The sequence below is a fragment of the Panicum hallii genome, chromosome 7 (assembly GCF_002211085.1).
Source record: "Panicum hallii strain FIL2 chromosome 7, PHallii_v3.1, whole genome shotgun sequence".
NCBI classification, from domain to species: Eukaryota; Viridiplantae; Streptophyta; class Magnoliopsida; order Poales; family Poaceae; genus Panicum; species Panicum hallii.
The window spans coordinates 31379922-31452010 of NC_038048.1; the positions used below are offsets into that span (position 1 = coordinate 31379922).

At 44.8% G+C, this 72089-nt stretch overlaps 3 protein-coding genes, 1 long non-coding RNA gene and 1 pseudogene across 5 annotated transcripts in view; 2 read left to right on the plus strand and 3 right to left on the minus strand.

Moving 5' to 3' along the window:
• Window positions 1-2555: 2555 nt before the first annotated feature.
• Window positions 2556-5113, plus strand: LOC112900369 (annotated as a pseudogene).
• A 28524-nt stretch (window positions 5114-33637) lies between these two features.
• On the plus strand, window positions 33638-36838 carry LOC112899300 (chloroplast envelope quinone oxidoreductase homolog). The gene is made up of 4 exons (XM_025967716.1): window positions 33638-33873; window positions 34658-34799; window positions 35534-35625; window positions 35842-36838. Exons 1-4 carry the CDS (start codon window positions 33787-33789, stop codon window positions 36532-36534), a joined length of 1014 nt encoding a protein of 337 aa, XP_025823501.1. The 5' UTR covers window positions 33638-33786; the 3' UTR covers window positions 36535-36838.
• Window positions 36839-37763: 925 nt separating this feature from the next.
• Window positions 37764-42512, minus strand: LOC112899299 (ras GTPase-activating protein-binding protein 1-like). The gene is made up of 9 exons (XM_025967715.1): window positions 42317-42512; window positions 42041-42184; window positions 41565-41925; window positions 41220-41470; window positions 40539-40698; window positions 40332-40453; window positions 40176-40241; window positions 38779-38845; window positions 37764-38388 (listed from the first exon to the last, which is right to left on the minus strand). The coding sequence occupies exons 1-9, from the start codon at window positions 42380-42382 to the stop codon at window positions 38129-38131; spliced, it is 1497 nt and encodes a 498-aa protein (XP_025823500.1). The 5' UTR covers window positions 42383-42512; the 3' UTR covers window positions 37764-38128.
• Window positions 42513-43370: 858 nt separating this feature from the next.
• LOC112899132 lies at window positions 43371-46613 on the minus strand. The gene is made up of 2 exons (XR_003230004.1): window positions 44334-46613; window positions 43371-43607 (listed from the first exon to the last, which is right to left on the minus strand). It is a non-coding gene; the product is annotated as an uncharacterized LOC112899132 (long non-coding RNA).
• Window positions 46614-69476: 22863 nt separating this feature from the next.
• Window positions 69477-72089, minus strand: part of LOC112899886 (ras GTPase-activating protein-binding protein 1-like) — a 7234-nt gene continuing 4621 nt past the window's right edge. Inside the window, exons 8-10 of one of the 2 annotated variants that reach the window (XM_025968534.1) lie at window positions 71417-71483; window positions 70680-70935; window positions 69477-69936 (exon numbers count right to left, since the gene is read on the minus strand). In XM_025968534.1, the coding sequence (XP_025824319.1) occupies window positions 69819-69936; window positions 70680-70935; window positions 71417-71483 (441 nt within the window). In that variant the 3' untranslated portion in view covers window positions 69477-69818. The remainder of the gene's footprint in view (window positions 69937-70679; window positions 70936-71416; window positions 71484-72089) is intronic. The other variant, XM_025968535.1, reaches the window with a different exon arrangement.

Here is a 72089-nt window from a genome sequence, read left to right on the forward strand (position 1 = left end):
TACTCCTCGTCACGCGTGCAGAGGGAAGACAACCCATGCGGCGCACGTGTCTGGATAGCCGCAGCGGTGTACGGTGTCCAGATGACATCCTGTGGCCGCATCCGATCAAATTCGGACACGAACTGAGGGTATGCTTTTCGGACCTGCCGATGTGCCCAGCTCATCTGAAAAAATTACACAACTGCATCGGTACTCCTCGTATACAGAAACGTATAACAGTAAATTAAAGAGCTTAAAAGAACTTACCCGTCGATCGGTCCAAAGCGAACCCATCGTGGGGCTATCCTCGTCCCACATCCCGTACATCTCGGGTGGATAAGGCTCTTCGCTGATTAGGGGACGCGCTATGGCGAATCGCTCGTACGACCATAGCTGCAGCAGAAGTGGGCAGCCTGTGATGACGGCAGTCCTCTCCGTCTTCAAACAGGCCTGGCAAAGACCTCGGTACGTCGCAGCAAGCACTGCCGATCCCCAGCTCCACCCAGGTACCTGGCCCGGCTCCGCATCCGCAATCGCGCGCGCGTATTGCATGAGCACCTTGTCCACGTAATTGCCGGTAGAGTTGCAGAAAAGAGTCCAGCCGAACAACCATAACAGATACGCCTCCAGGTATCGTGACACCTCGTACTGCCCAGCCAGAGGGTGCAGATCCTGAGCCTGTAATATATTTGTTCAAAACTTAGAGGTACTCACATATGATTCAATTAAATTAAATAAAAAATAACTGGACGTACCCTAAATTGTATTACCTAACTCTTGGCGGGGCCGGGCAAATCAGGTACGTTCACAACAAGTGGCGGGTTCGCGGGACCAAACCGCTCCTGCAGCTCCACCCTCCAGAAAGGTGGCACGGCAACCGGGCCAACAGCTTCACCCGCAATGGGAAGTCCGAGCAGGTACGACATGTCCTGCAACGTGGGGGCCATCTCCCCGCACGGCAAGTGGAACGTGTGCGTCTCCGGACGCCACCTGTCCGCCAACGCTGCAAGTAGAGAGCGGTCCAGCTGCATCCGCTTCTTCGCGCCACCGTCTTGACCGTCGCCGGCCTGAAGCATACGTGCGAGTGGCAGCAAACCAGCCTCACGTAACCTGTATATTTTGCATTGTGGTTACAATTATCTTACACGCTATACATTAGTTTCGTAAAAAAAATATAAAGTATCACCTGTCAAGCCAGCGGTCGTCCAGGTGCAACAACTCCTTTGCTACACGAGGGCGCAACTCGTGAAGCTCCTGCCCCTCCACCGCAGCCAGGTACGACCTGTGCCGTTCATCGATGTGCGCGTCAAGGAGCTCTGGTGTCTGCGCCATATCTGCATGAAAAATATAAGTACCGTAAGACACATTGCTACGAACAATTGAAAATACTATAAACTATTTACAATAGAACTAACCTAACAAATATTTGTAAAAGCTATTCAAAATACTGAAATCTATTCAAAATATAACTACCCTAAAAAATATATCTAAAAACTACTGCAATTATAAAAACTATTCAAAATATAACTACCCTAAGAAATATTTCTAAAAGGTATTCGAAACCTACTCAAAATACCGAAACCTATTCGAAATATAACTACCCTAAAAAATATATCTAAAAACTACTGCAATTATAAAAACTATTAAAATACTTCAAACTATTTAAAATAGAACTATCCTAACAAATATTTCTAAAACTATTAAAATTACTGAATTCTACGTATAACTACCCTAACAAATATTCGTAAAAATAATTAATAATTATACGATTATAATACCTCCAAACCGACGTGTGGACAGGGCTTCGCCGCTTCGTCTCCTCTCTTCCTCTCCTCTCTTCCTTTTCTTTTTTCTGATTTTTGATGAATTTTATGAGAATTAGGGGGTGGGTGGGGGCTTAAATAGTGGGGGGGGGGACATCCCGCCCGTTGGGAGGGCGGGACGTGGGCCTCCCGCCCGTTGGGGGGGCGCCCCCAACGGGCGGGAGGCCCACGTCCCGCCCTCCCAACGGGCGGGAGGCCCCTCGGAGGACATCCCGCCCGTTGGAAGGGCGGGATGTCGCCTGACTTTTCGCAAAGAGGCCCCTGCGAAGAGGATTTCCTCCCCCCGCCGACCCCCCGCCCGTTGGATGGGCGGGATGCGTCATCCCGCCCTTTCATTGGGCGGGAGGTACCCATTTTTCGAAATTTCCCGAACCGGCACCTTTTTTTGAATTTAAATTTCTTTTTAACCCTTTTTTAAAAAAAATTCGCAGACAGGGCCGGTTTGGCACCGCTCGCTCTGACGAGGACGACGGCCCGGCGCGCTAACGCGAGTACTGTACGCGACATCTCTATCATAATCCATACAAGCTCCCTTCGCCTCGTGTACTGAAGAGTTTGAGAAGCAAGACAGACAGACAGACACAGCTCACCAGCAACCAGAGGCTGCGCTGCTCGTCGGCCTGCCTGCCCCTCTCGCTACCGCCAGGCGCCAGCTGCTCGAGCTCGATCGATGGCCGTGGCCGAACCGCCGGCGGCGGAGGTTCCCGGGAGGATGCAGGCCGTGCAGTATGACGCCTACAGCGGGGGCGCCGCGGGGCTTAAGTGCGCGATCTCTGCGATTCTCGCTTTGCTTGGTTTGAGGGACCCTGGATGCGAATTGCAGCCAGGTTCTGCGATTCTTGCTTGGGATTCCAAGCAATCGCCGTCTCATCAGCCAGCGATTAGTACTAGGCACAATCTTGCATTTGTTTACTGCAACGAAGTTGGTACTGTCGTCTAGATAGTAAGCTCGCTCCAAGGCTCAAAAATTGGTTGACGTACGGCTATTCCTCATCATCTTAATATCTATTATGGGGGTCACTGTCTGTCTCAGATTCCGGCGTTCAGACTTGTTTACACTTTCGCCTTCCCGTGTCTGCAGGTTCTGCAGTCAACAAACAAATCCTTTCTTTTCTTTGTCTCTTGATGAAAACAAACAATCCAACAAACAACTAAATAAAACCTTTCTTGTTCTTGAGAGAAAATCTGTGAATGAAGCAGTCATAAGCCTGAGCTTACCAACTTTACCATTCATGCCTCTATCGTCACCTAATGCAGCATGTGGAGGTCCCCGTTCCCAAACCGAAGAAGAAGGAGCTGCTGTTGAAGCTGGAAGCGGCGAGCATCAACCCGGTTGACTGGAAGATGCAGAAAGGGATGCTACGGCCTCTGCTGCCTCGCAGGTTGCCCTATATCCCAGGTAGGTAATGGTAATCACCCCATCTTCAGTATGTCCTCGCGCACTTTTTTCTACACTAACTTCACTTCCCCTTGAGAAGTTGTGGTGTTTTATACGAATCCGATAACTGGTTGTAGATTATTTTAATTTAGGTCTTTGGCCATTACTTTAGGATCTTTAGTACGTTTTAACATTATATATCAGAACTGTACTTGTGACCAATGGATTGAATCGTCCTTATTAATGCAAATCTTGATATCATTGATCTTTGAGCTCCCATGTGCTAATTATTAATAAGCCATCCGATACTATTTTTGTTTGATCATTGAACTAAAAAATTAAATTAATATCGGTATCAGTCCCACCTATTTTGGTACCGCCCCCACAGATTTTTATTGAGGTACCTCTTATATCTCAATCATTATAATGAGCAACTCTCTTTCTTATTTTGCAAACATTGTAATTGTGAAGAATGATTAAACATAACGACAGCATATTTTGCTTTGTTCAACTGATCCATTAATGCGGCGACAGCAACTCGTAATTGTTATTGAAAAAAGATGGAAATGGCCAGTTTCCATCTTAGTGACTTTTGTTCCTCTTCCTCACCCTTGCTTAGCCTTTCGAATAAGCTAGGGAATTTGAATTTGAGGGGGGACAAAAGAGAAGAAAATCTGCTGTTTATGAGTTAGCCAAATTGGTTTTCGTTCGCTAGCTAATAGTTTTCTTGTATACTAGCTAGTAGCATCGATGTAAGAAGAGAACCAAACCTGCTCTTAGTAGTTAGCACCTGGTTTTATTTCTGGGTGAAGGGGTGTGAGTTTTCACTGACTTGTGCTTCTTCTTTCGTCTTGTGCAGTGACTGATGTGGCAGGAGTAGTAGTTGAAGTTGGTTCCGGAGTTAAAAGATTCAAGGTAGGAGATGAAGTTGTCGCCATGCTTAACCCATTTGTAAGCACATTCATCACTCGTTTAAGATACAAATCTGCTCATCCATTCTAAGATGAAGAAGTTGTGCCGCCTCTGCTCTTATCAAGCTCATTCTCTGCAACAGTCTGGAGGTGGGCTTGCAGAGTACGCCGTGGCATCCGTCAAGCTGGCCGTCCGGAGGCCTCCGGCGTCTCCGCCACCGACGGCGCGGGACTACCCATCGCGGCCGGCACGGCGCTCCAGTCCCTGCGATCCATCGGCGCCAGGTTCGACGGCGCCGGCAGCAAGCCCCTGAACGTGCTGGTCACCGCAGCTTCCGGCGGCGTCGGCCACTACGCGGTGCAGCTCGCGAAGCTGGCGGGGCTCCACGTCACTGCCACCTGCGGCGCGCGGAACGCGGAGCTCGTGCGTGGCCTGGGCGCTGACGAGGTGCTCGACTACGGGACCCCCGAGGGCGCCGGCATGCGGAGCCCGTCGGGGAGGCTGTACGACGGCGTCGTCCACTGCACGGTGGGTGTCGGCTGGCCGGCGTTCGAGCCGCTGCTGAGCGCCGCCGGGAAGGTGGTCGACATCACGGCGAGCTTCTCGGCGGTGCTCACGTCCGCAAGGCACAGGGTGACGTTCGCCAGGAAGCGGCTGGTGCCGCTGCTCCTGTGGCCCAACAGGGCGGACATGGAGTTCCTGGTCGGGCTGGTGAAGGACGGCAAGCTCGAGACGGTGGTCGACTCGAGGTCCCCGCTGCGCGACGTGAGCGAGGCGTGGTTGAAGAGCATCGGGGGCCACGCCACCGGCAAGATCGTCGTCGGGACGGAAGGCTAGCTGGTCGGCGATGACAACATTACTAACAGAGACTTGCACAGAGGAACGTACTATGAGTATATGACTTCAAAAGCAGGACGTATGTAGGTGACCTGCAGCAAATTGTGACAAATCATATAAATAACAAGAATAAAATATATAGTCGGTCCTCAAACTTGTCAAAAGGTGTCATTCAAATCACTAAACTCACCGGTGATTGTTAAGAAATACCCAAAAGATTTTTTTTTTTGCCCCTCTTGCTCTCCGCACAGGTTTTGCATACCAGGCACCAGGATATAGAGCCGTTTGGTTAATTCACGTACACTTCTATGCCGATTTTGATTTATAGATGTCTGAGATCAAAGAATAATGCCGTATTTTTTTTTATCCATTCAGAGTCACATTTTTTATGTGTGGTAACAAAAAAAATGAAAAACATCAGTCCAAGCACCAACATATTAGAACATAAGCAGAAGGCAAATACACTCCCAATATCATATATTCAGGGCCGCATTTGTGTCTGCGGAAATTATGAAAAAGACAAGACTACGGTAGTCAAAGGCAGCAGGCTAGCAACAAAATCCACCAAACTAGAATACCCGCGATCTGGATGGCATGAGGGGGCAAAGTACAGGGGAGCATGTCAACTTTGTCTGGTGTGAATTTTCTCATGGAGCTTTCTGCAAACATGTACACCTATGAGTACCCGTGAGTTGCAAAAGGAATCCAATATTTTCATGTTTACAATATAGTTGAGTACTTGAGTGGGTTAAACTAAACTCTAACCCTAGCATGAATGGGTCTCTAGATGTTCCTACAAATGTTTTGCTCATGATAATTCCCCGACGGTAAAAAACTGGCATGGAGATTTTGGACCTTTTTCAGGGACCATGCATTCAGATGATTAAGTACTAAATATTGCTTTTATTAAATTTGAAAAAGTTAGAAACCGTAGACGCTTTAGTCTTTAGAAAAGAACTTATACCAGTGGGCAGTGGATGATATTTATCTTCTTGCTCCTTGCTTTAAAAGATTCACATTGGTTGGTGAATCACCCATGTGAAACTTAACCACCAACCTGTACATTTGCCTCTGAATTGCTGGTACATAACAGGAGGCAAAAACAAAAGTTACCCAACAATACAATTCCGCCCGGAAAGAAGAAGGTAACGGGGATGAGAATGGGTTCTAGAGTGAGCTTCTTGGTGATCTTGCTGCTCGGAATGGGGGGCATTGAGAATTCTTTTAGCTACTTATATAGTCAATCTGGTGTGCAGCGGAGGACGGTTCAACTTCTGGTTGAAGCAGGTCTTTTAACATAAACCAACACAATTTGCTAATCAGTTAACTTGTGTGGTTTGGTTTCTGTTGGGTAGGTGTGCAGCATAGACCATAAACAGTATGTTACATGGTATTACACAGGTTGCACGGGGTGAAACAGGTAAAACAACACGAAAAAGACATCCTAAACCGGGTGAGTAGCGTACTGTTCAAAAGCTTTGTCTAAGGATTCAAGTTTAATTCATGCAAGCTATGTGCAAAACTCTCAAATAATCATTCTCACTTAAAACTATTTTTTATACAACTTGTCATTATAGTTATTTTAGGTTATATATATATATATATATATGTTCCTTTATTTATTTTATCAATATAGTACAAAAACATGTAATCCGTTGTGCATGACGTGTACGCAGTCTACACGCTACTCAGACCCGTTTAGCATTTACAATCTAGGTGAACACTGGCCTAGTGCAGCGGATCAGTAGTTGCTTATGTGCTACAACTATATGTCATGTGGTATGTCACCCACGTGACAATAACTGCTTGTCACACAGGCGTAGATAGAAGAACCAGCATCCAGCCTCATGTTGGGTTTGGCGACCTAGAGAACTACAAGCGGAGGGCAGGAGGCCGGATCCGCCTGGCCCTAATCGAGTCCACCCACCATGCCTCCGAAGCTGGTGCCCTTGGGGTAGGCAAAGTTGCCCCATCATCAACCCCCCTCGTGAATCAGAGCGATTCAAGCCGCTCATGCATGCCGCCATCACCGGTGGCAGAGAGGAAGTGTGCAAGGCCAAGGAGGAGGGCCTGCTACCCTATCGCAACCCTGAGGATTTGTTTAATAATTAAGGGCAAATCATCATAAAATCACACATAATACTTGTTTTTTTAGAAAGTACTTCAAATATATAAAAGTCTGAAGTTACTATTGAAGTGCTTGCTTACTTGTTTAAAACAAGACATAGAATTAACTCAAACCTAATTTTTTTCTTAACTAAAGTTTGTATGTGTGTATTGTACGGATCTAACATATAAGGATGGTCTCACATCCGGCAGCCTTGGTTGTAAACTAAGCATGTTTCGTCCTCCACGGCTGTTCGTTGGTTCTCCCGACCATTATATTTGGTTTAACCCACTGTATCTAGCCTAATTCAACCAAAGCAGTTGCCAAATGACTCGTTACTAGTGTGCACGAGCCATCCACTTTAAAAAGCCCTACCTTCCTTGATTCGATTGGCGCCTGGTGCAAGCCACATATTGCTCCACCCTATTGATGACGTGAATTTTCTACAGGTAGGTAGGTTGAAGCTGCTTTAAACTTATTTCAGAGTAAATCACTGGCCCGAACCATATTCATGCTAATATGCTGATACATACTGTCTATAGGTAGGTAGAATCGGCCAGCAAGGGAAACTCAACTATTAGATCGAACTATATTCATGTGCTAACATGCTGATGGACCAACTTATATGGTAACGGGTGAGCCAAACATGGGCATACTAGATTATTGGAAAAGGGGGCATCACGAACGGGTCTGCGTCTCTGCGATTCCTGCTTGCTAAACCTCTCCATTGTGTCTCTCGAGTTGTGCCGGTTGACAATGATTTGGAGGCTTACATTACAGCACGCCTGCATAATACAGCCCTATGATAGAGACCCCCAAGCAAGACTTTTTCATCTCTAGACAGTTACCGCCTGATACCTTCAATGTCCGCGACGGTGTGAGGTGTCACACTCCACCGTCAGGCCTGTTGCTCATCGTATAGGATCGCTGGGAGTAATTTTATAAATACTTATTACAAATTGTAAGGTCCTTGGTACAAAAATGAGATTATGAAAGAATCATGAAGATTATGCAAGTGTCGTGCATGTATAGGGATCAAACATGTTACCTGATTTAATCATTTATGTAAACTTTTTGCAATGTTTTCATCATGTCTATGCAGGAAATACTAATATCCTCACAGTGAAAAACTGACATGGAGAATGTGGATCTTTTAGGGAACGAAGCATTCAGATGATTCAGAGATAAAGTAATATTTTTATTTGGAAAAAAGGTGGAAAACCATATATGCTTTAATAATACTTAGAAATGAGCTATATATCTCAGTTGATGATATTTATCTTGCTGCTTTCTTTGAAGGATTCATTGGTTGGTGAATGAATCATGTGAAACTTAACCTCCAACACATGCACATATTGCCTATATATTGCTTTTGGCTAACAGGAACATAACTGCAGACAAAACAATGGTGACCCAACAATATAAGCCCGCCGCCAAAAACAAATCACGAGCTGAGGGTGAGAATGGGTACTAGAGTGAACTTTCTTGGGTGCTCTAGCTACTTGGAACGAGGGGCATTGGGATCAAATTCTTTGGGTTGCACCGTACCTAGGCAAGTCTAGTCTTAGTCACCCCCTCCGATCCCTACGATTATAGGTAATGACTTCAAATTTGTACAGATCATATCTCAGACTCCAGCCTTGTTTGCAAACTAAGGTCCCGTTTGGAACGGAGGAGAAATGCAGAAAACATGGAGTATCAAGTTCCAGAGGCAAGGAACGGCGTATGGGCATTCGGAACGAAGGATTTGGAGTGAAACTTCCTGGAGGAAAGCGAAGAGAGCCTGTACTTTTGGTCTTTAGGAATGAAAAAATGCACTCGCAGCTCATGGGAAATTTTTCTCTGACGCTGGCTCACACACTTGCTCACTAACCAAAGCTTTAGCTGACGTTTCTATGCCTTATATACTAATATACAACCAGGGAAGAAGGAGCTGGGATGCATCAGCAACCATCAATTTCTCCGTTGCATCAGTGATTCAGTGCTCACGACTTCCCCATCCTCGCCATCGACACCGTCTGGCTTGATTCGGGAAGGCGAGCAGCTCCTCCATCCATCCGCACTCCATTGACCTGCATGTGGCTGCGCCTTCAACGTATCGGACGAGGATGCGAGGATCAGAGGATGACTATGCGTGGGGAGCGAAGCAAATGGTAATGACATGGATCAAGATGATGCACTGAAGAGGATGAGGATGAAAACTATTAATTACTAGATATGTTGCTATTAATTACTCTACCATTTTACATTAAAACAAAAATCTCTTCAGTCTATCTCTTGTGTTTTCCAATCCTCTATTTTGGCACTCATTTCATTTCTATTTCTCTTCTATTTGTATCCTTCCATACCAAACAGACGCTAAGCTAGTTTCTCCAAACTTACTATTTCTAGACTTACTAACGTTAGCCACAACTACACTAGTTCTCCGATCTATTTAGTTTAAGCACCTAGCTAGCCTACTTCAACCTAAAATGCCAATTGGCTTGCTACTAGTGCGAACAAGCGGAGGATGTGTTCATTCTGAAGTGGCCACATGTGGAGGATGTGTTCGTTTGGAAGTGGACATCTTCCGGGCACTACACCACTAAATCTGCTTATATTGCTCTGCATCAAGTATCTACGCAATTGGAGCAAAGCTCATCTCAAAAACTTGGGGTCCACTTCGGGTCAAGTTCTTCCTTCGGCTTGCGTTAAGAAGTGCCATTGGACTGTAGAGCGGAGAACAAGACATGGTCTACCAGAAGAGATTTCATGCAAGTTGTGTGATCAAGAAGATGAGGTCATCGATCATCTCACCTCCAAATGCTTCTTCTCCTTACAAATTTGGTTTGCCTTCCTTTCACGTTTGTCACGGACATCATGCCAATTGGGATAAAGACGTTGGGAAGAGGAACAAGAACGTGAATGGGTCTATGTTCAATCTAGAAAGAAGCGTGTTCAGAATAGGTCCGCTCAGTCAGCGATCCACAAATCGCAGGCCAAAAGAGTTCACTTTGCTGAGAAATTGGTGCAGGACTCTCCAGCCCGCAAACATCAACCGAAATCTCTACCAATTCTCCTTTGTTTTGGTGATTTCAAGACCTCAGTTTTTCCTGACGCTCTTCCCGTTTTGTTCCAACCAAGGTCTTTAGGTGCTTTGCAACCTTCTTTGACTGGATACAAGTGCATTATGGATATCCCTGCTTCCATTTATTCGGAAGGTCTCGATGCCAGTTCGTCACCCAAGTTTTTTCCTGGTTCTTCGGCTTGTTCTTCGTATGCGACTGCGTCCTTCACGGGCGGCTCTTTTCATTTTTCAAGTGCCAATTGTTCGCGCTGCCTCGCCGTGGGCCATGGCGTCTCCTCCTGCTTGTCGCCTGTTCGATGTAGGGCCTGTCTCAAATATGGCCACCGCGCTCGCTGGTGCCCGACGACGGCTCGGCACAGGATCTGCTGGGCTCCAAAGCCCATAAAGACATCAACTAAACCCGGCGACGCTGCCCCAAGCAATCTTGCCTCCGTGCCGACTCCCCTGATTCTTGCGCGGCAGAGACGGACTCTTCAGCTTCCCTTAATGATACTACTACGCGTCATGTTCCAGCAGCACCTCTGAGCACAAACCCTCGAAGGAATCGGTGCTCGTAGTATAAGAGAGTGAGAGAATGAATTAGGCAATTCTAAAAATATAAACTATAGGTCAAGTTAGTATGCACAAAAATATAAACTAGATCATACTATCTAGATGTGCAACTAACATTCAACTAGCGAGAAACCCTCGTCCCAAAAAGTTTTTCAACTATAACCAATCCTATCAATATACTGCACTAAGAAAGTAAAGGCATACAAGTTGCAAGTATGAAATACGAAAACGTAAAGGAGGGGATAAGAGGAAGCAAACTATTGACGCAAGGATTTATCCTGTGGTATCGGTAGGCACTAAGCCACTCCTAGTCTACGTTTGAAGCACTCATAAAGGGAATTGCTTCTCGGTCACCAAGTCTCTTTCAGGACTCCTCTTGACTTGCCACAGAGGCTTGGCCACTAAGGCTCACACTAAATCCCCCGGTCACCTTGACATCGCCTTCACTACAAAGGAGGGGTCTCATCATTCCCCGTATAAAGCCGTCGTCGCCACTCCACACCAAACCGGAGGGTCGAAGACTTGCCGACAAGCCACAAAGACTTCAAGGGGCCAGCACACCGAGATACTTGAGGTTCACTCAAGAACCATCACAAGGTTACGACACATTGCTCTCACACTCTCTCTTGAGCTGGCCTATCATTACACCTCACAAAGCTTGTGCTAAACCTAAGGATTCGATCAATGATCTTTTTGTTGGTTTGGAGAACTTTAGCAGAGTTTCTGTAGCTACTCACGAACTCTAGCAGCCTTAAATGACAAGGGATGAGGTCTTATATAGGCTAGAGATCCACTCCTAGCCATTGCATGCTTTTTTCCTGTAAAGCTTAAAGCGTCGGTTCGGTCATATGTGTCGGTTTAACCGGTGACTCTGAAGTTTGAAGTTGCATGCTAGTCGTTGAACTCCTTTCTGCTACGTCTTCTTTTGCTTGCATCATTGCACGATGTCTTCAATCGACGCACCATCGGTTCAACCGATGCTGATGAATTTTGCTTGAGCAGCCATCTCCAATTTCAAAAACCGTTCCACAGAAGTACCAATGCACCGATACCTTCTTTTTGACCGTCTGTTCAACCGGTGCTAAAGGTATTTTTGCCCAAACCTTTATGGAGCTTCTGTGCACATGACTAGAGCAATCTGACATTGCACCTATGCCTACTGTCCATAGCATCAGTTTAACCAGTGGTACTGAATTTTCTTGCACTTGATCACCATTGCAATTTCTAGTGCACCGCTCAGCTCAAATTCCATGCTATCGGTTTAACCGACGCATGCAATCATGCTGAACCTTGTCCAATTCGTCATTGTGGTCAATTAGACACATTGACTATGAATTGAACTCCATTTATAGGATCTAGAAATCCTATAAATGTGATCTCACAAACTGTTAGTGTTACGACATGATCACTAAAATCACAATTATAGCCGCACCCACCATCATTGCCACCTCCGCGCCGATGCCACCAACACCTCGGCCGCAATCATCAACCCTAACCATGGTCAACTTCCCGTGCAATCCGATGCTCTACGTCCAATGGGCATGCATGTCGAGCATGGTTTGCTTCGCCCTGCTCATTCCCGGGTGGCCGTTGGGGGGAGCCGCCTCGCCGCCACTAACAGTTCACGATCATCACACTGGAACCAGCACCGATTCAGGAGCAGGTGCCGGACATCCTGCATGATGTCATTGAGATGCTGGAGCAAGATTTTCCGGTGGGAGTTGTTTCTGCTTTTCCTTCCTCTCTTGGCCTGGGGCTTTTTCAGTTTGAAAGTGTGATTCAGAGATAGACTCTGCTAGATGCCTCCCCATTTCAGTTTGGTCATGGTCAGATAGTGGTACAGAAACATGATGAGGCAAGAAATTTTAGAGCATGTAACTATCTTAGGCAATGTTGGATTATGTTCCTTGCTTTTCCTCTAGATTATCAATTCCTAGAGTTCAGCAAGGCAGTTGTTGCTCCTTTTGGGCGTCTTTTACACTGGTATGATGATCCCAACAAGTCCAAGATTCTCACCCAATGCCTAATCCTTGCCCCAGAAAGAGTGCCACGTAGTGTGGTTGTATCACAAGGTTCTATCTTGGGGGCAATGACCGTTCTTGGTTGGTTCCAACATACATTCTTGAAGGTCACTTCCCTAATGCTTTTCCTGCGGATGAGGACCCGGTTCCACAGGGTGGTAATCCTCATCCTGTTCATGGACCAATCGATCAGGTTGATAGCAATGTAGCACGACACTGGCATCATGACATGGTGGGTGCTGCTCAGGCAGTGCAGGCTAATGCTGGTATGAACAATGAACAAATTTAGATGGCTGAAGAGGATCTAGCTAAACCAAATCTGCAGGATAATATGGGGGAAGGAGATGATTGGCCAGATTGGATGGCTCAGGAAGATCATGCTGCCAATGTGCAAGATATGGAAATTCAGGTCCCTCATCACCTGGACCAACCACTGGATACTACCTCCTTCAACCAAACTGGCTCCACTGCTGAATATCTGCGTGCTAATGGCCCAAACATTGTGCTGAGTGTACAAGATGTACTGCAAGGTCTCCAAGGATCAGTTTCTCCACATAATAGCTCCTCCTCTGCAGAATCTAAGGTACAGAAGTATCCTTGCATTTCCTTCCAGATGGTAGGAAAAGTTGCTTTCTCTCAGCTCTTCCCTAGTACTATTCCATATGGACTAACACCAAGGGTAGTGCTGGATAGAGTGTCTCTGAATATGCTGCATATCAGGCCAATGGAGGGACAGCAATTGCATGGTCCCCAGGAAAGTAACAATGTCAGGAAGCACAAGAATCTTCTGCTTCATCTCTGCACAAAGCTCACAGTCAGGACCAGGATAGCTCACTTGACATGAATAAACAGAACTCAGTTGACTTGGAGGATTTGCAGGAAAATAATACCACAACCAGGGTGTTGTCTCTGCTTCTTGCTATCTCCAACAGCAATCCAGATGCGGTCTTGGAAGCTTCTTCGGTCATACGCAGTTCAAGACTCAGCCAGAACAAAGATGGCTACAAGCACATTCAGCTAGAAGATCACCCTAGAAAGAAACGTCATGTTTGGACTGAGGTCCCAGTTAGAGGAGATGGAGCAAAATTATTGGAGAAATCTCCCCTCCCAACACATGAGGAAGTGCCTGGCCGGATACCAAATGAAATTCTGAAAGCTTTGGGAATTGACTGCAATGTAGCTCCTGAGGTGCTTATTACAAATGAAGCTCTGGAACAGAGCACCAAGCAAGTGGTTCCTTATGAAGACAACCAACTGAAGATCAGGCCTGGGGTGGCAAAAGCAAGCTGTCTTTTGCTACTGTCAGTTTATTATGGATGCTTTGTTCCTATGTTATTTTCATAGTTTATCGTCTAGACTTTGTCATCTCCAGATGGAACAGTATTGCTACTACCACCGTATAAGTGACTCAGTGTTGGGTTGAGGCTTGATTATGCATACTTTTGTGCTTGGTTTCTCTGGATGCTTTTTTTTTCTGTTCCTTTTGTGGGCCTGGTCCCTCCAGGCTTATTTTTCCTCTGGATTCATGTTTGTTGTGCACATGATTGGTCTTTCTTCTGGCAATTCCTTTGTCATGAATAGAAGCTAAAATATTCTTTGTTGGAACATTAGCGGTATAAATAGTGAGGGAAAGTGGGATTCTATAAGAAATAAAATAGAGGAAAATGCTTGTGCCATCTTCTGCTTGCAAGAGACCAAACAAGACTCCTTTGATACTCAGTACATTCGCAACTTCGCACCAAAGAGATTTGACAATTTTGACTATATTCCCTCGGTTGGTGCTTCGGGTGGGATCCACTTTTGAAAAAAAAAAACAATATGCAATTTCAGTGGCTTTCACTTCAAAACACAATGGTGAAATGTGGAAGATGTCAGTAGTCTATGGTCCTTGCACTAAACCAGCCAGAACTATTTTCATCGATTGGATGAAAAGTTTGGATATTAAGGATGATGACAATTGGATCTTGTTGGGTGATTTCAACTTTTATCGGTCACTTGAGGACAAAAACATGCCAGGGGTAATTTACAAGACACGTTTCGTTCAATAAAGCTATTGGCCACCTGGGCCTTTTGGAGTTACTAATCAAGGGGAGGGCTTATACTTGGAGTAATATGTAGCAAAATCCCCTACTAGAGCAGCTTGACTGATTCTTTACTTCGGTTAATTGGACCACTGTTTACCCAAACACTCTAGTCCTACCTCTGTCGCAACCAATTTCTGATCATATTGTTATATCTTTTGAGCGATATAAAGCTCGTCTGGTTGCCCGCGGTTTTCAGCAGACTCAAGGCTGTGATTATGATGAGACTTTTTCTCCTGTTGCTCACATGACCACGGTTCGTACTCTGATTGCCGTGGCTGCCTCTAAGTCTTGGGATATCTCTCAGATGGATGTTAAGAATGTCTTTCTTCATGGTGATTTACATGAGGCAGTTTATATGCAGCCACCACCAGGTGTTAATGCACCTCCAGGATATGTTTGCCGTCTTCGTCGTGCCTTATATGGTCTTAAACAGGCTCCCCGTGCTTGGTTTGAACGTTTTGTATCGGTGATAAGAGCTGCTGGTTTTTCCCAAAGTGCACATGATCCTGCCTTATTTGTTCATCTCTCTCCCCGTGGTCGCACTTTGCTGCTTCTATATGTTGATGATATGCTAATTACTGGAGATGATGTTGATCATGTTATTCATGTGAAGCAACAACTTGCCGAGCAATTTCAGATGTCTGACTTGGGCCCCCTCAGTTATTTTCTAGGAATTGAGGTCTTGCATTCTTCCAAGGGCTATTATCTCTCTCAATCCAAGTATATCCGAGACCTTATTGCACGCTCTAGCATGACTGACAGTCGAACAGTTGCCACACCCATGGACCTTCACGTGCAGCTTCGTCCTACAGAGGGGGCACCTCTTGAGGATCCCTCTCGATATAGACATATTGTGGGCAGTCTTGTTTATCTCACTGTCACCAGACCTGACATTGCTCATGCCGTACATATCTTAAGCCAGTTTGTGAGTGCTCCAACTTCAGTTCACTTTGGACACTTGCTTCATGTGCTAAGATACTTGAGGGGGACATCATCTCAGTGTTTATTCTATGCTCATAATAGCCCACTTTGTCTTCATGCCTATTCCGATGCCACTTGGGCAAGTGATCCAACTGATCGCCGTTCTGTCACTGGTTATTGTATTTTTCTTGGATCATCTCCTCTAGCATGGAAGTCCAAGAAGCAGTCAGCTGTCTCTCGGTCTAGTACCGAGGCAGAACTTCGGGCCCTTGCTACCACCACTTCTGAGATTATATGGCTTCGATGGCTATTGGCTGATTTTGGTGTTTCTTGTGATGCTCCCACACCTCTTCTATGCGATAATACTGGAGCCATACAGATTGCCAAAGACCCTGTGAAGCATGAACTTACAAAGCATATTGGTGTTGATGCTTCCTTCACTCGGTCTCACTGTCACCAAAACACGATTGCTCTTCAGTATGTGCCTTCCGAACTGCAAGTGGCAGATTTCTTTACTAAAGCACAAACTCGAGAGCAACATCAGTTACATATGCTCAAACTCAATGCTTCGGATCCTCCACCTCCGCCTTGATTTTGAGGGGGGGTGTTAAGCAGCTGTCCCCTTTACTTTAGGCCCATACATCTTGATGAGCCATCCACTTATCATGAGGCTTCTATAATGATAAGTGGATGGCTCATCAAGAATAGCACTGGCACGTGGAAATCCCAATTTATCAGGTGGCTGAAGATTGGCGCGATCACGCAGATTGTAGCTAGGCCCAACCTGTGACTCATCAGGAGCATTAGAATCAACCAAAATAGGAGCATCAGGACTGGCCGAGGAAGATGGACTAGATGGAGGCTGTAGATGAGTGGTAGAGCGACGCGTGTAAACACGTGTTATGGGTGGTTTACATGGTGGAGATGGGATTGGTGGAGGGTCATTAGAAGGTGGTGGAGTGTCATCAAGAGGAGCTGGTGTAGACAAAGGTGGATCATCACTAGATAAAATAGGAGGAAGGTAAAGAAAATATGTAGATTCTGTAGAAGAAGATGATGAATGGGTAGAAGGGTTGTAAAAGAAAGGACGATCCTCAACAAATGTCACATCACGAGAGATACGCATGCGACGAGTGGAAGGATCGTAACAACGATAACCCTTATGCTCAGGACTATATCCTAGAAAAACACATTCAGCCGACTGAGCTGTCAACTTAGTTCGCTCACGAGATGGAAGCAAAACATAGCAGGTACATCCAAACACCTGAAGATGATCATAGCAAGGAGGAGTGCCAAAAAGAACTTCACCAGGACACTTACCAGATAGTTTGGATGACGGTTGTCTATTAATAAGATAAACAGATGTTGAGACCGCTTCCCCCCAAAAGTGAGAGGGAACAAAGGAGGCAATTAGAAGAGTCCGAGCAGTTTCAATGATATGGTGATGTTTGCGTTCAGCTACACCATTTTGAGGATGAGCTCCAGGGTAGGAGAGCTGAGGAAGAGTGCCTTCAGAAACCAAAAACTGGCGAAAAAGATCAGACAAATATTCTCCACCAGAGTCAGAACGAAAAATTTTGATAGAGGTGGAAAATTGAGTATGAACCATGCGAGTAAAAGACTGATAAATAGAATATAATTGGGACCGGTATTTCATAAAGTAGAGCCAAGTGTATCGAGAGTGATCATCAACGAAGATAACATAATATCTGTGGCCACCTTTAGTAGCAAAAGGAGCTGGGCCCCATACATCTGAATGAATAAGATCAAAGGGTTTAGCAGAGTGAGAGACACTAGAAGGATAGGGAAGTTGAATCTGTTTTCCAAGCTTACAACCCTTACAATGAAAGTTAGACTCGACAGATGTATGACCTAAATAGCCCTGATGTACTAATGTGGACAAGCGAGACCCGCAGAGATGACCAAGTCGATGATGCCACTTTGTGAAGGATGATGGAGATGATGATGAAACACATGACACACGAGCATCGGAAGAAGGAAGACGAAGGTGTCCAAAATGTAGAGGTTAGAAGTACCGCTACGGTGATGGCCAGTCCCAATCACAATCCCTGTTTGACGATCCTGAACAAAACAAGATGAGTCATCAAATCCAATAAAACAATTATGATCAGCAATTTGGCCCACTGAAAGAAGATTCATGGACAACTTAAGTACAAAGGAGACATCAGGCACAGAAAATTTGGTATTATAAAGAGAACCCCGATGAGTAATATAACAGAATGTACCATCAGCTGTCTGAACAGAGGCACCGTCAGTGATTGGCTTGCAAGTAACCAACTGAGACTGATCAGATGTCACGTGAAAGGAGGCCCCGGAATCAAGAACCCAAGCCGGCTGAGAGGCATCAACAGATGAAGCAGCAGCAACAGAGACAGAACCATCTCGAGCAGTAGAAGAGGTACCACGGCCATGAGCAGCACGAGAAGCTCGACGGGCATGATACTCAGCTAGCTTCTCAGGATATGCAGAAAAATAATTTGCCGATAGATGAGTAGTCTTGCCACAATGCTTACATGGCTCTGAAGATGTACCTCTAGGTACAGTGATCCGCTGAGAGGCTGCCAACACACTATGGGGCATTGTCACAGTGGATAAAGAAGACATAGACTGCAGGCGTGTCTCTTCAGCAAGTAATTCAGCCAAGGCTTGGTCCATGGTTAAAGTAGATGAATTATGAAGCAGCCGAGTACGAATGGAATCAAATTCTGGCTTCACTCCCATGACAAAACGATATGTCAGAAATTTTTCAATGAATTTGTGGGCTGGGCAATCAGCTGCTGTGCACTCATTCACCATGGAAGTCAATGAACCCATCAAACGGTCATAAGCAGAATAATAGTCATCAATAGACATATCACCTTGCTCAATGACATGAATTTGCTGCATGAGATTATGGAGAAGAGCACCACTGCCCTGAACATAACGCTGCTTTAGAGCAGACCATATTTGCTTAGCTGTTTTAAACTTTCTGAGACTCATAATCATGGACTGTTTAATGCTATTAACCATGGCAGCCATCACCTTCCCATCATTGATTTGCCATATGGTGATAATGCTAGCATTATTGCCATCAGACTTAGGTGGATCATCAGTGAGGTGGGAGTAAAGACCATGACCTCTCAGAGTAGTTTCAACACAAAAGGACCACTCCGGATAATTGGAACCATCAGGAGTGATATTAATAACAATGGGACTGATCTGAGCCATGAGAAGAGAGCAGAGCAGCAGCACACTCCCATAACAGAGCAGAACCACGTGTGGACGGCCTGGATCCAGCTGCAAACGGGAAGCAGAAGATGCAGCCCACCAGCAGGCAGCAGCAGACGAGCAGAGGATGCAGCCAACTAGCAGGCAGCAGCAGCAGTTCGTGCGGACGGACGGAGGCACGAGTGGCGGATGGGAGGGCCGCGATGGGCGGCGGACAGGAGGGCCGTGACAAGCGGCAGATAGGAGGGCCGAGCGGCGGACAGGAGGGCCGCGACGGGCGGCGGACAGCCGCGACGGGCGGCGGACGGGAGGGCCGCGACGGGCGGAGGACAGGAGGGCCGCGACAGGCGGCCCCCGCGCGCGGCGCCCTGAGCTCGGCGCGCGCACGAGAGGCAGCTAGCGGACGGCGGCGGGTCAAAGAAAACCGGATCGGGTGGATGCAGAGGTGGCGCGCGCACGGGAGGCAGCTAGCGGACGGCGGCGGGCCAAAGAAAACCGGATCGGGTGGATGCGGAGGTGACGCTCCTCACCCTAACCCTACCTGCTATTCTATGTTACCGTAGAAGAGGAGATAGCTCCCAATAGTGGAGTCTTGTGTATATGTATGGAGAAGATGCAGAGAAGAATATGGGCCATGGGCCTAAAGTAAAGGGGACAGCTGCTTAACACATATAACCTGCAAGGTTGTGGTGGGCACACCTATTCCAAAATCAAGAATCTTCAAATTTGAGAACTTTTGGCCTGATCATCCTGGTTTTATGGACACGGTCAAGAACACTTGGGAGGTCACACCGACAGACAAGCATGGCTCCTCTTCTGTAATTACAGTAAAGCTAAAATCTTTACGAAGGTCACTCAAACACTGGAGTAAAAGCATCTCTAATCTCAACAGTCTGATAGCAAGGTGCAATAAAATTATTCTCTTCCTTGACTCTCTGGAAGTATGCCGGCCTCTCTATTTAACTGAATGGAACTTTCGTGTAATCATAAAGAACCAGCTGCTCTGCATCCTCAAGTACAGGAATGCATATTGGAAGAAGAGACATACTGTGAACAGACTCAAATTGGGGGATGAGTGTACCAAATATTTCCATGCAATGGCCACTGTCACTTATAGGAAAAACTTGATCACCCAACTCAAAGATGAAGCTGATAATGCTATTTGTGACCATGAGAGTAAAGCTGCTATCATTTGGTCAACTTTCAGAAACAGAATGGGGGCAACAACTGATCCTATCATGCATTTTGATCTGTAGAGCCTCATTTCTCTGGATATAGATCTTAGCTCCTTAGTGGAACCTTTTTTAAAAGATGAAATTGATAGAATTATCAGAATCATGCCGACAAACAAAGCCCCAGGGCCAGATGGTTCCATTGTTAAAGAAGATTTTTATCAGTTATGTCAGGATTTCTTTGAAGGACATCTCAACCTAGAGCCAATAAACAATTCCTTTATCACATTGGTGCCAAAGCTAAACAATCCAGAGAGAGTCAATGATTACAGGCCTATTTCCCTTTTAAACTGCAGCATTAAGATTCTGACTAAGATCTTATCAGAAAGATTATAGTTGGTAATTCTAAAGCTCCTACATGCAAACCAGTATGGCTTCATCATATCAAGAACTATACATGATTGTTTGGCCTGGAACTTTGAATATATCCATAGTGCCATCAACCTCGGAGAGAAATCATAATTCTCAAGCTGGATTTTGCTAAGGCCTTTGATATTGTAGAGCATTCAGCTATGCTTGCAGTTATGTAACAAATGGGTTTTCCCCCAAAATGGATCCATAGGATCAGCCTCCTCTTCTCCTCAAGAAACTCATCGATCCTACTTAATGGGGTCCCAGGAAAGCAGTTTAAATGTAAAAGGGTTGTTAGTCAAGGAGACCCTCTCTCACCTTTGCTTTTTGTTCTGGCAGCTAAATTGCTTCAGATAGTCATTAATAGAGCATTCCAAAGTAATCTGCTCAAAGCACCTTTACCTCAGACTCATGCAGATTTTCCAATAGTCCAATATGCTGATGACACTCTCTTGGTCATGGAAGCCAGTGCACCTCAACGGGTTTGTCTTAAGGCCCTACTGCATACTTTTGCTGAATCCACGGGACTTCGGGTTAATTATAGCAAATCACAAATGATCCCCATTAATCTGTCTGAGTCTAAAGCTGAAACCCTTGCTAGAACTTTTGGTTGCCAACTGTGTACAATGTCGTTCACCTATTTGGGACTGCAAAAGGGGACAACTAAACCAAGGATAGAGAATCTATCACCGATAATGGATAGAATTGAAAGAAGATTATCTGCCTGCTCCTCTCTCTCTTATCACCATCAGGAAGACTTGAGATGGCAAACTTAGTGATCACACCCACAAATACTTTTGCTATGTGCACACTCAAGATTCAAAAGGGAGTAATTGATAACATTGATCGGGCCAGGAAACAATGCATTTGAAGAGGCAATAACACAGACAAAAAAGGGGGTAACCTAGCAGCTTGGCCGTTGGTAATAAAACTGAAGAACAAGGGTGGCCTGGGGGTTTTAAATTTGAGATTACAGAATGATGCACTCCTCAAACACCTCCACAAATTTTACTCTAGACAGGACATCCCATGGGTTAACTTAATTTGGACCACATATTACACAGATAAAGTTCCTCATGCTTCTAGGGAGGTGGGATCTTTTTGGTGGAAAGATGTCACGCGACTTGATCAATGTGTTCTACAGAGGCATTGCAAGATGTGAATTGGGGGATGGCTCCACAGTGCTCTTTTGAGAGGACCTCTGGAGCACAGAGGTGCTAGCAGACTCCTTTCCAAGATTATTCTCTTATGTGAGAAACACACAAATTTCAGGTAAAGAGGTCAAGGAATCCCTGGACTTAGACTCCCTCTTATCGTTGCCACTATCAGATCAAGCATTACAAGAAATGAATACTCTGCAAGGCTACCTGCAGGAAATACCATATCAGGCAACCAGAACTGATTCTTGGACCTAAATTTGTGTTCACAGGCCCCTACTTTCTCTTGGTTATGGAAATCCAAATGCATCCCCCATATCAAATTTTTTGCCTGGCTTATGTTCTTGGACAGACTCAACACCAAGGATGATATTTTACAGCGCCGCAACTACAATGCTCAGTCTGTTACATCTTGTGTCCTTTGCAATACCGGTGCAAGAGAGACCAGAGATCATCTTTTCTTTGAATGCCAATTTTTCACAATCTTGCTGGGCTTTAATTAGCTTATCCTGGGAAGATAACCTGGACATTCATGGCAAAGTCGCTCTGGCGAGATCGTTATTCTTGCAACCCTTCTTCATGGAAATCTTTCTAGTGGCAGCTTGGGAACTTTGGAAACTACGAAATGCCATCATCTTTGAAAGGGAACATGTTTCACTGCAGACTTGGGTCAGAAATTTCAAAAAACAGCTAGCTCTCCAATCCTGGTGATTTAGAGAGGATAAAAGAATTCTTTTAGCTCAATGGATAGAGACAATGTTGTAACTTAACTTGTACATCCCCCCCCCCCCCCCCCCCCCCCAGTTTTACTTTTTTTATATAAATGAAAATCGAAGTGCTGTGGGGAACTCCCCCACAGTTTGGCCTTAAAAAAAAATTGGGTCAGCCTCACTTCAAGATTGGTGGCTACATTTTTAAGATCCCAAATTCAGTAGAGCAAACACAAGGGTTTTGACACCCTTTTTGCCATAGTGGCCTGGCTCTTGGGGACGGAGAGAATGCTCGCATCTTTAGGAATGCCAAGATGTTATCACCGCAACTGGTTTCTCTAATCCAGCAGGCCAGAGAATTGTGTATTGCGCCAGGTGCTGGGAAACTAGGTTGTCACTTTTCTAAGTAGTAGCTTTTAAAATTCTTAAGCTATGCTTTAGGTTGTTCCTTTTATGTAAAACAAGAGCTTAGTACTTGGCGAGACCTCATGCACTCAACGTCATTTAATTCTTCAATCATTACCTTTTTAATACAATAATATGCAGTCCTTCTACGTATTCGAGAAAAAAAAAACTAGTGCGCACAAGCCATCCACATTTAAAGCCCTGTCCTCCTTGATTTGTTTGATGCCTAGTGTCAATTACATATTGCCCCACCCAATGCAAATGATGATGTAGCAGGTGGGTTGAGGTTGCTTCTAATTTACTAATGACGAGTAAATCACCAATCCATCCCGTGAAAAGTTTAATTCTAATACTAAAAGAAGCCTCACAAAGTGTGTCATCTTAGATTTTTGGACCACCTTACTATTCTACATAACAAGTGGTCAAATTTAATTTTACATCCGTAATTACATGCATGCCTAATATGCTGCATGCATGGCATGCTGTCAAATATGATTTTTCATCCTTAATTACAAGCATGCATGTTAATATATGCTTGTGTATACCAAAATGACAGTACGGCTAATAATTAGATGGACAATTCTAATTAATAAGGGTATCAATTATAAACCAATTTGTAAGAGCGCCAGGTTTTCTTCCAAAGACAGATGAATAGTTTACCCGCTCCAAATGCTCTCGAGGTGAACTGTAGCAGCTTGTCCGCCTCTAAAATTCAATTTCCTGGAACAGCTTGTTGGGTGGGCTACTCCTAGAAATCAGAGAGATTTTTAGGGCGGAGCATGGCTGGAACGGCACGGTGGGCGCAACGGGATTCGTATTTTTCTGAATTGATTTCTGATGTAGGCCAATTTCAACCTGCTCCTGGAAATGCTGGAAATGCATGTGAGACGTCCTGCAAATTGTCTATTTTTAGCTACGAAAAATAAGAGCGGTGGGCGAAGCCGCTTTATTAGGAAATAACAAACCAACATCCCCAATAAATCTTTTCTGCAGTAGTGAAAGTCTTTCTTGAAAAAAAAACTACAGTTGGCCTCTTTTCATAGGATGGGGGAGTACATGCCAATATACATAGTCCAAATAGAACCGAGTAGGGATGTCAATGGGTACCCGTTACCCGTTACCCGACGGGTAAAAATACCATTAGGGCATGGGTATGGAAAAATTTTAAACCCATGGGTATAAAAATGGGTATGAAGTTGATGTTAATTTAGCCCAACAAGCCCAACAAATAAAAAAACTGGCCCAACAAGCCCGAATATAAAAAGAAAAACTAAACCCTAACCCTCACTCCCCTAGTCCCTGACCCACCCAACCCCTGCGGGCCTGCCCCTGGCGGCTGGCGGCTGGCTTGTGCCCTCGCCGCCCTCGCCTTGCCGCCCAGTGCCGCCTACCGCCCAGCGGCCGCCGCCCTCGCCGCCCGCCGCCCCGCGGCCCTCGCCGCCCGCGCCGCCCCGCGCCCAGCGGCCACAGCCCTCGCCGCCCAGCGCCGCCCCGAGGCCGCGGCCCTTGCCGCCCGGCGCCGCCCGCCGCCCCGCGGCCCTCGCCGCCCTCGCCGCCCTTGCCCTCGCTGCCCGCCGCCCTTACCGCCCCCGCGGCGCCGCAGCCCATGGATTTGAACCTTGAGAACAGTGATGCCGTGGATTCAAGCAATTCGCATATTCGATTCGACGAGGATTACAGCCACAGGTAGTAGCCTTCAACTTAATATCTTCTTTGTTATTGTCTAACCTATCTAACACCATCATTCGCGTAGTCTCACACTAACACCTAGGAACGCGAACCTGAACCAACCACCACCTACAACTGACAATCTTGCTGTTGTACCATCAACTGGTGATGGTGGTAGACCTAATCCCATTGCATCTGCATGTAGACCACCTCCACCTCCAGTTGGTACAGGTTTTACGATGTATGTTTCGTTATAATTTGTATTCTGCATTCATGTGTTATTCATGTGTTAGTATTTCAGTTGGAAACTTATTAGTTTCAAATTTCAGTTTCACCACGACGGAGAGTAGTAGCCTTCCTGAATCACATGAGCCTATCCAAGTTGATGATGAAGGCACCGATGAAGATGTAGAGGCTGCAGATGAGAATTGCAGAAAAGCAAAGAGGAAACGTACTTCTGTTGTTTGGAAGGAGTTTAAAGAGGTAGAAGTTCGAGGTGTATCAATGGCCCAATGTACCTACTGTAGAAAAAAATTGAGTGCTAAAGGAGGTAGTGGAACAAACCATCTCCATGCCCATCTGAGGACATGCACCATGAGGAAGATCAAGTTGGGTGGGCTGAAAACAAACAAGACCTTAACACAATCGTCTCTAAGGATGAAATCTGAAGGAGGAAAAATGTCTATAGAACACTACACATATGATCAAGATGTAGCTAGAAAAGCCCTTGCTTCTATGATTGTACTCCATGAATATCCTTTGTGTCTTGTTGATCACATTGGCTTTAGAAGATTTGTAAGTGCACTACAGCCATTGTTCAAGATGGTGACTAGGAACACTATTAGGTAAGAACAACCATTCTTTATTTTTAATTAGTCACAACTTACTTTATTTCTTGTTTATGCATTATTTGACTCTTTATACTGCTAATATAGGAAGGATATAATGGATGCATACAAGGAGGAAAAAAGAAAGGCATTGCAATATATGATTGGAGCAAAATCAAGAGTGGCTATTACTACAGATATGTGGACATCTGATAACCAAAGAAGAGGTTATATGGCTATCACAGCTCATTTTATTGACGATTCTTGGACTTTAAGAAAAATCATTATGAGGTGATTGCATATCTGAATTCAATTCTTTAGTTCAATCAAATTCAAATAATTATGAGGCGATTGCATAACTGAATTGTATTTTTTGATGGGAACATGCAGGTTCATATATGTCCCTGCTCCACATATTGCTGAAGTGATTTGTGAGCAGCTATATGAAGCTTTGGTGGAATGGAATCTTGATGAGAAGATCTCAACTGTCACTCTAGACAATTGCACTACAAATGATACGGTAATTCCTAATCTTATTAGGAATATTGGTGCGACTAAACTTTTGTTGGAGGGAAAGCTATTTCATATGCGTTGTGCTGCCCATATTCTAAACTTAATAGTAAAGGACGGTTTAGAGGTAATACAGCCTGCTATTGCCAAAATTTGTGAAAGTATTGCTTTTTGGACAGCTACACCTAAAAGAGTAGAAAAATTTGAGGAAATTGCCAAGTACCTTAGAGTTTCTATGGAACATAAGTTAGCTCTTGATTGCAAAACAAGGTGGAATTCTACATACCAAATGCTAAGTATTGCTCTTCCTTATGAGGCTGTTTTTAATCGTGCAACACGTGTTGAGAAACTTTATAATTGTGCTCCAAGTAGAGAAGAATGGGCTTTTGCTAGAGATGTGGTTCAAAGGCTCAAGATATTCAATGATATAATGGCTGTTTTTTCTGGAACTAACTATGTCACTGCAAATGCTCAACTCCTCAAAATTTGTGAGGCTAAGATGAAAATTAAGGATTGGTCCTCTTGTGGCCATTCCATTATAGAAAGCATGTCAGAAAAGATGATTCAGAAGTTTGATAAGTATTGGAAGGATATTCATGGACCAATGGGTATAGCCACTATTCTTGATCCTCGTTTTAAAACTGATTATCTTCTTGGTTTCTTTGAGACACTTTTTTGTGAACCTACTGAAATGTGTATGGATAGAGTTCATGAAGTTAAAAACACACTATATGAGTTGATGAGTGAGTATCAAGTGGAAGAGGATCAAGATCTAGGTAACACAGAATCAGCAGCTCCTCCACTTGATAATTCTGGATTTTTGTCCTCAATTAGTGCTTGTGTTGCAATAAGACGGCCAACAGTCATGAGAGCTAATTGTGAGCTACAAAGGTACTTAGAGGATGAGTTGATTCCAGTTGAAACAGAGAATTTTCAGATCCTTGATTGGTGGAAGGTGGCTGGAACAAGGTATCCTACACTGAGGAAGGTAGCACGTGATATATTTGCTATTCCAATTAGCACTGTTGCTTCTGAATCCGCCTTTAGCACTAGTGGTAGAATTCTTAGTGAGCACCGCAGCCGGCTTACTCCAGACATATTGGAGGCGCTCATGTGTTCTCAAGCTTGGCTGTGAAACAAGTATCAAGGTATAATTTATTCTTCAATTTTGTAAAGACTCTTCTATTCAACTTTCAATTTTATTGTCTTATTACCTTTTGTAGATATTGAGAATGGTGAAAGACCTGAATCATTTTGGACTTGCCTTCAAGAGATCCAGGACAAAGTTGAGGTGATGTTCTACAAGATCAAACATCAATTAAGGATTAATAGTTTATCACCAAATTGCTTATGTTTATTTTGCTCCTTTTGTAGGGACTTACACTTTGCGGATGGGAGAGGGACAATCAACATTCAGCAATTTTCCTTTTTGCTCAATTAATATTGTTGTTGTTGGTGTCGACACTAGACATGTGGCTGTTTTATTGTAACTTATTATATGGTTATTGGTTGGACATGTGGACATGTTTGTATTGATGAATTCTTTATCTTTTAGTATGATTTAAGACTTGCTAGTTGCTACAATATGTATACTATTGCTCGCTGTTGTTGAATTATTTGCTGTCATTGAAAGTTAAATTTGGCGGGTATGGAATACCCATGGGTACCCGTTACCCAGATGGGTAAGGGTATGGGTAGGTTTTCTACCCGCAGCAGGGTATGGGTACGGATATGGGTATGAGTTTTCCAGATGGGTATGGGTTTGGTTTAGTGGTACCCATAGATTTTATACCCGTTGACATCCCTAGAACCGAGCCAGGAAAGGAAGGTTAGCTATCAGACGAAGTTCACAAGCAAGGAACAAGAATATGGGCATAGATTATTGGAATGTGGGACATCAGGAACAGGAGATCTCCCATACATACGTGTTAAAATCTCTTGATTGTGTGGATGATCAGAAGGGGTTTGAGGCTTACTGCATGACACGTTTATATGATAGCTCCTAGCAACTTTGCAAGGCTCCCTATGAACCTCCGGGAGTGTGCCCAACTGGACAATTCTATTGTTGCCACACCTTCCGGTGCTGTCTGCTGAGTTGTCACCCTCTACCATCAGGCCCCGTTGCACATTATGTTGAATCTGGAGCAGTAATGCCTAAATACTTATTAAATAGATAAGCTCCTTGCTAAAAAAATGGGATTATAAAAGAGTCATGATGACTATATATATTCTAGTGTTCTGCACCACGTTAATTGATTTAATCATTGATGTATTTTCTTTATGATTACAATACACTAAAAAACATTTAGTGCCTTGACTTTTAGCAATTTCATATATCACTGCAAGAGGTTTTTTGTGGTGCACAATACTAGTCTATACTAGTGATCCGACGGTTCAGATTAATTGTATACTACTGAAAAGTTCAATAGTAGTATAAATAATATACATGAGTAGTATAAGTAGTTTAAGGTTACTATAGAAAAATATTAATGACATCATGATCCATTTTATTTGGACTTCATTCAAATCCATCTCATCATTTTCATTTATAACTTAAAAATAATTATAAAATTACCCTTACTAATGAAGGATTAGATCTCCTATGTACCATATACCAATAATTGGTAGTACTATGTACCATAAAAGAAGGCCACTGCAAAGGTTTGCTCATGACCATTTAGGAAGTACCAATAAGACCCCGATAGTGAAAACCGACATGGAGAATTTGCATCCTTTTAGGGAACGATTTATTCATAATTTCAGATTAAGTAATCAAATGTCTCATTTATTTGAGAAAAGGTTGAAACCCTGATATCTATCTTGCTCGTTGTTTTAAAATATTCATTCACATCGGTTGGTGAATCACCCATGTGACATAACTTAACCACCAACGCGCACATCGCCTCTTATTAATTATTGCTTCTATATATATTATCGGATACTAAAACATAGGTGACCCAACAATTTAGAACCACCCAAAAAAAACAAAAAAGCGAGGGTGAGAATGAGTACTGGAGTGAACTTGTTTGTTGCATTGGGTGCTCTAGTTGCTCGGAACGAGGGGCATTGGAAATTCTTTCCGTTGCGCCTACCGAGACCGTAGCGCATCGGTTACCTGAGTGCTCGAAATCATTCCGTTTTGGCTGGAGCTTTAGCGATGGCATGCTAGCTCAACTTTGACATATAGCCTCAAGGTTGCTTGTCCAATGTCTGGACGCGGCAGTGAGCCTACTAATCGTTACAAATCCACGGTGTTCATGGGTGAAAACATGATCATGGCGAGCTATACAAATGTCAAGGGCAAGTTGTTGTGGTTCCATAAAGAACTCGAGGTAGATTCTAGAGCTCATGTGTTGCATGAAACCAACCAACAACAGGGTAACGTGTGTTACTTGGGGTGTGTTTGGTAGAGCTCCTAGAGCTGATCTGAATCCAGAAGGAGATCTGCCAAACGTTTTTGAAGTGATTCTCTACTGATTCTGTTAGATGAACTAAAAGGCTGGGGGCTGAAAAAAGTAGCTTCTCCTAATTCTGTAAAGTGATTCTCCATCATAATTTTAAAAGTTTATGCTAGAGAATAAAAGAGAATCACTTTCAGCCACAGAATCACTTCTCTCAGAGGATCAACTTCCGTAGAGAATCAGAATCAGATGGAGCTCTACCAAACAAGCCCTTAGCATAATACAATGTGACGATTGACAGGTAAAGCAGGCTGCTTTTCCATGCACTTGCTGCCACTGCCGTCGACTATTAAGGGCCCCTTTGGCAGAGCTCCGCTCCCTGATTCTCCTGATCCGCTCCCTGATTCTCCTTGGGAGCTGCTTCTCCTGATCCTCCTGGAGAATCAGAATCAGTTTGAAAAATCGTTTGGTAGGCAAACTGATTCTTATGTGCTGATTGCATGAAAATATGTATAATACCCTTCATTGTATATTCTTTTTGCAAACTTGCAAACAAAACTGAAATAATAGTAAAACAAAATCAAAATATTATATATAAATATTATATATAGAGAATTAAGGATCTAGAGTAATCCAAAATACAATTGAGAGTCTAGAGTCATCCAAAATACAACGCAAAAGCATAGGGATCTCCAAGTGTCAGCCTAGAGTCATCCAAAATACAATTGTCAGCCTAAAGTCATCCAAGATACAACGCAAAAGCATAGGGATCTCCAAAATACACAAGTCATGACCACAATACAGAACCAATCACCTTCTCTCCCAAATTGCCTTAGCTAGATCATCACGAAACCTATTCATGTTCCTAGTACTAGCTCCTGTGGTGGATGTGTCCGATGCATTTTGAGGCATATGCCTCCTATAGCGGGTAGGAATTGTAGGCACATAATCAGGATCTCGATCACACCTTTGAAATTCCTCATCAAATGCATCATTCTCACGAATAAAGTTGTGAAGACACATTGTAGCAGCTATAATCATCATTTGTTTATCCAGTGGATATGTCGGCATCTTCAAAAGGATTCTCCATTTCATCTTCCATACACCAAATGTGCGCTCCACAACATTACGAAGACTTGAGTGCAAGTGGTTGAACAACTCTTGCTCACCATTTGGTGGAGCCCCATTCCTCCATTCTGGAACATGATATCTCTGACCTTTGTACGGAGCTAAATAACCATCTCTATTTGGGTAACCAGCATCGACAACATAATACTTTCCTATGTCATATAAGATAAAAATTGAGTGTTAAAGCAACGAATAAGTGTTAAAATAACATATAACAAATGATACAAATAAAAGTATACCTAAAGGAGGATGTGGGAAGATATCTTCATCATTTTCAAGTGCATGGTACAATACCGTAGTATCATGCATAGAACCAAGTTGACCAATAGATGCATATATGAACCGCATGTCAAAATCAACTACTCCCATCACATTTTGAGTAGGCTTTCCAGATCTTCCGATATACCTTATAAAGTCTTTCTTTGGTGGAGTTGCAGAAATATGAGTGCCATCGATTGCTCCAATGCAATCTTTGAAGTGAGGCCACATTCTTTGGTCATTGGTAATTCTACTATGAACATCTCGAAAATTAGGATCTCTAGGTTGTATATACTTCTTGGACATTTGTACCATGCAATGCAACACTTCTGTAAATTTGTGACTATTAGTCTCACTAGAATGTTTGAAATCTTTCTTGATTGCGCTGTTGGACCAACCTTGACCACAAATCACAAGAAAAAACCCAAAGATTCTATAGATGACATATGAATAGAGGAAGTCAAGCCAAAATCACGAACCAATTCATCATGCAATTTGTAGAACAACCGTGGTGACATTATGAAGACTTCATAACATTCTTTTGGATCATCTAGAGCATCCACAACCCAAGCCAAACCAGGATATGTTGGTGTTTTTCGCTCATTCTTATCAATATAAGATGCATAGTACCAAGATAAAAATGATGCAGCAAGATGGATAGTGTTTTGATTCTCTTTAATAGCCTCCATGACTCTCAAATCATGATCTTCCGAGTCACTCGAGTCTCTTTCACTCTCAGAAGAAGACATCTGTTCAAAAGATACATAAAAAAATATAAGATAACCATATATTATTACAACAGGAATCAGCTCATGGAGAAATATTGTTATACAGTGAGAATAATGTCATATGTTCAATAAAAGATAGTACAATACAGCAGGGAAATAAATCATGTGTTCATGGAAAAATAGTACAACCACACTAGTAAAATTATGTAAGGTTCATAGAAAAAAATTGCACACAAGGAAAAGAGGTACAGAGAAACATGCAAACAGCATGTTCTCGCACTACATGGATGAATCATTCCTAGTCATCCACATATGCTTCATGGTAAGCCATTGGACTCGTTCTTCCGGCGTCTCCAATGTTATAAATATCTCCCTTTCAGCCCGCTTGATAAACACTTGAGAAGCTATGAAGTGTTCTTTGGTCCCTGGAACAGCTCCACACTCCCTCACCAAAGTCATGACATCTCTGATGGAACAACCAGAACTTTCATCCTTCCTTGCCAAAGACTCACATGATGCAGTGCTCCTCTCACTCAAAGCAACGAGCTTGCTCAATTCTTTTTGCACCCAATGTCCTCCTGAACTTTTTGGTTTTTTACCCTTGTCTTTCCGGTTAGAAGGAGCAGGACGCTTTCCTTTTGAAGGTTCAGGGGAGTACTCTTCACAGTCATCACTTGCTTCATTAGCCTCATAATCTTTATCCTTGCCTTCCGCTTCATCAACTTCGGCATCTTGTTGATTAGTAGGTGCAGCACCACTTGAAGGAGCCCAATGGTCATCTCCTGAGTTCCGAATATCTTCAAACATGATAGTCTTCAATTCTTCAAACTGAAGGGTCCATCTTTGAATTTGCTAATTCCTGGATAATCCTGCAAACATATACAAATAAGTTTAAAAAATTGTTGGCACTTCAAATATATGCAAAAAATAGACTCATAAACTCGTAAGGCTACCTTATTCAGCTGCTTCCACCTACTATCTGGTGCTTTATAGGTTTTCTTCTCATTGTCCCATCCTAATCCGGTTTCCTTAACCAATCTTTTCCAATTGGCATACTCTCTTCTCATCTTATCCCATTTATTTTTGAACTGCATTTTGGAATAATTCAACTCGGTCTTGTCCTTAAATTTTTCGATCACATTCTTGTAGCCACTCTTGTTAAGGTGAGTGCCACTGCGATTGTGTGCCGTCACTTGTTCAGCAAACAACTCACACAAAAGCTTAGTGTTCTCCTCATTCCAATCTGTATTGTCGGACATCTTGCTGTCCAAAAAATACTTCACATCGAGTAGCAGCATATTAAGCAAAACTATTGGTAATAATGAATAAAAATAGTGCATAATGTTCTACAAAGCTATCACTTATTTCTATATGTTTCTACATAACATACATAGCACAGATAACCTTTACACATGCTGTTGTGGGAAAATTTTGCATATACATTGTTGATATGTGATCCAAATTCAGAGAAGGCCGAGTTTTCGTAGCGTAGCGGAGGCCCGTCGCTGGAGGCTTGGGCCGGAGCGTATGACGAATAAATCTTGTATTTGAAAAATTGAACTAAAATTTTGCATATCACTTATTTCTTCTTCGTAAAATTGAACTAAAATTTTATATGTATACAAAAGAGTACGACGAATAAATCTTGTATTTGAAAAAAGTATGAATTTTAAATAGTTTGTAAAATATAAATTCCAACAAAAAATAAGAAAGTGGGCACCTCCCGGCCGTCGGCGGGCGGGATGCCTCAGGGACCTCTTCACGAATAAAAAAAATTTCTTATTCGCAAAGAGACCCTCGAGAGGGCCTGGAAGAAGTTTTGGGACCTCCCGTCCGTTGGATGGGCGGAGGTCCCCGGTCCCACACCTCCTGTTATTCAGACGGGAGGTACCCATTCTTCGAAAATTTACGAATCGGCACCATTTTTTCAAATTTAATTTTTTATTTTTTTTTTCAAAAAAAAGTCGAGCGTCGAGCCAGCGACGACGCCGCCGTGTGCGCGGTTGCCGCCGGACAAAGCTAACCCGGGGCCGGGCGGCGTGGCCCTCTGCGGCCTGCTGGCCCGCGTCGGCCCTGACGCACCCTCTCCCCGGTCGGGAAAGCAAGCCTTTCCCCGGCCGTTCCCCGCCCACGCGGGCGGCGCCTGAGCTTGCCCACATTTTCACAGGGACAGGCGGACAGCCGTGACGGCGCCGTCCTCCCCTTCCCCGAACCTTCTCGAACGACCCGACCCTTCCGGCTTCCGCGCCGCGTCCCCGCGCGCCACTCCAGCACCCATCTCTCTCGCTGGCACCGCGGGGCCCACGCGTCAAACCCCTCCTCGCGTCGCGTATATATATCCTCCTCGCCCCCACACACGGAAGCAGAGGAGAACACGAGAAGACCGTGCGGGCGTGTACGCCGAGAAGCCACTGAGCGAATCAACCAACCGACCCCCTTCCCCTCAACCCCATCCTTGTCCCCACCGTCCCCCTCACGCCGACGCTGCTCTTCCCTCCCCCGATGGCAACCGCCGCCGCGACGAAGGTCCCCGCGACGATGCGGGCCGTGCAGTACGACGCCTGCGGCAGGGGCGCCGCGGGCCTCAAGGTAACCGCACCCCGGCCGCTTCCTCCTGTTCCCCCGACCCACCCAACCCCTGCTAGCTTTCTAATGAAGCGCGGCCGCGGATTAGTGATTCCTTAGTGCTGAGGATGGCGAGATTATTCAATTGGTGGATGTGGCAGGTCATGGCCCCTGTTGGTTTTAGCTAATAATACGACCGGATCGGCGCTCGCAATCAGGAGGCGCTTCGCGTGATGGCTGGTTGGTTTTTTTTTAGTGCTAGCTGCTAACTAGTTGGTCAGTTGCCGCGGCCCTTGTCCCCTGTTTGGAAAATCGCAGTCGGTTGACCAGATTCTGCCGTGCTACTAATAGCGTCGTCTTTCTATATTGCGGCTTGCATGAGGCCAAGCGTGTAGCGCTAGTAGATGGCTGAACGACGTCGCAGTCGGATTGCGCAATACATGCTTTTTTTCTTCTTTTTCTGCAGAGAAGAGCCTTGCAGGTTATCTTCCCGTCCTATCGCGCCCACGAAGCAGTCATCAGGTTTAGAGGAACAACGCTAATCTGCTACAGTTTGTGGCCCACATCGAATAACCAATTGTGTGGCTCGCTGATGACTAGTCCCTCGTAGTGAATTGGGTCTGTTACTCTCTTGCTGATGATTGGTTATACACACACGGGAAAACTAATTTGATGAGGGGAATTTAGTTGATTCCTCAACTTTTGATTCTGTTGCTACATAGTCACCAAAATTTTGAAAAGGTCTCTATCTATCTTTAATTCAAAATAAAGTCATCTCTCTACTAATTCTGAAATGTCTCTAATGCAGCTTGTGGAAGTTCCTGTCCCTGCGGCAAAGAAGAATGAGCTTCTGCTGAAGCTGGAAGCAGCAAGCATCAATCCGGTGGACTGGAAGGTACAGAAAGGGATGCTACGCCCTTTCCTGCCTCGCAAACTGCCTTTTATCCCAGGTAATCATCCTTATTCCTCGCTGTCATTGGGCCTCATGCGCTCGTTTGGTACTGGTGGCTGAATTTGACTTGGACCAACAATTGGCCATTTTTTTCACTGTATCTGTTAGTTCACCCTCTTTTACAAATCAATATGTGGTTGTTCATTGTTATTATGTAAGTCTATTATGTTTATGTTTGGGTCTAACTTGAGCTTGTGTGAGTACTATTTATGTTCTTTCTCATTTCTGATGACTGGTAATGATGATGTGTACCCTGACAGAGGTATCAAACATTGCTTTGCCCATGTAATTTAGGAACCTGGTTCCACTTACATATTATTGTGATTGTACTCCACTATTACATTATTAGTGTCTGTTTCACCCTTTTTGTGTTTATGAAAAAATCCTGAGCATAGAAATTTGTATCATAAAAGAGAAACTGAGCAAACACTAAAGGGTAATGCTTTCTTCAACTTCTTTAAGGCTGTTGCATCTTTTGGCTTCTTGGAAAGAACCTTATATTAACAAATGAGCAATAGCCACTTTTCTTTACTAGCTGCATCCGGATGAAGGGTGTGAGTTCTGTGGGATACTTTGCTGGTTCTCTGCTCATGCAACCTGTAGTTGTCCTGTGGCGGCCTCGTTTCTGTGTGCAGTAATATGATAATACTATCCTATCATGTGGATCCTTTCATACAGTATTTTGAGAAATTACATAATCAGTTCTGCTAATCCCTCCTCCACCTTCTGCAGTGACTGATGTGGCAGGAGTTGTGGTTGATGTCGGTCCAGGAGTCAATGGATTCCAGGCTGGAGATCAAGTTGTTGCCATGCTGAACTCATTTGTAAGCACGCTTCACTCCTGCTAATACCACTATGTTATTTTAAGTTCTAAGACATCAACTCAATTCCCAAAGGCATTGTCGCATGTGATGCACTTTTTAGTAGTTTGAAGCTGTATATCGGATTGCTAGATATGTTGATGTTTTCAATATGGCTTCATATTTTTTGGAAGGTGAAGTTATGTTCTAACTCATGTTAACACTGTGCCATTTTAACAGTATGGAGGTGGACTTGCGGAGTACGCTGTGGCATCTGAAAATCTGACCGTCAAGAGGCCTCCTCAGGTGTCCGCTGCTGAAGGCGCAGGGCTGCCCATCGCAGCCGGCACTGCGCTCCAGGCTTTGAGGACCATTGGCGCCAAGTTTGACGGAACTGGCAGGCCCTTAAATGTGCTGATCACCGCAGCATCGGGTGGTGTCGGGCTCTACGCCGTGCAGCTCGCAAAGCTGGCAGGTCTCCACGTCACTGCCACCTGTGGCGCGCGCAATGTGGAGCTGGTGAAGAGCCTGGGCGCGGACGAGGTGCTCGACTACAGGACGGCGGAGGGCGCCAGCCTGCAGAGCCCGTCAGGGAAGAAGTACGATGGCGTCGTCCACTGCACAGTTGGGATCAGCTGGTTGACGTTCGAGCCCGTTCTTGCCAACACCGGGAGGGTTATCGACATCACCCCGAACTTCACCGCCATCCTCAAGTCGGCGCTGCACAAGGTGACGTTCGCCAGCAAGCGGCTGGTGCCCCTGCTCCTGTCTCCTAACAAGGCTGACCTGGAGTTCCTGGTCGGGCTGCTGAAGGATGGCAAGATGAAGACGCTGATCGACTCCAGGTTCCCGCTGAGCGAGGCCAGCAAGGCTTGGGGGAAGAGCATCGAGGGCCACGCCACAGGCAAGATCATCGTCCAGATGGAAGGCTGATCGGTTATACCACCATTAACAACAGCAGGGAGAAGTATAAGGTAGCTGGCTATAGACATTACAGGGTTGACGGACAAGTAGTAGCAGGGTGTCTGGGTATGGCTTCGTCGTACAGAATATTGGTGTGAGGATAGATGTTTATAGGATTGTGCTTGTTTCTTGTTTTTGCTTGTGAGGATGATGAGTTTCTCGAGCAGGTTGGGGGTTGTGGATTTGCACAGTTGATCATTAGACTTGTTTTCGCATCGTAGTATCTCGCAGAACATGTTCCGGTCTATTAGACTTGTTTTTCTTTTGGGTGTTAGCATGGGACTTTTTGGTGGATATTTTGCAGATAGTTGGCACGGCACGACATACTTGATGCCTTAAATAAAATGTGCTTGTGAATGAAATTTCTTGCGGAACATCGTAGTTGGCACGGCACGAAATACTTGGTAACGTGACATTCTAACATTACAAATCATTTAACTTCGTGTGAATGAACGGCAAAATAGCAGGCCTATTTCGTTTCTCGGTTTAATTTCTTCGCAGTCAAAATTTCACGGCTAACACTGGCAAGTAGGATTATTGCCAGAAGAGCGGGTACGATTTCAGCACTTCAAAGAGAGAGATTAGGAAATCTAAAAAAAAAAAGAAGTTTTGTAACTAAAAGGGTTGAATTGAACAACTGCCCTAGTTCAAGGGGCGAAGGAAGCAAATTAACAGGGCTAGTAATTGGGTTGACAAGGTAAACCCAAGTAGAAGTAGTAAACCTACATATAAGTAGATAACTATGGTATAATTTTCGCGGTAAAAGATATAACACGAAGGAAAATACATTTAAACTTCTAGGGCTTGAATGCACGAAAATGGCTCAAAACCAAATGGACAACTATAGCGTTTCAACTTTCAATGAATGATTCGTACAATCTGTAGCTCACAACCTTTTGGAGCAATATTTGCCGCCTGCTTAGAGGACGACGACAAGGCACGTTTGGGTATTTCACAAGAAAGCTTTATTCGATTGAGACAAAGGTTTTCAAATGAGGATAGATTAACTGGTATTAACAATAAGGTGTTGAAATAAAAAAAAATTGTTCAGAGATTAACTAAATCTCTAGTCTACAAACCATATTCCGACTGCTATCCACACACCTATCATGTTGCAATGTGACTAGAAAGCAACAGACATTCCCCAGACTTGAGAAGAGAGCATGCGCTAGCATTGGCAGATTCCAGAAATAAGAAACTTATCTGAGCTCTAAACCATAACTTATATTTTTATAACAGTCAACAAAAACTATAAATCACTGGCACCTCAAATCAACCCCTCTAATTTGGGAACAAGTAAAAAAAACAGGAAAACACAAATCAGCTGCTCGACGAAGCCAAACATACTAGGACTACATCTCAATAGACGTATATTCTACAATTAGTAACCGATATAACCACTGCTTTACCTTGCCACAAAACAAGGATAAGCATCAATTTATGACCCGACTTTTGCTGATAAACCTCACATGAACCCAAATCCACCCCACCTGCCACTCTTTTGGTCAACCATGATGGTGGCCATAGAACTCTGAACTATTACCGACCAACAGCTACCAAAAACTCATTTCGCGGCCGCGGTAGCGGCGGATGGCGCCCGGGCACCACGACCACCAGCGGTACCAGAGTGGTCAACCCGCTGATAGCCAACTTCTCCGCGTGATGAGCCACCCCTGCCACCACCTCGGCCGCCATAATCGGATCGATAATTAAACTCGCCCCTCCCGTAGCCTCTGCCTCCATTGTAAGTACCACGGCCTCTAAGGCCTTCGCCTCGGAAGTTACCACCTCTACCTGGTGCAAATCTTCCTCCTCTGCTACTGCCTGAAGTCAGAAAAATTCGTGTCAGCTGACATCAAAAGACAAAAAAAGGTGACAAGCAGTCATCATGACCAAGGAAAATGTAGCTCAAACATGGTCCTACACATGAGAACTTCAATTTTTAAAAGTAATTACTGCTAGAGAAATGATATACTTTTCCATAGCAGATGACCAAAACAAGTGGTACCCTATTATTTTATTCTATTTTATTCTATTCAGCTACATCCTAGAATGACACCTGCCACAGCTATGCTTTTGCTTTCTGTTATAATTGCAATTCAAAAGAACGCATAAACAAATACATAATATTTTTCGAAATAAACAAACTGGCATTCCACAAGCAGTCTTTATGCTTTACATAGCACATAATGGCAAATAATTAGATGGACTTACCACGAGAACCAGTAGTTCTTTTCTCTTCAACATAACATTGCCGTTCACCAATCATGACAGGAGAAGCCTGCAATCACAAGTTATTGTCAGGTAAAGTATCATTCATGCATGCAACATAAACACAGCATTCATATTCAAAATTGCGGAGTTCCACAACATCCAGGCACCCTACAAGATGACCAGACCCGAATCCACACCTCTGAGCAGAAGAAATAAAAAATACTCAAAATGTATATACATAAGATAAAGACACTAAATAAACGTAATGACACTGCCATTTTTTCTCAAACAAGCAGGAGAGTCTAGCTACTCACTGCCATTTTTTCACAAACAAGCAGGAGTGTTGCATCTCATTTCATTATAGAAACAAAATGGCTACTCACTCCATTTCTAAAACGTCAAATAATTCATGAAAGAGGGAGTACAGCCCAGAGTCCACACACTGAATAGTTTAGAATATATGCACCAGAAGAAAAAGGAAATACGCAACCAAAATAAAAACAAAGCCTACCAGGTTCTGAAGACTAAGCTCCAGCAATGCACCAGTGAACCCACACAACCAACATTGTAATGAAAGTGCCATATTCTAAGATTGTGGACACAGTAGGTAGTAGAGGCTTGTGCATGGGGGAGGCTCTGTGCTTTGGTGGAGATATTCAGCGTGACAACAGATATAAGACTTGGGAAAATTTAATAATCTATATGTTCTTAACAAGACGAAGCAACCAGAAGGCACATAGCACTGTAAAGGGTAACAGCATCAGCAAAGCGAAAATAAATTATTTCAGAGATAGCATTCCAACAGCACTTATCTGCACCAATGGGTCGGTTCACAACAATGAGGGTACAACCAACACAACAAAAAAATGATAAGAGGGGCTGGATCGCTCCATAGTTTGACCCAGAATTGGGGTGCTGGATGCGATTCCAAACAAGTATAGCATTTTATCTTAGTATACTAATAGACCACTAGAACAAGGAGAACCTACCATAGAAGTTCCCTAGATGAAAATAACTTAGAAAGAAAAGACATCGTCTGTGATACTGCAGAGTCAATTAGCATATGTATCACAGTACCTGTAATTAAAAGATAGTAGCTCAAGGATGATTAACATCTGGAAGATACTAAAGGCCATGAATGTACCCGACTACCAAATATATCATATATATGGCCCCCACAAACATCTCTCCCACATAACTAAACTATCAGAACTCTTTTATTAAGGAATACAAAATTACTGCAAGGTAACTAATTCACAAGTTACACAAACCTTATACAATTACTCTATAATCATTAAACAAACTGACATGAGAACAGGGCATACAGAATTAAACTGACTAGCTCACTGAAGAATACCACAGATTAAAAAAGCAATCAGAGTACAATGTAAGATTACCTCTATTGCAGTTTGGACTGCACTGGCATCGTCAAATTCTACAAAGCCATAACAAAACCCTTGGATCTGTGTTTCCTCGACAGAAATAGAAAGATCAATTTGAGCATTAGGCTCACTGAAGACTCTTAAAATAATTTTGAGAAGAAAAACAAGTACCTTGTTGCTTCTAACTTGAATGCCTTCATACTTAATGGTGCCAAATCGCTTGAATTCTTCTTCTAATTGTTGTGGTGTGGCGTTTAAAGGCAGATTCCGCACATATATGGCATGTGCATCAACTTTGAAGATGATTTGAAAGAATGTCAGATGGAGTCAACTGAAATAAATAAGCTCTTTAGCTGCAGGTTTGGGTTTTGATGATACCTTCTGGATCTTGAAAGCTGCCACCCTGAGTGTTAGGACTGAAAGCTGGAGCATCAGCGACCAAAGCAGGTGCAGGAGGGGCTTGTTTCTCTGGTTTTTGGGGTGCAGGCCTGGAAGGAACTGCAGGAGCTGGAGGTCGATATTCTTTCATGACTTTTACCTAGAGCATAACAACAAAAATGTCATGATGATGATAATCATAGTCTTAACATACTACCCATAACCCAATTAAGTCACAACCAAACCAAGAAAGCCTTGAAAAAATCTTTACCAAAAGACAACAGTTAGAAGTCAAACAATCTGACAGCAAGAATCAGCATTAAAATATCCACATTTCCATTCATGTTCCCACCTAAAAAACAGTTTAGAAGATTTATTGTGCAGTGTGTTACATCATTCATAAATCATTTAATGTAGCATTGACGCTAAGATTTATTGTGCAGTGTGTTACATCATTCATAAGTTGTGAATGTTTAGCCTCCATGTACCAGACAACATGGGAATCTAGTAAAATACTCTCCATTGCCAACACATAATTGCTCCAATGTTATAAAGCATAAGGACAAATTACAGAAAGAATTGAAAAATTAAATTTTGCCTCGCATGGTATGCAGTTAGACTTATGAATTTCATGTGATGTTCAGCATGATGCAAGGAAGAGAAAAGCTTTCAGAAACCTACAATTGAAGCATATGACTTCTTTGGGGCCTCCTCAGTCGGTACAGGGGGAGACGAACTTGGCGCAGCCACTGCTACATTATTCGGTACTTCATTTATGACCTCAGCAACCAGTGTTTCCTTAACAACAGGTTTCTCCACTTCAATCGGCGGGTTGTAAACCTCCTCCCCGTTGAGATCTTCCTCCTCCTGAACAGGAGGTGCAGGCTCAGCTGCATGCAGCTCGGGCTGCGGCGAAGCATCTACAAAGAAATCTACAAAGAAACAGACAAACACAAGCAATCAAAACACAACATAATACACATCACAGGTGCAGAAAAGTTGCATAGATGCTTGATGGCAACACACCCTGTTCGCGAGGCACGGTCTCATTGTCTCCCCCGACAGTACCGTTGGCCAGGACTGCTGCAGGGGCAGCCTCCGCGTCCGCGATGGCCACCAGCGCCGGCTGCTGCGGCGGCGGCGGGTGCCCGGCCCCCTCCTCCCCCTCCCCGTCCCCGACGTAGCGCAGTATGTCGTTGAGCACGAAGTAGCCCTTCTCCTGCGGCGCGAGGAAGAAGGACTGCACGAAGTCGCGGCCGACGCCGGTCCTCCCCGTGAGGTGGCCCATGACGAGCACGGTGACGCCGCCGCAGAGCGACTCCTGCGCGTCCACCGCCTTGATCTCCGCGCGCGTGATGCCCATGGACACGATCTTGTCGCTAATCGCCTGCGGGGTCAGAGATCAGGGGCGCGCGCCACCACCAGAAAACCCCCCATACCTCGGGGTGAGAACTAAGCCCAGATCTGGGCCGCGGGGAGAGCGGCGGTGCCGAGGGGCTTACGTCCATGGTGGTGACGGTGTCCATGCCGTCGGCGCCGGCGCCGGCGGGCCGGCCGAGGCGGCTGGCGTCCTGGTAGAAGCGGTGGACGAGCTCCGGCGACTGGTGCAGGATGTTGTAGTACTGGTTCACGAATGCGTTGCCCACCTGCGCGCGCACAAAACACGCCCCATCGACGGAACACGCGGAAGGAATCTGATCAGTGCGGATCCGGCGAGCGAGCCCGGCCCCGGCGGCGGACGGATCGGGGGGTGCGGGAGCGGGAGGGGGGAGGCTTACCACTTGCGCCGGCGGCGGCGATCCGGGCGCGGCGGCTCCGGCGGGCGGCGGCGGCGGCGACGCCATCGGGGGGAGGATGGGTTAGGGTTTTGGGGAGGGAGGGAGGGGAGGTGGGGGAGCGAGGCGGAGGGAGGGGTTTGTCTGCTGGCGTCTCGTTTCCCGCAAAGCTGGCGAGAGAGCGGGCGGGGGAGAAAGGGATGGAAAGGGAAGCGGGGATGCGGCGGCGGCGGCTGGGGGTTATACGGCCGCGGGTCGGGGGCAGCGGCACGTGCGAGGCGAGGCGAGCCCCTGGGGTCGCGCGGCGTGAGGGCTGCTGGGCCGCTGGGTACTTGGGGCCGTGATGCGACGGGCCGGGACGGGTCGAGTGGTTTGGTTGCGGCGCGCGTTTTCACCGTGGTTTTCCGTCCGATTTGGGCTGCCTGGCGCGTGATCCCGATTCGGGACTGCACCGGCTGCGGGGGCGTGTGAGTCTAGGACTGGACGCCAGCTGGCTCAGCTCGGCCCGGCTCGTTAGCCTAACCAGAGAGTTTGGCTTGGCTCGTTAGCCTAATAAGCAAGCTTGGCTCGGCTTGTTAATAAAATGAGCAAAAATAACGGCTTGGTTTGGCTCGTTAATAGATCGAGCCAGCTCTTGAGCTCTTTAGACTCGCGAGCTAGTGGATGGCAGGAGCCGCATGGACGATCTCTCCTTATGCTTGTTTCATGATTCTGGTTGCCGATCCATGGCTCTATTACAAACTATGTATAGTCACTATCACTGCTTTAATAACAAACAAAAATAATTGTATGATGGAGAGCGTACTAGAACTACCAGCAATCAATACAGCTTGTGAGGCAGAAGGAAAGCTAGCTCGTAGCTACCGTTCGTATCTCAGTTTTTGTTGTACCAGTACTTTGCGCCTGGGCGCGCCCATGCTGTAATGGAATTTATTTTATTAATATACTCCATCCGTCCTGAAATATAAGATATTGAAAAAATACAAGATATTGAAATTTGTATCCAAATACAAGGCAGCCAGTCATGAAATCAGCAAAATGATAACCAAACAAGGTATTAAACGGGGATACATGCATTATTTTCTCGTCTCCTTAATCTATCATAAAATTGCTACAATGCCCTACAATACACGACGGAGGGAGTAGTTACATTGACATCAACTTTACAACATCAAGGTACATTTATTTATGCTATATATGAATACATAGGAGCCTATGTTATTAATCGGTAGAAGCCAGAATCAAGTGTGGAGTCTTTTGCTTTGCTTCAAGGGTGGTCTTCCGGTTTTAGTTCCTGCGTGGGGAAATCGCAACTGGAAGGGATTAGATATTGATGTCATGATTCTAAATTGTGATTAGCTATGAGGCAAATGTAGTTTGTAGTTTGTATATTTCTTTTTTAAGATGCATTTTGAGGTAGGGTATGTTTCCTGATAAAAGAAATTGGAAGAAAAAAATTATAGTAAAGATTGTGTGCATCAGAGCTGAGATGATTGGAAAAATAATTTGAATTAGCATTTTTTTGGTACCATACAAATTGAAGAACATGCCTCTGATTCTGTTGATGATGAATAAACATGGGTAGGATATTTTTGTCTGCAGCTGATCGATACTGCGATTTTTTATTGTTGATGAAAGATTTGATGGCGCCCCAAGGTTTTTTAAAAATTCTAGCAAAGTACGGTGCATACGGTGCTAGCAGGTGATATAAGAATGAGTTGTGAGTTCTGAAACTAAATGAGTTTCTTAAGACAGGCATGCATATCCATAATGCTACTGTCCATTGTTGGTGATAATAGTGCGTCAAGTAACCGGTATGAAAGTATGCGCAGGAAGTGTTCAACTTTTTTCCTTAAGGGTACTGGCTGCTATGATGATGGAGCACTGAATAGTTGACCATGACCTGGTATAGGCTTGAGGTGAGTAAAAATATGGTGAACTAAGTGTTGTGAAGCTTCATTTCATATAAGGGCTGTGAATGTGGCAAAAGAGTATCAGAGGAACAATTGTTTTTATTTACCTCAAACTGAGCCATGTAGGCATTTCCCTGTCCCTTGTCATTCCATCATCATGGCCATTTGAATGCCTTTATTTGCACCAACACCTATAAAAAAGAAGGTATGTAAGGATTGTGTCGATTGGCAACGTACCTTGTATATTTAGTTTAGTAGACTATATTCTTCAAGATGAGCCACGCAACCTGCAGAAACCAAATCAATCAATCAAGGTGTAAATTAATGTAAAAGTTGCATATAGTTGTACAAAATTTAGAGTACATAACTCATAGATTAGTGGAGGTAGTAGAATCAAAATTGCAAGAAGCAACAGATACATCAAATAAATTGTCAAAAGGAGGCAATAATTGTTGTCAGGTAAAGAAAGAGAATATATATTTCATATACTCTTTCGTATTAAAAAAATATATCAAAATCAATTAAACCACAAAGCAAAACACAGAAGCATTAGTCTTGGCATAAACAAAGAAGCAATGAATTGGTAATAGAATAAAAAAAAGTTTTCCTAAAAAAAGGATTCTTCTCCTCGCTTAAGGTGAGAGTGAGATGCTGCAAAACCTGAACACCACAAGAGTAGCTTCATAACTGTCAGCTTGCAATCAGCTATTTTTTTCTTTGGTACACTATACACATCGAAAACACTACTCGTATCATACTGCATTAGGGAGGTATATAGATCATGCTAACTGAAGTAAATAGGAATGAATGAAGTGGTGGGAAAAAAAAAGAAAGGAAGAAAAAAAATGAGCAGGAACTAAAAACATAAGAACTTTTAGCCATCAATACAGGGGTGTGTCATTACACAGAAAGCACAACAGCTCGATTGTAAGCAGCCACCACAAAAGCTAGTAGTACATCATCATAGGAAAAAGATCTTGTGCAGAGCTTTATCTCAAAGAGCCTTGTAACCAATTGGAAAGTAAATCAATAATATCTATGTCAAAATTAACAAATCAAATATGACAACTGAAATTTTATTTCCTTGCGATATTAAAGGGAACATGTCAAGTGGTTGAGTATTCACATGCAGTTATGTAAGAGCTTTTAATAGAGATAAATCATAAATGTCAAATGCTTGAGTATTCTTCTGCAGATATATAAGAGCATTTAGCAGAAGGAGCAAGAAGCATAATGATTGTGTTTGTTGATTTCACCTGTGAGGGTGTGGCAAACCATCTTTAGCTACAGCTAGTGGTATTGATCCAGGCTAGAAAATCCATAATAGTATGGTGAGAAGTATGGTTATATTAGACTACACGATGTCACAAACACATACGGTCAGCTTAATCGTAAAGGCCAGAGAATAAAGAATCATTTTTCCTTTGTCAATGCAAATTTGTAGTTTGCTCTGAACTTGACATAAGAAAAGCATATGCGCATGTCCAAGGTACTTTTTGCTTGTTAAATTTAGTGCTTGAAAAATAAGATTCATATCCGAGGTAGAATTATTACATTAGGCAATGCAAATAGCCTGAATGTGTCTTCTTGTTTTCATCAAGTAGGACTCCTTGTCAGCTGCATATGTAGTCACTTCTATTCACATTTGTGCAGAAATCCGGACATGATTAATAAAAGCCAAAGGATAAAGAATCATTGTCTATTTGTAAATGCAGATATGTAGTATGCTGAACTTGACATAAGACTGGCGTAGGGACATGTCCAAGGTATCTTAGCTTGTTAAATTTATTGCTTCAAAAAATAAGATTCATATTCTACCTGTAATCATTGCCTTAGACAAGGCAAGTAGCCTGAACGTGTCCTTCTGTTTTCATCAAGTAGGACTCCTCTTGTCAGGCAAACCATCAAACATACGGCGTGCACCTCCATGGCCAAGATCACACGTTAGTTTTGCACAGGCAAATCATCAAACACTTGGTGTGCATCCTCCATTGATGAGGCACTTGTGGACAGTAGGGGACGGAATTGGAGCGGATGTAGTTGCAGACGTTGCCGCAGCCAGGTGAACGAATTTGAGGTAGTCGAGCAGGGCCCTACGTGGTCCACCTCTTCCAAGGATGATGACATGGTGATAGTGGATGACTCCTCCTGCGCACCCCTCACCGATGACCCCGCCTCGTCGTTGCTGAAAAGCAGCTTGCGGCAGTACCCATTCCCCCCTATTTCGGTATTCCCTGTCTCTGTTCGGCCCCCTCTCGCCATGGCCCGTTGACTCTGCGGCGATGAGCAAGAACTCCAAATCCTCCTTGACGTCCACAGTGCCCCTCTGGGCTGAAGCTGTGGAGCGAGGCCTTGTCGTTCTCCTGCCTGAGGTACGCCGGCTTCTAAGAGTGTACAAACATATAGTGCAACACTTCTACTGTAATGGAACGTAGAGCAATTGTATGTAAATTATTATCACAGAAAATGGCAGCGAAATCGCACCCGGTAGTCATCGCCGAACTCGTGTGTCGGAGGATTTCTCCAGCCGGGTGATTTGGAATGCACCCGACTAATTCTAGTTTAGGATGAGTTTGGGGGAAGTCAAATAATGCTCGATCAAAAGGCGAATGATCACGAGAAGCACACAAGGGTTTAAAGTGGTTCAGGCCGCCGGAGCGTAAAACCCTACGTCCACTGTGTGATTGTATTGCTTGTTTTTGTGAGGAAAGGCTCACCTTCTATGAGTGTCAACTTCCTTATGTGAGTGGACTCTTCTGAGAGTCTGTGAAATTCACAAGTGGTGTGTCTAAGCTTGAGACATGTGAGCTTCAGGAAGCTTGAGAGGGCTTCTGTGTTCGTGGGACTTGTCAAAGCTTGTCTTGTAACGTGCGCGCCCTCCCTTTTATAGGCTCAAGGGGAGCGCGTACACTGAGCGGGGTCCCGGCAGGTGGACCCGGCAACATATTAAATAATGTTCCCATCGGAGCCTTTAATGCCTTAGATCCTGAGATCTTTCTCATCAGCCTCCGTGCGTATCCTCCGTCTGGATATGGTCTTATGCCGTCCTGCTAGCACAGGGTCTGCGGCCGCAGACATGCGCAGAAGGAGTCGTGCTGTTGCTGTAGAGTCAGCTCCCGCTGACAGGTGAAGGGGCTACACTAACCCGCCGTGCTATAGCCTCTGCATACTGTAGCTGTGCACGCTATGGCCTTCCTGTAGCAGGTCATAATGACTCCTTGCTCACGCACGCGTCGCTGTGATGTGACCATACGCCCCTCGCCCACGCACGCGGCGCCGTGACGTGACGCGCCGCCTCTAACTGGCGGGCTTACCGTGATGTCAGCCATACCTGCCCGCCGTGTCAGAGGGCAGCCTATGCCCTGTCTCGGGCACACTCACCCCAACCACCCGCATTTAATGCGGTAGTTGAGTTGGCTTCTCGCAGAAGACTGGAACCCTCCGGACACGTTGCGGTATTGGTTTAGCGGTTGCTTCCTCTGAGGCACGTGGCGGCACCGGACCTCCTCCCCAGAGGGATGGGAGGTCCGGGCCCCCCTAGCTGGCTCTGGCGCTCAAGCCCCTGGGGGGTCCGGCTTCCACACGCAGGAGCCCGTGGTAGCCATTCCTGAGCACCCTGTCCATGCGGGCACGTGGAGGCGCCGAACCTGCTAGTGCGTGGGGGGAGGTCCGGAGACCGTGCCCCTAGCTATCAGGCCCGGGCCGTACGCCCCGTTGCCCAGAGGCTTAGTGCGAGGTTACGGATAACATTGCGCCCCTTGGGCTGGACACACTAGTAGGAGGTACCCCTGTCTGTATGTACCGACATCGTGGATGACGGCAGTCTTGATGGGCTCGGTGGACGCTCGGTGCACGCGCTCGTGTCTGAAAGTGCATCTAGGTCTAATGACCTATTTTGGTGATTAATAACAATCTAAATGAGTATCTAATGCTTCAATTGAGTATAATGAGCAGGGGTCAAAGAAACCAAAAAGGAGAAAAGAAAAAGGAGTGAATCCTGATGACCATTCAAAATTGGAGAACGGTACCGGATCAAGAAAAGAGTTGCAAGTGGAGAAATTTATTTGTTTTATATTTTTCTTGAGTTTAGGTATACCGTACTATCAAGGGGGATGTGGAAAATGTGTGGAAGATCACCAATAAATCAAATCCGAAGTGTAAGCCTCGTAGCAAATTATCCAAATCCGAGAGCTCCTGGCGGACAGTCCGCCAGGCCTGGCGGACAGTCCGCCAGGTCACTAAAAACAGCCCAACGGCTAGTTTTTGTGAGGCACTATTTATACTTCCCTCGCACCCAAACGAACCCTAACTCTTGCCTAACCTGTGAAACTGAGTCTCAAGCACATTCTAAGCACTCCAAAGCTTCCCAAAGTGAAACCCTAGCTTCCCAACTCCAAATCCTTGGCCTAGGGTTTGATTTGAGCAAGATCCAAGCAAGATTCAAGTTCTCCCCAAGAGATTCACCTCTCTTGGGCATCTCTTGGCATTCTCCAACACTTTCCACATCTATTACTCTTGGAGCTTGGCTCCTAGACGGTTAGAGGTGCTCAAGAACAACCAACTCGTGGTGTGGTTGGATTGAGAAGTTTGTATTACCCTTGTTGCTAGTGAAAAGCTCAAGTTTGACCTTTGTGGTTGCTTGAGAGAGGAAAGGGTTGAGAGGAACCCGGTCCTTCGTGGACTCCTCAACGGGGACGTAGAATCTTTGAGTGGATTCGAACCAAGGGTGAAAATCTTGTGTCTCTTGTGCTTGATTATCTTACTTCATTCTAGTGTTTTTGTTATTCTTACCTTCGTCTAGTATTCTTGCCCGATCTACTTGTGTACTTACTTTGAACTAGATTGCTTCCACATTTAGTGTTCCTCACTTGTATTAGAGTCTTTCTATTCAAGTGGAATTTGGTATACAAGTTTTATTCTTCGAAAGATTACATTCCATTCCCGAGACCTCCCAGCGGACGTTGGATGTGCCCAGCGGACACTCCCAGCGGACAGTCCGCCAGGCAGTCTCGGGCTGAGATTTTTGTGTGCAGGTTTTAAGCGACGATCGCCTATTCACCCCCCCTCTAGGCGTACTTTCAAGTGGTATCAGAGCGTGGTTCCTCAAATTTGAGTCTAACAACTCGAGGAGATCATGGCTGGAGAAGATTCACACAAGAGTCTTGAGAAGAACAAGGGCAAAGAAGATGAGATACACAAGGAAGACGACAACGCCAAGTTTGATGTATCCGATTGCTCCAAGAAGAGTGGAGATCACAAGAAAAAGAGTAAGAGCAAGAGCAAGAGCAAAAGGATAGTGATTGAGTCATCCTCATCCTCAACATCAAGTAGTGATGAAGGGTCCATCTACATCAAGAGAAGGAAGAAGAAGAAATCGGTTACTTCTAATTACTCTCGCACTCCTTTCAATTATGATAACATGAGTTCCAACAATAATTTTCTTTCCGTTTCTCTTGGAAAACCCCCACACTTTGATGGAACTAACTACTCCCAATGGAGGACTAACATGAGATGGCACTTGTTTTCTCTTCACCCTAGTCTTTGGGAGATTGTTTGTGTAGGTATTGAGCAACCGGATAGCGATGATGAAAGTTTTGGACCAACCATGCAACAATTATTCCACCGCAATGCTCAAGCCGCAACCATCCTCCTCTCATCCTTGAGTAGAGAGGAATTTGATAAAGTGGATGGATTGCAAAGTGCAAAAGAGATATGGGATACTCTCAAAGTGGCACATGAAGGCACCAAGAGTATTCGGAAAGCAAGAATTGAGATGCTTGAAGGAGAACTTGGGAGGTTTGCCATCTTGGATGATGAAACTCCCCAAGAGATGTACTCAAGGCTCAAGAAGATGATCAATCAAGTGAGAAACCTTGGAAGTAAGAAGTGGACCGACCATGAAGTGGTCAAGAGGATGATTAGGGCCTTTTCGGTGAGAAACATAACCTTATGTACCATGATAAGGGAAAGCCCTAACTACAAAAGGATGACACCGGAAGAAGTTCTTGGCAAGATCATCAACCATGAGATGATGGAAAGTGAGGCCAAATATGTCAAGAGCTTGTCCAAGGGAACCTCAACCTCAAGAGGACAAGACATTGCCCTCAAGGCAAACAAGAAGGAAAAGAGTAAGAAAGTTGTCCAAGAGTCCTCATCAAGTGACAATGAGAGCGATAGCTCAAGTCTTGATGATGATGACATGGCTCTTCTCATGAAGAACTTTAACAAATTGATGAGAAACCGCAACTACAAGAGCAACAAGAGGCATGAGAGCTCCAAGAGAAGGACAAAGAGAAATTGCTACAATTGTGGCAAGAGTGGGCATTTCATTGCAAATTGCCCATATGAGAAGAAAGAAGACAAGGAAGAGAAGAAGAAGGATAAGAAGGAGAAGAAATACTTCACCAAGGACAAGAAGTTCTTCAAGAAAAAACAAAATGGTGAAGCACATCTTGGCAAGGAGTGGGACTCCGATGATGAGAGCTCCGACTCGGATGAAGAAGATGTGGCCACACTTGCTTTTAACAAGACTTCTCTCTTCCCCAACCTCAAGGATGGGAAAAACATCACTCACACTTGTCTTATGGCAAGGGGAGGTAAAAGAAAGGTAAAAGCCATCCCATGCTCTTCTCCTAAGTATACTACTAGTGATGATGAAAGTACATCTAGTAGCTCTAATGAAAATGATAATGATATTGATATGATTGCTATGTTCAAGAATCTAGATAAAAATGCTATTGCTAAGTTTAACGAACTCATAGAAGAGCTAAATGAGAAGAATGATATCCTTGAAAAACAAGAAAACTTGCTCATTATTGAAAAGAAAAGAAACCTTGAACTCAAGGAGCTCATAACTAAGCAAGAAGAAAAATGTAAGGCCTTGGACAAGGAACTTGTGGAAAGCAAGGAGACTAATACTAGTCTCAAGAGTGCAAATGTTGCACTTCAAGATGAACTTATTTGCTTAAACAAAAGCCTTGAATTGCAATTTGACACTTTCTTGTCCAATGCCTCAACATCTCAACATGACTCATCAACTAGTCTCTCCATAGCACAATCATGCATTAGATGCAAGGATATTGATGTTGATGCATGTGCTACTAACGTAAAGTTGATTGAAAGCTTGAAAGTCAAGATCACATCCCTAGAAAGTGAAGCACAACAAAAGAAGAAGGATCTTGAGGAGGAAAAACTCAAATATGCAAGAGGTGCATACTTGAACTCAAGACGCCCCAACATCAAGGATGGTATTGGTTTTCAACGTTTTGAAAAGCATAATGCAAGAATCAAGATCAATGGGCATGAGTTTCCTAAGTTTGTAAGGGAAGCAACAAATGGGAAAATTGCTTCCGGAACTGGGCACCCGAGAGTGCCTGGCGGACAGTCCGCCAGGACCCAGCGGACAGTCCGCCAGGAACGCTCGGGTGGCAGAATTTCAGCCTTTCGCCTCACTTCTTCCAATGCATCAAAGCTTCCTACTAATCATTTCTATGACTTTAATGCATCTTATGTGATTATGAGAAACAAGTTTGGAAGAGTGTTTGCTAAATATGTTGGGCCACACCACAAGAGTCCAAAGACTTGTGTGTGGGTGCCCAAATCACTTGTGACTAATGTAAGAGGACCCAAGCAAGTTTGGGTACCTAAAAACAAAGTCTAAATCTGTTTTGCAGGGCTATGCCTCCGGTGGATCAAAGTGGATCATTGATAGTGGATGCACTAACCACATGACCGGAGAAAGAAGCATGTTTTCAACTTATGAAGAGAACGACGACCCTACCGACTTAATCTCTTTTGGTGACAATAGCCAAGGAAGAGTATTGGGTTTCGGTAACATTGCTATATCTTCCGAGCACTTCATTTCAAAAGTTTTTCTTGTTGAAACCCTAGATTACAACTTGCTATCCGTGTCGCAACTTTGTAACATGGGTTACAATTGTATGTTTACCGATGAAGGAGTGACCGTCTATAGGAGAAGTGATGGCTCGGTTGCGTTTAAGGGTGTATTAAAGGGAAAGCTTTATATAGTGGACTTCACTAAAGATAAAGCTCAACTTGATACATGCTTAATTGCAAAATCCAACATGGGTTGGTTGTGGCATCGCCGCCTAGCCCATGTTGGTATGAGAAATCTTCACAAGCTCCTAAAAGGTGGTCATGTCGTAGGACTAACAAATGTTGTATTTGAGAAAGATAGGCCTTGTGGAGCATGTCAAGCAGGAAAGCAAGTTGGATCTAGCCATCCCACCAAGAACATCATGACAACAAGTAGACCATTGGAACTACTTCATATGGATTTGTTTGGTCCTATTGCCTACATAAGCATCGGCGGTAACAAATATGGCTTAGTCATTGTTGATGATTATACACGTTTCACTTGGGTATTCTTTTTGCATGATAAAAGTGAAACTCAAGGGGTTCTCAAGAAATTCTTAAGGAGAGCTCAAAACGAGTTCAACTTAAGGATCAAGAAGATTAGAAGCGACAACGGGAGTGAGTTCAAGAACACTCAAGTAGATAACTACTTGGATGAAGAAGGAATCAAGCATGAGTTCTCCGCTTCCTATGCACCTCAACAAAATGGGGTGGCGGAGAGGAAGAACCGCACTCTCATTGAGTTGGCAAGAACAATGCTTGATGAGTACAAGACTTCCGACCGGTTTTGGGCGGAAGCGGTCAATACCGCTTGTCATGCCATCAACCGACTATATCTTCATCGTCTACTAAAGAAAACTTCCTATGAGCTTCTCACCGGTAACAAACCCAATGTTTCATATTTTAGTGTTTTTGGGAGCAAATGTTATATTCTCAACAAGAAAGCTAAGAACTCTAAGTTTGCTCCTAAAGCTATGGAAGGTTTTTTACTTGGTTATGATTCAAACTCACGTGCATATCGAGTATTCAACAAAATCTCCGGATGTGTTGAAATCTCATGTGATGTGGTGTTTGATGAGACTAATGGCTCTCAAGGAGAGCAAGTTGATCTTGATGAACTAGATGATGAAGAAGCTTCAATTGAAGCTTTAAGGAACATGTCAATTGGAGATGTACGTCCTCAAGAATCAAGCAATGACCAAGGTCAACAATCTTCAACCAAGGCATCTCCTCCAACTCAAGATGATGATCATCAAGGAGATGGCAATGATCAAGGGGGAAGTGTTGAACAAGATGAAGAAGAGAGAGATGATGAACAAGAGGAGTCAAGAAATCAAGTGCCACATCCTAGAGTGCACCAAAGTGTTCAACGAGATCACCCCGTGGACAACATTCTTGGTGACATTGCAAAGGGAGTAACTACTCGTTCTCGTGTTGCTACTTTTTGTGAACATTACTCCTTTGTTTCTTTTCTTGAACCTCTTAAGGTGGAAGATGCTCTACAAGATGCGGATTGGGTAATGGCCATGCAAGAGGAACTCAACAACTTTAAAAGAAATGAAGTGTGGTCATTGGTGGAGCGACCCAAGCAAAATGTTGTTGGAACCAAATGGGTGTTCCGCAACAAACAAGATGAAAATGGTGTGGTGACAAGAAATAAAGCACGACTTGTGGCAAAAGGTTACTCACAAGTTGAAGGTTTGGATTTTGACCAAACTTTTGCTCCCGTAGCTAGGCTTGAGTCAATTCGTATTCTTGTTGCCTATGCTACTCACCATAATTTTAAGCTCTATCAAATGGATGTCAAAAGTGCATTCCTGAATGGTCCAATCAAGGAAGAGGTATATGTAGAGCAACCACCGGGATTTGAGGAAGAAGCGTATCCTAACCATGTTTACAAACTCCATAAGGCGCTCTATGGGCTTAAGCAAGCTCCTAGAGCATGGTATGAATGCCTTAGGGATTTTCTCATTGAAAATGGTTTTAAAATTGGTAAAGCCGACTCTACCTTATTCACTAGAAAAGTTGGTAATGATTTATTTGTTTGCCAAATATATGTTGATGACATTATATTTGGTTCCACTAACAAAGGTTGTTGTGATGAGTTTAGTCAAACAATGGTTAAGCGATTTGAGATGTCTATGATGGGAGAGTTGAACTTCTTCCTAGGATTTCAAGTCAAGCAACTCAAGGAAGGGACATTCCTATGCCAAACCAAGTACACCCATGACATACTCAAGAAGTTTAACATGGAAAACGCAAAGCCAATCAAGACCCCCATGGGGACAAACGGGCATCTTGACCTTGATATTGGAGGTAAATCCGTGGATCAAAAGGTATATCGATCCATGATTGGCTCACTACTTTACCTTTGTGCATCTAGGCCCGATATTATGCTTAGTGTTTGTTTATGTGCAAGATTTCAATCAAATCCTAAGGAATGTCATTTGAGAGCTGTTAAAAGAATCATGAGATATTTAGTTCATACATCTCACCTAGGTCTTTGGTATCCAAAAGGTTCAAATTTCAAACTAGTTGGCTATTCCGATGCGGATTATGCCGGATGCAAAATTGATAGGAAAAGCACATCCGGGACTTGCCAATTTTTGGGTAAATCCCTTGTATCATGGGCATCTAAGAAACAAAATTCCGTTGCTCTTTCCACAGCCGAAGCGGAGTATGTTGCAGCCGCACATTGTTGTGCTCAACTTTTGTGGATGCGACAAACTCTAAAGGATTACGGTTACACCTTGAATCGTATTCCACTCCTATGTGACAATGAGAGTGCCATTAAAATAGCCGAAAATCCTTGTGAGCATTCTAGAACCAAACACATAGATATCCGGCATCATTTCTTGAGAGATCACAATCTTAAAGGAGACATAGAGATCTCCCATGTGAGAACAAACGACCAAGTTGCCGATATCTTCACCAAACCCTTAGATGAGAAAAGATTCTGTGCATTAAGGAATGAGTTAAACATCATTGATTCTAGAAATTTGGAATGAAGTGTTGCACACCTGCTTGTCCAATGGTAATCCGTTTAATGACAAAATGATTTTCAAAGTATTGTATGCCTTGTTTGTGAAAACATTGGATTCTCTTGATCGTTTGAATTGAATTGGTTAACATGGTCATTTTTATATGAAGTTCTCTTGAAAAACCATGTATTATATCCCAAATATTCTATATCATATACATCCAATATTATCTCTAAGTTATTTGAATATTTGGATAGATTAAGTGAGAGCGGAGAGTCTGCTGGCTGAGAGCTCCTGGCGGACAGTCCGCCAGGCCTGGCGGACTGTCCGCCAGGAGGGCTCGGGGTCAGCTAGCAGAGCAGGCCATCCTCTTATCTCTAATGCATTTTCTTGTGGCCCCACTGCCTCATGTCCGTGGGTGTGAGTCCAAAAGGTCCTTCTCCTTCTTTGTGGCTGCTCATTCACTCCCCTCTCTCATACACACAAACACAACACCCTCTCCTCTTTCTCACTCACTCTCTCCTCCTCCCAACGGACACCACCTCCATTGTCCGTGGAACCAAAGCTTCCACCCATCCACGGCAAGGGAAGCTTCTCTTCGTGCAACAAGGGCCTTCCTCCTTTGGGTTTTTTCATCCATTGGAATCTCTCTTACGTTCAACCTAGGGCAAGAACAAGGTATTTGCAATCTTCGATCGATCTCTCTACTCGATGCATATCTTGAGGAATGCTTTTAGCTATGAATTCCTGCTAGGTAAAGCATGCTACTCCTTGAAAATCTTGAAGAATGGATGGCTAGGTTTCAAGTTCACTTGTTCATGCTTATTTCATACCTAAAACTTTGATTTAACCCGATCTCCAAATCTATCCATCCCAAGTTGCTCAAAATTTATTTCTAGCCTTCCATTATCATCTAGAACATGCCTACAAAGTTTGAGCCTCATCAAACTAATCCTTAACATCGCGTGATTTCGCGGGAAGTTCAAAACCGAACCCTCCTGGCGGACTGTCCGCCAGGAAGGGTCTGTTCTGTATCTTCCCGCCTACTCCCGTGTTTGTTAACATTCATTCTTTCATTTCTTCTAATCATGCACTATACTTCCTATACATGTTCAGATGGTGCATGAGAGGCGGACCAAATTCATGCATGATCCCGCTTCCGACTCTAATTCGGATGAGATTGAAGAAGTGGAAGTCATTCCTCCACCTAAGCGCAAAAGGAAGCCAACACCCAAAATTCCAATGAGTCGAGCTGGCCAAATGGGTGGTTCTAGCCATGCGGCACCCAGGCGTAGTCACCAAAGGGCTGCTCAACCACAAGATGTGCCTCAAGAGTCAGTTCCTAACCTTGATGATTATCCTCCACTCCAACCCTACCGGAAGTACATCATACACAGACCGGAGTACATTAGGGTCAACGTCGGTGATGTTGGAGTAAGGCGAATTGATTACACCACAAAGCAAGGAGGTGCTGTCTTCAAAGAGAGAAGGGAAAATCCTTATGAGTATGAGAAGTACATCCCGGATAGGAGATTTTGGAGCAAATTTCAAGCTGATTGGTACATATCCGTCTTCATTAAGAAAAAGAATGCTATCATAGTCTCCAAGTACATCAATTGGGTTGAAATGGGTGAGAAAAATAATCCAACCTTTGACTTGGTCATAAGAGAATGTGAGAAGAAATGCCTCTATGAATTCTTAGCCCTCAATCAAAATTGGAACAATGAGCTAGTTGCTCAATTTTGCTCCACTGCTTGGTTTGAAGGTGAGGGCAAGAATTCCTTATTCACTTCAATATTCAAGGGCGTGCCTTCTGGGTTTCATACAAGCAATTTGCCACTATCCTCAAGCTTGATGACACTCTAGATGAGATGGAGATTCACGATGAAATCAATCCAACAGATGAAGCTCTTATGACTCTCTATCGGGATGAGGATCCGGATTTAGCGACGACTCATGGACTACGTCCATATATGGAGATCATGAACAGGATATTCCGGGAGACCTTGACTCCCAAGAGGGGTGATCGCACCAAGATTCATGGTACGGTCAAGTCGCTTCTCTTGGCTATGGACTTTGATCACCCGCCCTTCAGTGTCTTTCACTTCTTCTGGACAGAATTGAGGTATATGCTCCATCATGGCAGTAATCCAGTTATCTATGCTCCATACATCCAAAGGATGATTAATGCCGTGACGGGTATGGAGTTTGGATATGACACGATCCATGCACCATATTGTCCACAGCCTCCCAAGGAGCAAGAGTTTCCACCAGAAGGCGAGTCTCCTCCATCAGCTCATTCTCCACCCCAGCCCACTATGGATATGCCCTCCACTTCAGCGATGCCTTCCTCCTCTAGGACTCATCCTCGCAGGAAAGGAAATGCCTTTATCTCTGGCTTGAAGTCTCTCTTCAAGGTATGCCGCAACACCAATGATGTAGTTCGTGCTCATGCTCGGGCAAATCAGCAGAGCATCAACAGGATTGAGCGCCACCTTGGCATTGAGGAGACGGATTGGCCCGCATTTCCACCTTCTCCTCCTAGGGACTTTCCGGCTGAATGGGAGCATTATGATGTTTGATGATGATGACGATGATGAGTGATTGCTGCTCCTAGCTTCCATTAGTCTTTTCTCTTTTTGGTGCTTGATGCCAAAGGGGGAGAAAAGATTGTATCTTAGTGTGTTCTTAGAGTCACGGTGAGCTTGAGTGCCGTTAAAAACTTATTTGGATGTATGTGAGACTATGTGTTTATTGTTTATCTAGTATTTGAACTAAGTTGGTTTGTAATAACTTATTTATGGATGATGCTATGCTATGATTGTGAACTCATTGCTTAACCTTGTTATCTAATCTTGGTTATATTGGTTCATGAATATCTTGTGGATGCAAGGATTAAGGGGGAGCTCTTCACATATATATTTCTTCAAGCTCTATTGAATTTATTGTTTTTATTGGTTCATTTGGGTTGTCATCAATCACCAAAAAGGGGGAGATTGAAAGTGCATCTAGGCCTAATGACCTATTTGGTGATTAATAAACAACCTAAATGAGTATCTAATGCTTCAATTGAGTATAATGAGCAGGGGTCAAAGAAACCAAAAAGGAGAAAAGAAAAAGGAGTGAATCCTGATGACCATTCAAAATTGGAGAACGGTACCGGATCAAGAAAAGAGTTGCAAGTGGAGAAATTTATTTGTTTTATGTTTTCTTGAGTTTAGGTATACCGTACTATCAAGGGGGATGTGGAAAGTGTGTGGAAGATCACCAATAAATCAAATCTGAAGTGTAAGCCTCGTAGCAAATTATCCAAATCCGAGAGCTACACGATGGCGGACAGTCCGCCAGTCCTGGCGGACAGTCCGCCAGGTCACTAAAAACAGCCCAACGGCTAGTTTTTGTGAGGCACTATTTATACTTCCCTCGCACCCAAACGAACCCTAACTCTTGCCTAACCTGTGAAACTGAGTCTCAAGCACATTCTAAGCACTCCAAAGCTTCCCAAAGTGAAACCCTAGCTTCCCAACTCCAAATCCTTGGCCTAGGGTTTGATTTGAGCAAGATCCAAGCAAGATTCAAGTTCTCCCCAAGAGATTCACCTCTCTTGGGCATCTCTTGGCATTCTCCAACACTTTCCACATCTATTACTCTTGGAGCTTGGCTCCTAGACGGTTAGAAGTGCTCAAGAACAACCAACTCGTGGTGTGGTTGGATTGAGAAGTTTGTATTACCCTTGTTGCTAGTGAAAAGCTCAAGTTTGACCTTTGTGGTTGCTTGAGAGAGGAAAGGGTTGAGAGGAACCCGGTCCTTCGTGGACTCCTCAACGGGGACGTAGAATCTTTGAGTGGATTCGAACCTCGGGTGAAAATCTTGTGTCTCTTGTGCTTGATTATCTTACTTCATTCTAGTGTTTTTGTTATTCTTACCTTCGTCTAGTATTCTTGCCCGATCTACTTGTGTACTTACTTTGAACTAGATTGCTTCACATTTAGTGTTCCTCACTTGTATTAGAGTCTTTCTATTCAAGTGGAATTTGGTATACAAGTTTTATTCTTCGAAAGATTACATTCCATTCCCGAGACCTCCCAGCGGACGTTGGATGTGCCCAGCGGACACTCCCAGCGGACAGTCCGCCAGGCAGCCTCGGGCTGAGATTTTTGTGTGCAGGTTTTAAGCGACGATCGCCTATTCACCCCCCCTCTAGGCGTACTTTCAGTGTCGCTGATAAATCGGGATCAGCACCTTCCTGGGTGCCTCGGCGTGCGCCGCAGCCTCCTCCACCTCGCCTACCCATCCACATACCATCTGCCCGCACCGCCAGCGTGACCCCCCCCCCTCCGCCCTCGCCCCCACCAAAGCCCAGCCCGAGGGACGCGTATCCGAGTGGCGCGATTTGGTTTCCGTGCAGGCACACGAACCGTGCGAACTCGACCCACATCCGGTGGAGGCGCAACGCGGCGAAAGACGCAGGGCTCGGGGCTGACACGGCGGATGAGAGCGTGCGGGCGCGGGAGAAAGGAGGCACGGTGGGGAGGCAGAGACGACGGCGCCGGGGAGGGGTGTGGAGTGGAGTGGGTACGGGACACAAAGGAAGGCGACTAGGAGCACCAGCTCGGCGGTCGGCGTGGGTATCGCAGGTGCGGGCGGCGGCGGGGAGGTCAGCCTTGACACATCCGAGTGCGGGGGGCGCCGCGGTGGTGGTGGTGTGGGGGAGAGGGGAAGGTGAGCCACACAGCCAGGCGGCAGAAGAAGCGGCCGATGGGCGGTCGCCGCCGCTGGTGCTTGGCTACAAGCTCGAAGACGCGGCGATGCAGATGATGATGGCATCCATTAGGAGGTGGAGGTACGGCGGCGGCCAGTCTGGATGAGGCCGTGAAGCAGGAGGACAGGCAAGCAAGACAGCGAGAGAGGCGAGAGGTAGAGCTACCGCGGCGGCGGCGTCAACGGGAACGGTGGAAGCGAAAAAGAAAATGGAAGGAGGAAGTGGGAAGGAGAAGACGCGTGCAGTGAAGAGATAAAGATTCACCGGCGCACAGTAAAGAACCCAGAAGGTTCCAACCACTCAACATGCCACATACCCGGCGTCCCCATCCGTCTCGCGAGGCAAGCTAACCACCGTAGGATGCAGATCAAATGGCTGAAATCATTTTCACTGATGTGGATGGCCTGGTTGGCCACAGAGTCCCGTGGCTTTAACATATAGAAAAAAATTTGCGGCCGGCCAATAGCTGGAGATGATGTAATGGATGCGCCCGTTGGCGTAGGTGCATCATTGCGCAAGGCTGGCGGCCGGAGATGCAGTGCGTGCGCGTGTTGCCGACTTGCTGTAGGTGTGTCGCTGTGGTCAGCCGGTGGCTGGACATGTTATGCGGCGGCTAGAGTATCTCCAGCAGTCTCTTTTTACCTAATAAACTGTTAATATTAGACAAAGATATTGTAAACATCCCAGATTTTCTGGAATGTTAATTGTATGAAAATTATGGGTTTCAAAATTTTCGTGCAATGTGCCAATTAGGTAGAACAACTTAAGAACTTAAGGTTGTCCTCATGATTTCTTCCTAATTCCTAGTAATTAAATGTAAATTTGAGCTAAGGATGGTTTGATAGTGTGAAACCGTTTTGGTTTTTATTTGAATTTGTTTGAATTAGATTTAAATTGTTTTTGTTCAATCTTGAGTGGGTTGCCATTCAAATTTAAAATCAAAACCCTAAGCTACCTACCTGGATCCTACCCTAACTAACTTACTCGCTAACCTATCCTACCCGAACCAAACCCTAACCCGAGTTCAACCTAGCCTAAAACCCTAACCTACCCTACCTAACCCAGCATCCCAACCCAGCCAGCCAGCCCAGTTGGCCAACTCAGCCTGCTCACCCCGCATCGGCCCAACTAGCGCACGACCTAGCCCAACACCACGCCGACCGGCGCCCCTCACCCCCTTTCACCACTACGGCTGATGAGTGGGTCGCACTCGCCAGCTTTCCACTACCTCTAGCCTTCCGCCGCTCCGCTCCCACCCGCGCTCGCCTGGCTCTCACCCGCGCGCGTCCACCCTGTCGTGGGCAGGCCAACACGCCCACGCATGTCAGGGCATGTCTATAGGATCAAGGATACCGACTAGAGGGAGGGTGAATAGGCGGTTTTAACTAAAATCATAAACACTAAGCAAATTTAATTAGTAATATAAGTGAGCTCATATTTCTATTAACTCGTATCACTAGTGGAGTTTTGCAACCTAGGGTGACAAGTAGCAATTCAAACTCTATTAAAGGTAAAGTGCTCAAAGTAAATTGCAAGAATAAAAAGGCAAAGAAATAACCAGGCACGAGATAAGAATTTTTCCCGTGGTGTTGATGACTTGCCGGCACCCCTAATCCATGTTGAGGTGGACTCAAAGTTTCAACCGCTCTTCTATCAAGAACTCTTCTTCATCTTGAGTTAGCTTGAATCAATGAACCTCTCCAAATCTCTATTCCACTAGAGTTGCTCTTCACCACTCCGGCGAGGTGAGCACAAGAACCTCTCGGAAACCAAACTGGGGCTCCTTCACAATCTTCTTGAAGGGCTCAACAGTTTCACCTTCTCCAAGCCATCTAGGAGGCGGCAACCCCAAGAGTAACAAGTCAATGATGTTTGCTTGAAGACTCCCTAGTGCCACAAAGTTCAAATACTTGATGCAATGCACTGGGATGCTCTCACACCCTCAAGAATTCAACAACTAAGCAAAGTGAGTGAGAGAGAGGAGGGAGCTGACTCTAATATGTCAAGAAAGCTTTTCAAAGTGTCAAGAGGCCTCACCCATGGTTGGTCATGAGAAATATATAGCCACTCCCTCAAGATCCAACCGTTACACTCAAAACCCGTGGAAACTGAGTTTTCGCGGTTTATCCGCCTCACAAAAACCGGATTGTCCGCTATTCAAATCCAACGGCTAGGTGTGCAATAAATGTGTGTTAGAGTCGACCGTTACAGCCCATGCAGACTGTCCACCTCACAACTCACGGACCGTCTGTGGTATAAAGACCCCGAGCACTCAAAACAGGACCGAAAGAACCAGCATGCAAAAGGCCTAGACCCCATCGCGGCAGTTTGTGCACTCTACCCCCAAATCTTCCTGATCCATGAGTTTAAATGAAATACATTGCTAATCAATAAAATTAAACTCAATGGTATTCTCTGATCGCATACTTCAAGTTTGATTGGCTTGTGTATATTTTATTCCTTGCTAGTCTTGAACATGTGAATCACATTCTAGGGAACCTATAATTGTTAAGTTGTTGAAAAGTGAGATATAGTTAGATGAAGGAATCCTTACTTTCTCTGTTTTATATCTAGGAGATTTTATTTCAAAAAGAGAACTCTCCATAGATTTACAAACTCCCCGTGTTTGTCCTACCAAAACTATATGTCGATCTTCATGAAGGAAACCATTTACATATGTGCCTTGTTGTTGCATTGAGCTTCATCAAATTTTGTGACCCTAGTGAGATGTCTTTTCATACTTGCTTGATCAAGATTATGGACACTCCACATGCTAAACTTCTACACTGGAAGTTAGCTATTCCATTCCATCCATCCATCCATAAAATACAACTCCATGTGTAATGATCTCTCTCTCCAGTACTCATTAAAAGAGGCATGGGCTATGTGAAAAAAAAACATATAGATATATGGGAAAATACATGCTCAAAAGCATGGTGAAAAAAAAATTGGACACATGAAGGTCCAAGAAAAAGATAGCCATGTCCCATGTCCTCCAAATAAAGGAGAGAGAGAGATTCATAAAAGGAGTCCTTTATTTTCGTCATCCTTTTTCCATACACTTGCACAATCTTGATCAACTTGTATGATGTGTCATCCCATGGTTCCAATCTTTGATTTTGCAATATATGTGAAATAAGTTCATGCTTCGAAATCTCCTACCATGAGCTCCACATAAGCTATATTTAGAAGTAGGATGAAAAGAGGCAATGCCTTGGTGAGGATACATACACAGTGAGTGACTTGAGAGATCCTATGGAGGATTAAAGCTACGGTTGATCTTTTCAAAAATCTTTCAACCACTCAGTCATACAGCAGAGAAGTGGAGGAGACTGAAGTCAACACCATTCCACTCTTCAACTACCCAAACCGTTATGGTAGACACATCAAGATTCACATGTAAAGGTGAAGCTCGGAATAATCTGTATGCAGGTATCATATCAAAAGAAGCGGTGTTCCACCTTAGTCTTAATGTTTACTTGACGACGAGCAAAGACTAAGTGTGGGGGTTCTTGTTGACGCTCATTACAGACCATTTTCGACCATCAATTTGATCTGAAAATCAGGAGAACTAACATTCCTTACATGCATATTTATTCAAAATAATGTCAATTCCACATGTTCCCTGGAAAATATAGCTATGCAGGAATTTGAGCTAAAATGGAGAGAAAACACACCTTCAAATCCAAGGCACAAAACATCAAGCAATCACGAGAAAGCACAAGGATTGAAGTTCCCACATGACAGCCTCAAGAACAAGGAAACAGACTTTCAATCCAAGGCAATACCTCTCTAGCCAATCAGAACGCGTCGTTCAGCCTCCCATGGATCAGAAGGCCCACCAGAGCATACAACCGACTTAGGACACCGCCAACTCATCGACCAGGGACCAGGGAGCCCACTTGTCAGCCACCTATCCAAAGTTGAGGTCAATTGGGGCTCATCCTAGTTCGGCCGAACCAGAACTAGCTCCACCGCGTTACTTCTTTGACGTGGCGCCTCCCCATTGGTCCTCAACATCGGTTCTGCAGAGCTTTAGCTGGTTGCATGGCAGGAGCACCCCATGGGCACACCTATATATATGAGGGGAAGGGCTCCTAAATGACACACACCATCACAAACACACACACTTTCATACTTGAGCTCTAAGCTCATTTCTAGAGGTGTTAGGAGACAGGGAGAGAGTGGGGTGAAGTTGGGGAAGTGCGGGGTTTGTCGGCACTCTCTTCCAGGTTGTACCTTGATGAATGCTTATCAATCAAAGTAAATGTTCGTTACTTCTTCTGTGCTTAGTTTCTTAGTTAAGTAATAGTTCTAGTTCCTTAGTTGTTTGCCAAATCAATAGTTCACTAGTTTAGTGGGTGCTCTAGTCTAAAGCTAAGGCTAGAGTTAGTAACGATAGTGTAGATGTGGTGTCGAGATTAGACTTATCTTTTGGTTGTGGTATATTCCATGGTTAGATGAGGTAGGTAGCAGGTGGTGATAGCCCTGTCTATCCAGTGTAATCCTCCCTATTCGGGTATTATCCTAGTGCCGTATTACCGTAGCTCACCAGATTTTGTCCTGTAGGAAGCCAGTGGCCCAACGCGAACAACTATGATAGTTCTATCTTACCTTTGATGCTTAGCCTAGGAATCCTCTCTGCCCCTTGCCTCCAGCCTGTGTGGTGTCCTTGGATGAACCTGAACCTTAGAGAATATACACACGTTCTTTAGTGGATACAATACCTCAGAATACTCCTGGGTAAAAGCTACAACGGTATCTGTGCGCTTGCAGATTTACTTGTGATCGACCCAACAGGGGTGTACGCCCGGTATCCTCCCGACCAGCCTCCACTCTTCTACAGGGCAAAGCCCCCGACCGGCGCGAGTTCCGCATCCCCCTTCACCGACATGCCTCACCCGTAGAAGAAGGCTCGGAACATATTCACGTGCGGATCTATCCCGAGGAAGCCCTGACATAGAGTGGCAATGCCTGTGATATGCAGCACCCTGTTCGGATTGAGGTGCTGCAGCTCCAGCCCCCACTCGTTCAGCAGCCCGAGCAGGAAAGGGTGCGCGGGATGACCAAGCCCGCGTTCGTAGAACGTGAGAAAGCTCACAATCTCGTCGGCTTCGGGTCGGGGCTCCTCGTGCCCCGCCGGGGGAGGCCTCCAGTGGGCCAACTCCTTGGACGGCAGCAGCCCCTTCTCCGTGAATCCTGCAGCTGCTCCTCGATCACGGTCGACAGTCTCCAGTTTGACATTGCGACTGCAAAGTGGAAGAGCCGGACAATCCTCTCTCTCCTTCTCCCTCCTCAGGCACAGCGAGGGCAAAGAAGGAAATGGCGGCGGCAGGAGGGCAGAGGAAGAAAAGTGGCTCCGGCGACTAGAGCAAGGCGAAGGTGAGGCGGAGGAGATCAAGCGCCTCGAGCCATCCCCTTTAAGAGAGGCGCCCTAGGGAAGCCCAACTGGCAGGACGTGGCATGGGGGACGGAGGCCCACCACGACCGCGACGTGGGCACAAAAAATGGGGCAACGCTCCGGCTTCCCAGGTAAGCCTCAACGCACCACATCCCTAGTCAATAATCTCATTTAATTGCTCGATTCACGAAATACATTAAAACTGCCAAAACAAAAGCGGTGCAGTCGATAGAAGTGTGCTAAACGGATCCTGACTCGGGAACCTGACCGATCGAGGTTCGAAGGACGGTTCGTGAAGGACTCGAGGCCGCCTCGCATCAAATAGAGCCAGGGGAGAAAATTCAGATGAGCCCTAGCGGCCCTCGCCCGATCTGCTCAAGCAGCAAGCCGGGTCATCTCGACCTTCTCATCCGATCCGAACCTCGAGCCATACCCACAGAATCTCCACCGAGGAGAGGCCAACGAGCCACCTAAGTCGGTCAGATGACTTGGGCATCTACCGCGAGGCGGGTTGTGGAGCAGTGGAATGCCACCTGAGGGCTATGCTGACCCCGTCACGAATGACGGACCCGGATTCCACTCGGACGCCCGAAAATTTTACCCGAGCACACCCGTTAGGAGCTCACCAAACCCGTCACTCGCGCCATCAAGGCAAGTGACGCTAGCTCAACCCCTCCGGTCATGGAGACCGCGGATGGGGCCACCTAAACACATGTACACGCGCACAGTCGTCGATCTGACCGCCCTCCCTCATGGCAAAGGTTCAGCGGGTCAGGACGCCGCATCTCCGCTTAGAAAAAACAACAGGTCCCAGCCCCTGACCAGACTCATGGTCGGTCGCGGCCAACATAGTACGCTCCAGGGTAAAACACGATTTATTCCTAGCGAATAAATGTTACAAAGAACAGTTGGCCCATGGCCGTTGCAAAGTATAAAAAACAGTTACCGCCATTAAGGTGGTAACACAAGTAGCCTCGGGTAGGGCTACTACAGGTGCGCGAAGACTGGGAGGTGCATCCACCTTGCAAGTCTTCTTCTTGCACCTCCTCCCTCAAGTCACCCTTGGTAGAGGATGGCAGCGAGCAGTCCATCTACCACCGACTGAACTGCCACGCCACCTTGAATAGCGGCGAGGAGCTCCTCCCTATTCCCATCTCCAATGGCCCTAGAGGAACAAGCCTCCTCTTAGGACGGATTGGAGCTGAAGAACATAGGGAAGCCGAAGACGCTTGGGGCCTAGGCAGATCCTATGGGTACGCACGGCAACAGGAAGGGACGAGGAGTTCCTGCCTATTTCTGGGACTTGCCAGTGGAAGCACTGACACATCCCCCGCTTGGAGCCGATGCATCTCCCATAACCTCCCAGGGGGCCTAGGGAAACTACATCGACAGCCCGACAGGGACGGTGACCAGACTACGCACCCGCTCCCCTCGATCAGCCGAGCGAAGCGCTTGGGAGACAGGGCATGGGAGAGGCCTGGACCACCGTCGGCCCCCACATGTCATCCCTACCGCTCGCAAGCATTCTTCTAGCACCAGATGCTAAGGGAATCACCAGCTCTGTTGGGCAGATGCCCACGGGCTGAAGGCAACTCCATTGTGTAATGCGAGACTCACTCTCAACTTAAGCTCGGGGTGAGTTCTGAAAACAAGGCCCCGCATACCTCCATTTATAGGCAGTCAGGCACCTGCGCACCCCGCAAGCCAGCCTCGCCACGTGGCACACAGCTTCGCCTCAAAAGGATAGAAACCCTCACAAGCGAAACATGGGTGCTATCCCTCTACAGCAAGCCGACGTGATAGGTCGGGCAGACCTCAAGATTCCGCGCTGAAAACAGATAGTTGGTGCCACTGCAGCGTCTTCATTTCGCGGTCGCGGATAGACAAGAGCAACCCCAATTGACCCACGATCGTCAAGGGTGGCCTGTCATACACTGTGTTTCCTTGCAATTGAGACTACACGAGTAGCCTCTCACTCAGGGCCAAAACATTGCACAGCGAAAGAAGCACCTTCATGATTAAACAAATCGTAAAGCCGCTCGGGGACCTCTGATAGGTCTAAGGACCCAGGGCCCCAGCAGACCGGCCTGCTGCTGGCATTCCGACTAACCCAAGACAGCACCTGGAACAAACCCCCATCTTCATGGGCCGCGACTTCATCTAGGCCGCCTAGGCCCATGATCCCGACCGGCCAGCCGGTCAGCAAAAGCATGGCTTGCGTCCGCGATCAAGGGGACGATCGGGGACTAGGTTGTACCATGGCTTCGACTGAGGTCTTCGACCAGGCTCTACCTTACACGTATCACTATCCCTGACTGGCAAGGCTGAGGCCAGTCAGACCTTGCGTACTAGTGGGCCTCGGGAGTAGGTACGGCGGATAAGGATGAATGCCGGAGTCAACTTGCCGTACAGGCCAACCACTCCCCCATAGGGGTTATAGTGCTCCTCGCTGCCATAACAGGGAGGCGTTGTTTCACCTGACCATCCTTGTGAGCTGACGAAACACAACGACGTCATCACGACACGGCAGGCACGCCTCTATCATGGCGGAATGACAGGGCATAATGTTGAGGGCGGAGCATGACTGCCATACCGTGCTTATCAGCGCACGCCTACCCCTCCGACTGGCGAAGCACGACGCACGAAGACAGAACAAGATGGCCACTCCGTAACATAGGACTTGGATGGTGGCCGCCCGAGGACTCTGACTGACAGAGTTGGCGACCCCGACCGACGGGACAAGGAACTCTTTCTCTCTCTCTCTCTACCTTCTTTCTCTACCCTTAGTTCCCCTGTAAATGAGGCCCCCCTTTAACTGTAAAAGGGAGGGTCAGACTCCTAGGAAAGGGGACCGAAATCCAAAAGATTCATCATCCACTCTTAAGCTTGTAACTCCCCAAACTCTAGCAAGCACCCAGGTTCAAGCAATACATCCGACCGACCCCTGACTGGATATAGGCACGATTGCCTGAACCAGTATAAATCTTGAGTCATTGCGTGCTAGGCTATCTCCAATCACAACGTGTGACATACACTTCGAGTAGATTTGGCTGCCGGCCATTTCCAAAGCTGACAGACGGCATCCGCAGGCTGCATGCAGTAGGGTAGGCGATCAGAGGGTCGAGCGGTTAGTCATTAAAGCAATGCGATCAAACGGCTATCATCCATTGGCACGACGATGGTGCGGAGGGACGACGGTCGCACGAGATGTACGGTCGCCCTCTCCCACTTATTAGTAGTCGAGAAAAGCTAACTTTTGTGGGATGTTTGAAAAGCTAGCTTTTGAAAAGGTGAAAAACTGCTTTTGAAGTGACTATTAAATTGACAAATATATAATACATAGGATAGTCCTCAAATAAGCTAGCAAAAGCTCCTCCAAACTTGTTTTTGACTTCTAATACAAATATAACTTATGGCTTTCAGAGGCCATTCTAAAAATGGATGATAAATTTAAGTATTTTATCATTTGACCAGTAGCCAAAAACAAAAGTTGAAACAAACAAGAAAGTTCAAAAGGGTTAGTGAGAAATAATTTTTCTTATATACCTAGGTAAGTACATTTATTTCATCCAAAATACGATTCTTTTGTTTTTGAGAATGGTAAAAACCATTTATTATTACAAAATACAGCCTACCCAAGTACTAGTACCAAAATGCAACAGATTGGTGTGGCCCAAAATCGCTCAACCCAAATACTTGACCCACACGGGTCTATGATTTTATTTTATTTTTTTGAAAGGTAGGGTCTATGACTATTTTACATTACGGGACTCTTGACGTCCCCACCCACGCTGACGCTGCTACGCTCCCCAAACACACCCTGATATAGGCTATATTTGTTTGCGTTTTATTCGGATCTTATTTATTCAAAAATAATAAGCATAACTATAAGAAAATAAATATTAGCAATATGCAAAAGTTGGATCCGAATAACTAACAAGTTGAATGCCCATATATAGGCTATATTTTTAGAAAATTGTTGGCACTCGTTTCGTATTTTTCTAATTTGAAATTGAATTTTTAGTTTAACTTGAATATTTTTAATTTTCATAAAATGAAAAATTATCTTCGAAACCACTCAAGGGGCCAAATTTGCCCGATTTCAGCAGCTGGATGGCATTCGTTATCCGGTTTTAGTTAAAAGTTGAAAATCTTACTTTTGTAATAATTCGAGCGTGTAAACTGAATTTTTCCGTTTTAAAAACCTGTGTCCACTTACATATTATTGCGATTGTACTCCAGAAATGCATATGTGTCTGTTTCCTATTTTTTGTGCTTATGAAAAATCCTAAGCATAAAAATTTGCATCATAAAAGAGAAAACTGAGCAAAGACTGAAGGTAATGCTTTCTTCAACTTCTTTAAGGCTGCTGCATCTTTTGGCTTCTTGGAAAGAACCTTGTATTAACAAATGAGCAAGCCACTTTCCTTTACTACCTTCCCTGCATCTGGATGATACTTTGCTTGTTCTCTGCTCATGCAACCTGTCGCCCTGCGGCGGCCTCATTTCTGTTTGCAGTAATATGATAATACTATCCTGTCATGTGTATTCTTTCATGCAGTATTTTGAGAAATTACATAATCAGTTCTGCTAATCCCCCCTCCATCTTCTGCAGTGACTGATGTGGCAGGAGTGTTGGTTGATGTTGATGTTGCCATGCTGAACTCATTTGTAAGCACGCTTCACTCCTGCTAATACAACTGTTATTTTAAGTTTGAAGACATCAACTCAATCCCCAAAGGCATTGTCGCATGTGAATGCACTTTTTAGTGGTTGGAAGCTGTAAATCGGATTGCTAGATATATTTTCACAAGAAAGCTACGTTCGATTGGGACATAGGGTTCCAAATAAATATAGATTAACTGGTATTAATAACTGGTATTAACAATAAGATTTTGAAGAAAAAAAAGATTAACAAAATTTTTATTGTACAAACCATATTATGACTGCTTCCACACCCCTATCGTGTTGCAATATGACTAAAGAGCAACAGACATTTCCCAGACTTGAGAAGAGAGCATGCGCTAGCATTGGCAGATTCCAGAAACAAGAAACTTATCTTACCAATCTTAGGAGCTCTAAACCATAACTTATATTTTTATAACAGTCAATAAAACTATAAATCCCTGGCACCTCGAATCAACCCCTCTAATTTCGGAAAGTAAAGCAACGGGAAAACACAAATCAGCTGCTCGACGAAGCCAAACATACTAGGACTACATCTCAATAGACGTATATTCTACAATTAGTAACCGATGTAACCACTGCTTTACCCTGCCACAAAACAAGGATAAGCGCATCAATTTATGACCCGACTTTTGCTGATAAACCTCACATGAACCCAAATCCACCACACCTGCCACTCTTTTGGTCAACCATGATGGTGGCCATAGAACACTGAACTATTACCGACGCACAGCTACCAAGAACTCACTTCGCAGCCGCAGTAGTGGCAGATGCCGGCCGGGTGCCTCGACCACCAGCTGTACCAGAGTGGTCAACCCGCTGATAGCCAACTTCTCCGCGTGATGAGCCACCCCTGCCACCACCTCGGCCGCCATAATCGGATCGATAATTGAACTCACCCCTCCCGTAGCCTCTGCCTCCATTGTAAGTACCACGGCCTCTAAGGCCTTCGCCTCGGAAGTTACCACCTCTTCCTGGTGCAAACCTTCCACCTCTGTTACTGCCTGAAGCCAGAAAAATTCATGTCAGCTGAAATGAAAAGACAAAAAAGGTGACAAGCTGTCTATCATGACCAAGTAACTGTAGCTCACATGGTTCTAAAAATTCATGTCAGCTGAAATGAAAAGACAAAAAAGGTGACAAGCTGTCTATCATGACCAAGTAACTGTAGCTCACATGGTTCTATGTCTGGGAACTTGTTATTTTCTAAAGTCATTAGTGCTATATAAATGATGTACTTTTCCATAGTAGATGACCAAAACAAGAAGTGGTACTCTAGTATGAATCTATTTGCCACAGGAGATGAACTAAGAATAACACTTTCAGAATTTTCAGCTACATCCTAGAATGACACCTGCCACAGCTGTCTTTTCATTTCCCGTTATCACAAAATCATATTATTTTTCAAGATAAAAAAACTGGCATTCTACAAGCAGTCATTATGCTTTAGGTAGCATGTAATGGAAAATAATTCTATGGACTCACCTCGAGAACCAGTAGTTCTTTTCTCTTCAACATAACATTGCCGTTCACCAATCATAACAGGAGAAGCCTGCAATCACAAGTACAGATAAAGTATCATTCACGCATGCAACATTTGATGGAGCAGTCATAGAAACTGATCCCACTACAAAAGAAAAACATAAGCATGGCGCATTCATATTAAAAATTGCTGATCCACAATGTCCAGGACACCCTACAAGATGACCAGACCTGAATCCAGACCCTCTAAGCAGAAGGAATAAAAAAATAATCAAAATGTACAAAATAGGATAAAGACACTAAATAAATGTAATGACACTGCCATTTTTTATCAAACAAGCAGGAGTCTTGTATCATTTCATTATAGAAAGAAAATAGCTAATCATTGCCATTTTTTCTCAAACAAGGAGAATTGCATATCATTTCATGATAGAAAGAAAATGGCTACTCCCTCCATTTCTATAGCGTCAAATATTTCATAAAAGAGGCAGTACAGCCCAGAGTTCACACCCTGAATAGTTTAGAATATATGTGCCACAAGCAAAAGGAAAAACACAACCAAAATGAAAACAAGCCTACCAGGTTCTGTGGACTCTAAGCTCCAGCAGTGCACCAGTGAGCCCCTACTCACCTACTGCTAGGGCTGGGCACATTTTCACCGAAAACCGAAAACCAC

Coding starts and splice junctions, on each gene's coding strand:
- LOC112899300 (XM_025967716.1), top strand. CDS start 33,787: ATGGCAACCGCCGCCGCGACGAAGGTCCCCGCGACGATGCGGGCCGTG. Junction 34,800..35,533: donor CAAACTGCCTTTTATCCCAG/GTAATCATCCTT, acceptor CACCTTCTGCAG/TGACTGATGTGGCAGGAGTT. Junction 35,626..35,841: donor TTGCCATGCTGAACTCATTT/GTAAGCACGCTT, acceptor CCATTTTAACAG/TATGGAGGTGGACTTGCGGA.
- LOC112899299 (XM_025967715.1), bottom strand. CDS start 42,382: ATGGCGTCGCCGCCGCCGCCGCCCGCCGGAGCCGCCGCGCCCGGATCG. Junction 41,926..42,040: donor ACACCGTCACCACCATGGAC/GTAAGCCCCTCG, acceptor CTGACCCCGCAG/GCGATTAGCGACAAGATCGT. Junction 38,846..40,175: donor CAGTCCAAACTGCAATAGAG/GTAATCTTACAT, acceptor TTGTGATTGCAG/GCTTCTCCTGTCATGATTGG.